Below are 61,719 nucleotides of genomic sequence, written 5' to 3'. Positions count from 1 at the left end.
TGACTGACGGCTCTGGCTGCTCCATGCTGACTGGCGGCTCTGGCTGCTCCATGCAGATTGACAGCTCTGGCGGCTTCTTGCAGACTGACAGCTCTGACTGTTCCATGCAGACTAACAGCTTTGGCAGCTCCTTGCCGACTGGCAGCTCCTTGCAGACTGGCAGGTCCTTGCAGACTGGCAGCTCCTTGCAGACTGGCAACTCCATGCAGACTGGCAACTCCATGCAGACTGGCAGCTCCTTGCAGACTGGCAGGTCCTTGCAGACTGGCAGCGCCTTGCAGACTGGCAGCTCCTTGCAGACTGGCAGCTCCATGCAGACTGGCAGCTCTGGCTGCTCCAAGCAGACTGACAGCTCTGGCTGCTCAATGCAGACTGGCAGCTCTAGCTGCTCCATGCAGACTGGCAGCTCTAGCTGCTCCATGCAGTCAGGAGGCTCCGGCAGCGCTGGAGAGGAGAAAGGCTCTGATAGCGCTGTACAGGCGGGAGACTCCGACAGCGCAGGAGAGAAGAAAGGCTCCGACAGCGCAGGAGAGGCGAGGCGCACTGTAGGCCTGATGCGTGGTGCTGTCACTGGTGGTATTGGGCCGAAGACACCCACAGGAAACCTGGTGCGGGGAGCTGCTACAGGAGGGCTGGGGTGTGGAGGTGGTACTGGATAGACCGGACCGTGCAGGCGCACGGTCCGGTCTATCCAGTACCACCTCCACACCCCCAGCACCGAGCCTGCCCAACCTTACCCGGTTGAATACTCTCGGTTGCCCTGCCAGTGCGGGGAGGTGGAATAGCCCGCACTGGGCTATGTAGGCGAACCGGAGACACCGAGCGCAAGGCTGGTGCCATGTAAGCCGGCCCAAGGAGACGCACTGGGGACCAGATGCGTAGAGCCGGCTTCATGGCATTTGGCTCGACGCTCAATCTAGCCCGGCCTATACGCGGAGCTGAAATATACCGCACCGGGCTATGCACCCGCACTGGGGACACCATGCGCACCACTGCATAACACGGTGCCTGCCCGGTCTCTCTAGCCCCCCGGTAAGCACAGGGAGTTTGCGCAGGTCTCCTACCTGGCGTAGCCATACTCCCTGAAAGCCCCCCCCCAAGAAATGTTTGGGGCTGATTCCCGGGCTTCCATCCACGTCGCCGTGCAGCCTCCTCATACCAGCGCCTCTCCGCTTTAGCCGCCTCTAGTTCCTCCTTGGGGCGGCGATATTCACCAGGCTGAGCCCAGGGTCCTTTTCCGTCCAGTTCTTCCTCCCATGTCCAATTCTCCAAGTGGTGCAGCCTCTCCCACTGAAGCTGCTTCTGTTGCCTCTCCTGTGGCCCCTGCCTGTTAACACGCTGCTCGGTCCGTGTGTGGTGGGTGATTCTGTAACAGCGTTCTTCGTTTGTCGCAAGAAAGTCGGACCGAAATGCAGCGTGTTGGTTACTCATGTTTTTTAATGAAAACAAAATGACGATTACATAAAAATACTGAGACAAATACAAAAACAACAAAACGGACCGTGAAACCTAAATACAGCCTATTTTTTATTTTTTTTTATAAAAAATAATTTATTATCTTCAATACCATTCATTCTTTACAACTCATAATTTACATACATACTCAAATAATGGTATTTTAATTAAACTAAACATAAACCCCAAACAAAACCTCAGGGGAGCATCTTCCCTCCCCGTCACCCTACAAAATACCTTTCCCTATCTCCCCGTCCCTAATCTATCCTCTTACAAATCTAAATGACACCCAGCCCTAAACCCCCCTTCCACCTCTCCCTAGCAGCATGCTGCCCCCACTTCCTCTCCTCCCTCTTCATCCTCCCCCTCAAATCTCCTTCCACCCTCCTCACTATCCCTTCCACCCCCCAATCTCTCCCTGTCTTCACCATGTTCTGCCTTGCTTCCCACAGCCCCCGTTTAAAGAGACTCATGAGAAGCTAGAGCAGAAACCTGTCCCTATCCGTCCCTCTCGCTCTCCCTACACCCCTCTCTAACCTGGCCCACGTCAATACAAAATCCCCCTTTACCAAACCTAACAACACCCGTGCCCTAGCCCATACTACTCCGGCAAAGGCACAGTCCCAAAAGACATGGCGCACAGTCTCCTCCCTGCCACAAGAGGATCTTGGACAGGTGGGGGATTGCACCAAACTATACCGGTACAAGATGGAACGTACCGGCAAACACTTATGAAGGCTCAACCAATTCAGGTCCTTGAGCCTGTTGTCCAGACCCCGCGCCTGCACTCCCTCCCAGACCACTTCCGAGATGCCCACTACAGGCGCCGGACTCCCTGCCTTTCTGACCTCCTCGTACAGGTGCCTATGATCTAAACCTACTCGGGCAACTTCAACCTCAGGGTGCGCATGCAGCCACTTGGCCACATGACCAAAGTGCCACGGCAGCTGTTCCGCCCGAGGACCCGTGTTAGACCACACCATTATGCTTCTCGCCTGATACGAGAAAAATAACCGCAGGAGGTAACCGGACGGGTGTATCACTGGCTGAGCAAGCTCCGTTAACAAGAAAGAAACAAAAATTGTGTCCAGCTTGAGGGGGAAATGTGGTACCCCCCTACCTCCCTCCCCGATGGGACAGATCATGCGTGCCCTGGCGACCCACTCGCACCTGCCACTCCACATAAACTGAAACACAAGCCTCACTAGAGGCCTCCTCAGACAAGCCGGCAATGGGTAGATGTATGCCAAATACAAAAGAGACGGCAACACATCCACCTTTAGGACCAGGACTTTGCCCATAAAAGACAAATACCTAGCTTTCCACATTGCTAGCTTCCTCTGTACCACTGCGATACGCATGTTCCAGTTTAGTGTCGCTGAGCCGGAGGTCTCAAAATGGACCCCGAGAATCCTCAGGGCCCCCTCACAGAGAGATAACCCCCAGGCACAACCGTTCTACCGCTCCATCTTCCGAAAAACTTGACGGAAGACTTTGCATGGTTCAGAACTGCTCCCGACGCTCGGGTGAAATCCCCAAGATGGCAAGGGACCTTGTCAGGCACGAGTCCTTGCACAACAGCAAGGAAGTGTCGTCGGCGTACTGCGTCATCTTAACACGCAGTCCACCACTTCCAGGGATCAGCAAACCTTCCACCCCTGTGTCTGCCCTAATGGCAGCCCCCAGAGGCTCCATGTACAGAACGAAGAGGAGAGCCGAGAGTGGGCACTCCTGCCTGACCCCAGACGAGAGGTCAAAAACGTCACCCAAGTGACTATTTACACTAACTCGGCACCCCGCTCCGACATATAATGTACGAATCCATCCTATAAACTTCTCCCCAAATCCTAATCGACCTAACACTCTGAATAAAAAGGATCTATTCACGCGATCGAAGGCTTTCGCCTGATCTAGCGCTGCTACCGTAAAAGGCAGTCCTCTATCTTCAACCCAAGCGATGGAGTCCCTGATTAACTGTAGGTTCCATCTAATAGAGCGGGCCTCTACCCCGCACGTCTGATCCTCATGAACGACGTAGGGAAGGGCTGTGCGCAACCGGTCTGCTAAAACCTTTGCAAGTAGCTTGTAATCTACACACAGCATGGTCAACGGCCGCCAGTTGCCAAGGTCTGTTACATCCCCCTTCTTATATAAAAGTGACAGCACACCAACAGCCATTGATCCCCCCGGGACCCCCGTCTCAAGGATGGCCTTCAAGACTTCGAGGACCACTGGTCCAAGTATACCCCAAAACTTGAGATAAAACTCAGCCAGCAGCCCATCCATCCCAGGCACCTTCCCTTTTCCCATCCTCCTAAGAGCGCTCTCAACCTCTTCTATTGAGATCTGGGCCTCCATCACTTCTCGAATGTATTCCGGCAACCGCCTGGACAAGTGTTCTAAAAACACATTTCCCTGCTCTACATCTATTTCCCTTTCCTTAAATCCTCCCCACCTCCTCCTGTACCCAGTCCTGAGTCTTGTTAGGTGTGTCCCCACCTAACAGAAGTTGAGGGCCTGGGGAAACCAGCAGCAACCCAGAGGTTTCTCCCACCCCCATCACTCTCTTGGCCATCCCCTCCCCCTCACTGTCGGCCAATCGCACCCTCCTCTTCATTCTCTTCTTTGGTGATGGCGGCAGTGGAGAGATACCACCCTCCCCCCCGCAGCTCCTCAACCATACCCCTCATCTCTTCCACCAGGGCACTTTCCCCCCAGTCCACTTGCTCTTCCACCGTATCCTTCTCCACCACTCCTCCCTCGCTTTCTTCTCTCTCATGCTCCTCCACTCGGTTGCCTTCTTCCGCCGCTTTTCCTGGTTCTCCTACTCCCGTGCCTTCCGTTTCCTTCTCTCTTCCATCCGCCGCTTCTTGCTCCTCTTCCTTCCTTGTGGCCTTCCCCTCTGGACCTGTACTCTGTTCATGAGGCGTGCTTCCTTCCCCTCCTCTTCTTCCCCCATCCCCCGCTCCTGCTCCCCCCCAGCCGCAGACGCATATGACCTCTGACGGGCCGGGCACCCCCGCCACAGGTGTGCTGACGAGCCACACCCATGGCACGTCTTAGGCTTGTCACAATCCCTCGCCTCGTGATCCTCAGATGCACAAAATCTGCATTTTCTTGTACTGCACGAGGCAAATATGTGACCGTAGGCCATAGAGCGCCTGCAAAATGGGGGCTGACGTGCATAAAACAACGTCCCCCTGTCAGCCCCTAGGGAGAACATAGCAGGAGGATGGAGGTAGCCTCTGAGGAGGACCTGGAAGCCTCTCCTCCCATTCCAAAACCCAAGGGAGTCTTTGAGGTGCCTTGCTGAGGAGACGTTATCCATGTATCTCCCCAGAAAAGCCCTCACCTCTTCGTCCTTAACGTAAGGGTTGTAAATGTTGACAGTTACAACCCTAAAGTTATTCTTCGCCAGGCTTGTTATTTCGTAGTGGCACATCGGCCTCTCACCTCCCACTGCTCTTGCCCTTCTCAGGATATCATCGTGTTTTTCCTCTGTATATAGTGCCACGTCGTATGCTCCCTCCAACGAGTTGCCTTGGAAACAAAACACGTCCTTCACCGTCAGCTTTAGAATCCCATCAATATTATCCTTCCAAAAGATTCCCGTCCTAAAGGCTCCAACTCCTTTTCCTTCCAAGCAAACCGAATCGTGTTGGCCAGCCCAATCCCAGGGACCGACCGTGTTGATGTATTTAGCACCATCTCCGCAAGGAGAATGGCGCTCGTTCTCTTCTCTTCCAAAAAAGTAAAAAGAAAAACCAAAGTGACCGAGCCTATCTGGTGAAACTACACAGAGACAGGAACAATCACCCACGAAATACAAAGTGAAACCCAGGCTACCTAAATACGGTTCCCAATCAGAGACAACGAGAATCACCTGACTCTGAATGAGAACCGCCTCAGGCAGCCAAACCTATGCAACACCCCTACTCAGCCGCAATCCCAATAACTAAAAAACCCCACTACGAAATACAACAACATAAACCCATGTCACACCCTGGCCTGACCAACTAATTAACGAAAACACAAAATACTAAGACCAAGGCGTGACAGGTAGAGCTTGCTAGCTTATGCGCTACAAAGTTTATCCACGTGACGTTGTCAGATTGTTCAGGTAAACCACCATATGATAAAATAAAAAAATGTAACCAATAGTCGGAAGCCAACTTGATTGTCGCAGGCTATTTCTTTGTTACATTATATAAAAATTACCCATAGAAATAAATCTCACATGCATTTCTTTTAAAAATTTAATAAAATAAATACAAATAAAAATGTATATTGAATAATAATAACTTTTTGGGGGTATAGGCCTGAGATAAAACCAGGCCTACCCGTGGCTACGCCGCTGCTATATACAGGGGGCACCGGTACCGAGTCAGTGTGCAGGGGTACAGGCTAGTTGAGGTAATCTGTAAATGTAGGTGGGGGCAAAGTGACTATGCATAGGTAACAAACAAATAGTGAGTAGCAGCAGTGTACAAAAGGGAGGGGGGGGTCAATGTAAATTGTCCGGTGGTGATTTTTATGAATTGTTCAGCAGTCTAATGGCTTGGTGGTAGAAGTTGTTGAGGAGCCTTTTGGTCCCAGACCTGGCGCTCCGGTACCACTTGCCGTGCGGTAGCAGAGAAAACAGTCCATAACTTGGGTGACTGGAGTCTCTGACAATTTTATGGGCTTTCCTCTGACACCGCCTATTATATAGGTTCTGGATGGCAGGAAGCTTGGCCCCAGTGATGTACTGGGCCGTTCGCACTACCCTCTAGTGCCTTATGGTCAGATGCTGAGCAGTTGCCATACCAGGCAACCAGTCAGGATGCTCTCAATAGTGCAGCTGTAAAACCTTTTGAGAATCTGGGGACCCATGCCAATCTTTTCAGTCTCCTGAGGGGGAAAAGGTTTTGTCGTGCCCTCTTCACAACTATCTTGGTATTTTTGGACCATGATAGTTTGTTGGTGATGTGGACACCACGGAACTTGAAACTCTCGACCCGCTCCACTACAGCCCTGTCGATGTTAATGGAGGCCTGTTCGGCCTGCCTTTTCCTGTAGTCCACGATCAGCTCCTTTGTCTTGCTCACATTGCGAGAGAGGATGTTGTCCTGGCACCACACTGCCAGTTCTCAGACCTCCTCCCTATAGGCTGTCTCATCGTTGTCGGTGATCAGGCCTACCACTGTTGTGTCGTCAGCAAACTTAATGATGGTGTTGGAGTCATGCTTGGCCACACAGTCGTGGGCGAACAGAGAATACAGGAGGGGACTAAGTACACACCTCTGAGGGGCCGCAGTGTTAAGGATCAGCAAGGCAGATGCGTTGTTGCCTACCCTTACCACCTGGGGGCAGCCCGTCAGGAAGTCCAGGATGCAGTTGCAGAGGGAGGTTTTTAGTCCCAGAGTCCTAAGCTTAATAATGAGCCTTGTGGGCACTATGTTGTTGAACGCTGAGCTGTAGTCAAAGAACAGCATTCTCACATAAGTGTTCCTTTTGTCCAGGTTAGAAAGGGCAGTGTGGAGTGTGATTGAGATTGTGGATCTGTTGGGGCGGTATTCGAATTGGAGTGGGTCTAGAGTGTTCGGGAGGATGCTGTTGTGAGCCATGACCAGCCTGTCAAAGCACTTCATGGCTACAGTCGTGAATGCTACAGGGCGGTAGTCATTTAGGCAGGTTACCTTCACTTCCTTGGGCACAGGGACTATGGTGGTCTGCTTGAAACATGTAGGTATTACAGACTCGGTCAGGGAAAAGTTGAAAATGTCAGTCAAGACACTTGACAGTTGGTCCACGCATGCTTTGAGTACATGTCCTGGTCATCCGTCTGGCCCAGCGGCTTTGTGAATGTGGACCTGTTTAAAGGTTTTGTTCACATCGGCTACCGAGAGCGTTAAGAAGGCATTTAGGGTGGTGCAGTGGTTAAGGGCGCTGTACTGCAGTGCCAGCTGTGCCATCAGAGACGCTGGGTTCGTGCCCAGGCTCTGTCGTGACTGGCCGCGACCGGTTGGTGCGGCTGGCTTCCGGGTTGGATGCGCGTTGTGTTAAGAAGCAGTGCGGCTTGGTTGGGTTGTGTATCGAAAGACGCATGACTTTCAACCTTCATCTCTCCCAAGCCCGTACGGGAGTTGTAGCGATGAGACAAGATAGTAGCTACTTAAACAATTGGATACCACGAAATTGGGGAGAAAAAGGGGTAAAAAAAAGGCATTTAGCTCGTCTGGTAGGCTCGCGTCACTGGGCACCTCGCGTCTGGGTTTCCCTTTGTAGTCCGTAATAGTTTTCAAGCCCTGTCACATCCGACGAGCATCAGAGCCATTATAGTAGGATTCAATCTTAATCGCTTTGCTTGTTTGGTGGTTCGTCTGAAGGCATAGCGGGATTTCTTATAAGTGTCCGGATTAGTCTCCCGCTCCTTGAAAGCGGCAGCTCTAGCCCTTTAGCTTGATGCGGATGTTGCCTGTGAACCATGGCTTCTGGTTGGGATATGTACATACAGCCACTGCGGGGACGATGTCATCGATGCACTTATTGATTAAGCCGATGACTGAGATGGTGTATTCCTCAATGCCATTGGATGAAGCCCGGAACAAATTCCAGTCTGTGCTAGCAAAACAGTCCTGTAGTGTAGCATCCGCGTCATCTGACCACTTCCATATTGAGCGAGTCACTGGTACTTCCTGCTTTAGTTTTTGCTTGTAAGCAGGAATCAGGAGGATAGAATTATGGTCGGTTTTGCCAAATGGAGGGCGAGGGAGAGCTTTGTATGCATCTCTGTGTGTGGAGTAAAGGTGGTCTGGGATTTGTTTTCCCTGGTTGCACATGTGACATGCTGGTAAAAATTTGGTAAAACTGATTTAAGTTTGCCTGCATTAATGTCCCCAGCCACTAGGAGTGCACCTTCTGGGTGAGCATTTTCTTCTTTGCTTATGGGCTTATAGAGTTGGTTGAGAGCAGTCTTAGTGCCAGTTTCATTTTGTGGTGGTAAATAGACGGCAATAAATAATACAGATGAGAACTCTCTTGGTAGATAATGTGGTCTGCAGCTTATTATAAGGTACTCAGGCGAGCAATACCTCGAGACTTCTTTAATATTAGACATTGCGCACCAGCTGTTATTGACAAAAAGACACACCCCCCCACCCCTCGTCTTACCAGAGGTAGCGTCTCTGTTCTGCCAGTGCATGGAAAATCCCTCTAGCTCTATATTGTCCGTATCTTCGTTCAGCCACGTCTCGGTGAAACATAAGATGTTACAGTTTTTAATGTCCCGTTGGTAGGATAATCTTAATAATAGTTCATACATTTTATTTTCCAATGATTGCATGTTAGCAAAAAGAATGGAAGGCATTGGGAATTTACTCGCTCGGATTCTCAGAAGGATCCCCGATCTGCGTCCCCTTTTCCGGCATCTTTTCTTCACGCAAAGGCGTGGAGCTGGGCCTGTTCCAGTGAAAGCAGGATATCCTTCTCATCGGACTCGTTAAAGGAAAAGTTTTTTCTAGTCTGAGGTGAGTAATCACTTTTCTGATGTCCAGAAGTTATTTTTGGTCATAAGAGACAGTAGCAGCAACGTTATGTACACAATAAGTTAAAAAATAAGTTACGCAAAACGCAAAAAAGAACAAAATAGCACAATTGGTTGGGAGAATGTAAAATGTCAGCCATGTTCTTCGATGCCATCGCCCCTTAGAAATCACTTCTGTCATTGTGAAGTGCTTTGAGAGACTAGTCAAGGATCATATCACCTCTACCTTACCTGACACCCTAGACCCACTTTAATTTGCTTACCGCCCCAACAGATCCACAGATGATGCAATCGCCATCGCACTGCACACTACAATTACCATCAGGACAAGAGGAATATGCAAGAATGCTGTTCATTGACTATAGCTCAGCATTCAACACCATAGTACCCTCCAAGCTAATCATTAAGCTTGAGGCCGTGGGTCTGAATGGCACCTTGTGCAACTGGGTCTTGGACTTTCTGACGGTCCGCCCCCAGGTTGTGAAGGTAGGAAACAACACTTCGCTGATCCTCAACACTGGGGCCCCACAAGGATGCATGCTCAGCCCCCTCCTGTACTCCCTGTTCACCAATGACTGCGTGGCCACGCACGCCTCCAACTTAATCATCAAGTTTGCTGAAATGGTCATCAAACTGAAATGGTCCACCCACACAGACAGTGTGGTGAAGAAGGCGCAACAGCGCCCCTTCAACCTCAGGAGGCTGAAGACATTTGTCTTGGCACCTAAAACCCTCACAAACTTTTACAGATGCACAATTGAACTGTCGGGCTGTATCACTGCACCGCCCGCAACTGCACCGCTCGCAACCGCAGGGCTCTCCAGAGGTGTGCGGTCTGCCCAACAAATCATCAGAGACACATACAACACCCGATGCCACAGGAAGGACAAAAATATAATCAAGGACAATAATCTCCCGAGCCACTGCTTGTTCACCCCACTATCATCCAGAAGGCGAGGTCAGAACAGGTGGATCAAAGCTGGGACCGAGAGACTGAAAAACATCTTCTATTTCAAGGCCATCCGACTGTTATTTAGCCTTCACTAGCATATTAGAGGCTGCTAAACTATATACATAGACTTGAAATCACTGGCCACTTCAATAATTGGAACACTAGTCACTTTAATAATGTTGACATATTTTGCATATTTTGCATATTTTGCATTATTCATCACATTATTCATCACATAATGTACTCATCACATTATTCATCACATGTATATACTGTATTCTGTCCTATTCTACTGTATCTTAGTCTATGTCGCTCTGACATTGCTTGTCCAAATATTTATATATTCTTAATTTAATTCCTTTACTTTAGATTGTATGTATTGCTAGATATTACTTGTTAGATATTACTGCATTGTTGGAGCCAGAAACACATTTTGTTACATCCATAATAACATCTGCTAAACACGTGATTAGATTTTTACTCACAAAAAGCTTATTTCTCAAATTTGGTGCACAAATTTGTTTACATCCCTGTTAGTGAGCATGCCACCTTTGCCAAGATGATCCATCCTCCTGACAGATGTGGCATATCAAGAAGCTAATTAAACAGCATGATCATTACACATGTGTACCTTGTGCTGGCGACAATAAAAGGCCACTCTAAAATGTGCCGTTTTGTCACACAACACAATGCTACAGATGTCTCAAATTTTGAGGGAGCGTTCAATTGGCATGCTGACTTCAGGAATGTTCACCAGAGCTGTTGCCAGATAAATAAATGTTTATTTCTCTACCATAAGCTGCCTCCAAGGTTGTTTGAGAATTTGGCAGTACGTCCAACCGGCCGCACAACTGCAGACCACGTGTACCCACGCCAACCCAAGACTTCCACATCTTACATTTACATTTAAGTCATTTAGCAGACGCTCTTATCCAGAGCGACTTACAAATTGGTGAATTCACCTTCTGACATCCAGTGGAACAGCCACTTTACAATAGTGCATCTAAATCATTAAGGGGGGGGGTGAGAAGGATTACTTATCCTATCCTAGGTATTCCTTGAAGAGGTGGGGTTTCAGGTGTCTCCGGAAGGTGGTGATTGACTCCGCTGTCCTGGCGTCGTGAGGGAGTTTGTTCCACCATTGGGGGGCCAGAGCAGCGAACAGTTTTGACTGGGCTGAGCGGGAACTGTACTTCCTCAGTGGTAGGGAGGCGAGCAGGCCAGAGGTGGATGAACGCAGTGCCCTTGCTTGGGTGTAGGGCCTGATCAGAGCCTGGAGGTACTGCGGTGCCGTTCCCCTCACAGCTCCGTAGGCAAGCACCATGGTCTTGTAGCGGATGCGAGCTTCAACTGGAAGCCAGTGGAGAGAGCGGAGGAGCGGGGTGACGTGAGAGAACTTGGGAAGGTTGAACACCAGACGGGCTGCGGCGTTCTGGATGAGTTGTAGGGGTTTAATGGCACAGGCAGGGAGCCCAGCCAACAGCGAGTTGCAGTAATCCAGACGGGAGATGACAAGTACATCTGGCGGGGTTATGAGATGGGCATGCATAACCTACGGACAACAAATATAATTGCATTTTGTTGATGGCAATTTGAATGCACAGAGATACTGTGATGAGATCCTGAGGCCCTAGTAACTAACTATACTGAACAACCTGTGCAGTATAGTGTGTATACCAGTATTTCTTAAATGAAGAAACAATATTGGTGTATTTCAGGCATACTATTTTTTTATGCAGTAATGGTAATAGTGGCTACACAATATGGGACAACTGCCTGGAGAAAGTGAAAAGTGATTTTGGCTACATAAAACACATTCACTTGAAAAAAGTACTAAGCCACTGAACCAACATGGGAACCACAACCCTGTATGACAACATATGACATCATACAAAAGTAAATTTCTGGTTGGTTAGAAAATGTGATCCTTTACTTGAGTAAATCAATGGTTACTGGAAAGATAAAATCATCGGACTGGTTAATCTGTGATTGCTTTATAGTTGTTTTGCCAGTCACACCTTGCCTGACAGGTTCTTCTATAACTGCCATATAGGCAAGTCCCATTTTGGATGCAGTGCATCTTCCAACCCTCAAACAGCCGTTGTCCTTTATTGTAATTTATTCTATACATGTTGACTAGGCATATCCCTGCCATAATTGAGAAGGGATAGGAAAGGGAATAATTATTATGGCATAGGCTGTTGTTTTTTTATGGTGCTAATATTAGGTTTTATCACCACATATTTATAATTATGAAAACAAAAAAAATCACTTTGCACCCCTCCCCTCCATCACTACCACTCCAGAGACATTTTTCAAAATTAAAACATCACACAACCCTATTGATGGGATGTAAATTGTTACAGGTAGGTAACCTAAATGGCAGTAATCTGCCTAGCAACGTCTCGGTATATGCATAGGCCAGAGCACAAGTCGGGCAGATATGGAAATGGAGTGAATGGGCACTGACCCGTGGGCGAGGTCGAATCCTAGCCAACATAGTTAGTCTATGATTATAGTGCAGCTCTCAAATAAGGTTTGAAATATAGCCATGAAAAATGCATTGCATTTATAAAATACGTAGGTTGTAATTCAATCTCTTTCTAATTTGAGATTTACTTTACGCATTATTGTTACGATTTAACAAGAACAAGCCATTTGGAGACCTGTCATTTGGAGACCAAGGCATAACAAAGTACCGTTGCGCGTATGCTCATTTCATGGCGTTAGTAGCCTAGCAGTAACATTTCAGTTTCGATTTCAAAGCGGAGGAACAGTGAAACTCAGTAACTTCAGAATACTACAAAATGGCTCTTCTCGACGTTTGTGGGATATCAGATTGGGTTAAAGAGGACGGATTCAACGCGGAACGAGCGTCGGTGGATAAAGTCAATCACTTCAATTTCGCTGCTCAGACACCAGAGTTGGCGGTACCCGTTGGAGTTGATGTAAGTAACACCTGATAATTCGCGTGTGGGATTTGTCACCTCAGCTGTTTCCTATTGTGATGGTTGAGTTTACAAAATAACATCATTTTGAATAACCAATTGGCTTTACATGGCAGTTCTTTACACCTGTCAAAGTAATGGGAAGCTCATTTTTCATTAATGTAGTAGTAGTAATGTAATAGAGTGGCAGGGAGGCGAACACGGGTCGCAAGGCAAACACCATACACATCGTGCCAATAACGTTTAACGTGACCCACCTTACCAATGAGCGGTTCTGTGATTGTTATTCGCCAGTGCTTCTGTGATTGTAAGCTTGATCAAATATGTAGGTTTACTGTTAGACTAATGACCATGCATGATAGAAAAATGGCAATTGAAAATATTAAAACAAGTTTATAATAGGCCTAGACCTATTAGCTACTTCAATCGGAATATGCTCGTCAGCCCTATTTGTGCATTACAATGACAATATCTTGCAGCTTTTGACAACAAAATCTACTTTGTCAACTGTGTTTCCACAGCCAGCTGAGTTTCTTAGGCCTCTGGTTGATAGTGAAGAAGGGGTGGATGGAGTGAAGATCAACCTGGAGCATGGCACTACTACTCTGGCTTTCAAGTTCCAGCATGGGGTGATGGTGGCTGTTGACTCCAGAGCATCTGCAGGATCTTACGTCAGTAAGTGATGCACACACATTTTAGTTGGATGGAGTGATTGATGGAGGGAGGGAGGGAGGGGGTAGAAAATTGAGTATGAAAGAGAGAGATGGTCAAATACAATAAAGAACAAGTATGTTTTGTGAATCTACCGTGGCATGTGTAATGAATAAACCCCCTTTGTGTTTAAGGCACTCAGATGTTTAAGAAGGTGATCGAGATTAACCCCTTTCTACTTGGGACAATGTCTGGCAGTGCTGCCGACTGTGTCTATTGGGAGAGAGTGTTGGCCAAGGAATGCAGGTAAGAGAAGATGGTCACGTTATAGTGATAGCTTACTCCAAAATCAAAGCTTGTTAGACATTTTTAAACATCAAAACTCAACTGTGTTCTAGTATTGAGTCCATGTCCCATGTTCTGTTAATCAAACTATATCCCTCAAACCCAAAACAATGGGAAAGATGGGTGCTGTCTAATTTACTTTTATTTGGTACCTATCTTTTCCATCCTACACTCTTAGAAAAAAAGGGTTCTTCGGCTGTTCCCATAGGAGAACCCTTTTTGGTTCCAGGTAGAACGCTTTTTGTTGCCAGGTAGAACTCTGTAAAGCACAGATGATCATCTAGATTCAGCTACAGGGCTTTTTTGTTGTTGAACATAGATAATATTTTATATTATATTTGAATAAAACGTAATTTCAAACCTTGCATTTGTATACCATCACGTGTTTCTCTATTATGCTTGGTAATACTTGGGAACAGATTTCCAAATTTAAGTCACTTGTAGGTCATTTCCTGGTGTTTTTAAAGTCTTTTATGTCAAACAATGAAAATTCTATATCAGTGGCAATCGGTGCCGATTTTTTACAAGCATGGCCTGATTTCTATTACAGCATATTGGATGACTGTCATTCATATTCCATTCACCCAGCTCAATGTAACATCAATAAGTTTTGGCTACTACATGATACTCAAATTTTCCCTTTACGCATCATGAGGTTGCTACTAGCCCATGAATGAAAGTTTGCAACGTAGGTCGAGAGACAAATTTGAGGTGACAGACAGTGACATTCAATACCACCTCTAACTGATCTATGGTGTAATCGTTGGTCCAACAGTTGCAAACAAGAACTTCTATTTCTCTTTCCTATGAAGGAAAGTTTAGAACATACAGTTGAAGTTGGATGTTTACATTACCTTTATTTAACTAGGCAAGTCAGTTAAGAACAAATTCTTATTTTCAATGATGGCCAAGGAACAGTGGGTTAACTGCCTGTTCAGGGGCAGAACGACAGATTTGTACCTGGCAATAAATTAATAAAACCAAAAGCTTACCCTGACTTGGAGTCCCAGTGTTGGATAACCATAGCCAGCTAGCTAACAGAGCATCCCTGTCTGTTTGAGCCGGGTGTTTGAGTAAGCTAAACTAGATAGCTGAGTTCCCTAGCTAAGTAAGTGAAAGTTTAAAAAATATGAAATATAGCTATCTCTCTCTTTCTCTCTTGCTTCCCCTTATTTTTTAAAGAAATTAATTTGTTCAAAACTGTTCAACTATTGTCTTTCTCTGAGTCAACCACTCACCACATTTACGCACTGCAGTGCTATCTAGCTGTAGATCATGATTTCAGTACTAGATTAATTATCTGATACTTTGATTGGGTGGACAACATGTCAGTTCATGCTGTAAGAGCTCTGATAGGTTGGAGGACGTCCCCCTGAAGTTGTCAATGCTGTAAGAGCTCTGATAGGTTGGAGGACGTCCCCCTGAAGTTGTCATAATTACTGTGTAAGTCTATGGAAGGGGGTGAGAACCATGAGCCCCCTAGGTTTTGTATTGAAGTCAATGTACCCAGAGGAGGACAGAAACTAGCTGTCTTCCAGCTACTCCATGGTTAAGGGGATACCTAGTCAGTTGTACAACTGAATGCTTCCAACTGAAATGTGTCTTCTGCATTTAACCCAACCCCTCTGAATCAGAGAGGTGCGGGGGGCTGCCATAATCAACATCTTCAGCACTATGGTAACAGTTGGTTAACTGCCCTGTTCAGGGGCAGATTGACAGATTTTTACCTTGTCAGAGCTGAGATTTGATTCAGCAACCTTTCGTTTACTGGCCCAACGCTCTAACCACTAAGCTACCTGCCACCATGGTGCTACCCTACAGAGTGCTGTTGAGGCTACTGTAGACCTTCATTGCAAAACACTGTTAATAAATTATTTGGTGATGTGAATATATTTTGTATAGTCACTTTAAAAATATGTTTCACAAAAAAAATCTGAAATTCACTGAGGATGGGCCTCCCCTTCCAATTCTGAGAAGCCTCCACTGTTCTATGTAGAAATACTGTATATCTGTTTCATTTTTGCTAAGAAAAATTAGGGCGCCAAATAAAACCACCCATGGGCCTGCCAGTTGGCGGGGTTCTACCTGGAAGGGTTCTACCTGGAATTAAAACGGTTTTACCTGGAACTAAAAGGGTTCTTCAAAGGGTTCTTCTGTGGGAACAGCCACATTACTCTTTGAGGTTCTATATAGCACCTTTTTTTCTAAGAGTGTATATTTTTCCATTTTCCCTCAACCCTCCACTTCATTTAAGGATATACAAGCTGAGGAACAAGGAGAGGATCTCAGTATCTGCTGCCTCTAAGCTCCTTGCCAACATGGTGGTCAACTACAGAGGGATGGGTCTCTCCATGGGCACAATGATATGTGGCTGGGACAAGAAGGCAAGTTAAAGTTAGGCCCTTCAGGTTGCTTCGTTTGTGTACCCCAGTGTTAGAAAATATTGTCTAGTCTATTATTAACAAGTAATCAATGATATAGTCAATCGGATGGGTTTGTTTTGTAAACGTTTTGACTACGAAGTTTGCTCTTTTAGTGGGTAATTAACAAACACTCATTAGTTGAAATTGTATTGTCAGCCTGCTACTAATACACATGCATTATTATTCATATTATTATTATTATTATTATTGCAGGGTCCTGGGCTGTATTACGTTGATGACAATGGTCTGAGACTGTGTGGAAACATGTTCTCCACTGGGTCTGGTAACACCTACGCCTATGGTGTGATGGACAGTGGCTACCGATATGACTTGTCTGTTCCAGAAGCCTATGATTTGGCACAGAGGGCCATCTTTCATGCTACACACAGAGATGCTTACTCTGGGGGAACAGTCAACAGTAGGTCTGAGCTTATTACCTGGTTTATAATGGTGGTGGTTCGTGTGTGTTTGACTCTGTCTTTGTTCTTTGCAGTGTATCACATGAGAGAGACTGGTTGGATTAAAGTTTCTCAAGAGGATGTTGGCGACCTGTACCACCGCTTTTCCAATGAGAAGAAGTGAATCTGGCCCATTAAAACTATATTAACGGTCACATCAATACATCACACACATAGTCAAATAAGTATGTAAAATAATAAGTATCATGGAGCCGTGACCTTCTCTCGTGCAACATTAAATGGCAGTCACTGTCTTCAATAAAGTACTTTTTTTAGAGAACTGTCATAGTCATTTTTTAAACATTGTGCTTATGTGTATAAGACAATTATTTTCTTTCAAATATTGAAATAATAAAATATTTAAAATTGTCTTTCAAAATACATGTCCACATTTAGAATACATTTTCTTCAGCCACAGAACTGTTTTCTTTTTTTACAATAAACTCTTTGGATCTTACAGATATTTGGAAAAAACAGGGCTGACATGACATTTTTGTTCCTCAAGAGGTCTAATAACCTTTTCATAGTACTGAGCTGATCCAAACCGAGCTGAACTGCACTGGCCTAGTTATGCATCAGGTTAATCATCCACCATAGATGCTGGAACCATTGTTGAAAGAAAATATCTGAGCCAGTACAGTTCAGGTCTGCATGATGGTGTAAAAAGGGTACGTGACACAGGCAAAGCCATAGATATATGAGAACTGATGTTATTGTGTTATTGTTCTGATACAGTATATGTACCTATTCTGTAATCTACTAGCATTGTATGTGTATCCCAGATCCTGTGGCGTACACCAGTGTCCTGGTTTTCATGAATATTGGAATCTGGCATGAGCAAGAACATGGACCCTAGTTAAGCAGGATGGACAGATACTGGAGATAAGGAATCGGCTATTAATTATTACAGTAAACTAATAGATCAGACATAACTGAGTAAAGACTCCCAAGACTCAGCTGCTGTTCATGTCAGATAAAACCTCTTCTTTTTCTACTCTTTCCTCCATTACAATCCTCAAAATGTAGTTTTTGGGGGGGTTTGTATTTGTTTATTTCTTTGCTTTATTATTATTGAATACATTTTTGGGGACTCCAGTGTTTCCAGAGTAAACTGAGTCCTTGAGCTGAGATGGACATTTCCATCCTCAATTCAATCTACCTGGCAGTGCCATCGTGAGATTGTCAGGCATCAATCCCTTTGCCTACTGGGGAGAGGAAGGCAGCCATATCAAAAATACTCACATTAAAATATGAAGGAAACTTGAACTGGTTCAATCGGAAGCTTTTAATGTTATCTTATAAAAAATAGTTGAACTTGTACAGCTGTATAACTCCAACTTTCTAAGTCAACCGTCACATAAAGCAACACTTCTAAATGGCTGACAGTAAAGTACACAGACCATGTGCTGTGCAAATGGCTTCCATCCACGAGGGGCCCCTACGACGCATTATTTTATTTTTTGGTGTGGAAAACAGTCAGGTTCTCAACTTACTTTTTTAATAGTACATTGAATAGTAGAATAAGCATGGTGCAATTTCTAAACGTGAAAGTGCATCATCTGTTTTTGAGGTGGGGAGTCTGGGGGTGGAGGCTGTGACGTAAAAAATCTTCCCAGCGTGAAATAGTTCCCGATCGTTCTGACTATGTTCTGATTGTGACGTCACAATCATTTTTATCTTTAAATGCTATTTTATGTTTCTTCAGAGAAAATATTAATGTAGTGATGTCTTATGTTTTTTTTTATTTTTTATATTGTAATTAGAAATGTTATAATAAAAAATAAAACAATAATATTTCACACTGGGAAGATTTTTACATGACAGAGACAACCTGAGCCATGTGTTTAGAGAGTTGGTTCAGCTTGAAAAATGTTGAATATTGTTCTAATTCGAAACATTCAGTGACATAGCATTATTTAACTATTCAATATTCAACATATTTTATGTTAATAGGGCGGTAACAAGACTGGCATAGAATGGTGTAATGTCATGTAAATGCATCATAATGTAGGAACTTCAACCATAGACACATACCATTCTATATCTATGGACCCTAGTCTCTAAATACATGGCTCTGGAGGCAACCAAATCTCATTTACGGCACGCAAGAGTTAGAGGCGGATCCGGTCCACATTATATTATGGTACGGGATTAATGTTTCTTATTTTACTACACAGAAAGTCCCTGGAGGCCCGTCCCTTGTTCTTTGTCTATGTTTTTGGCAGTCTGCCTGGCTGCACCACTGCTAAAGCCACAAGACATCAGTACTCCACCTCCCCCTACCGGGGAACATTAACCTATCGATATAGACCTTAGGTGATACTGGCAACCATTTTATGACCAGATCTGCGACTGGTACACATCACCACGAAATGGCCGCGGTCGAGTCTCATACAAATATTGAGCATTTCCTTTTGAGAATCCTTAACACTGATCAGGGAAAACACTTTGTGCATTTATCTTGCAGGTGTTTTGAAGTATTCACTTGGTCAGTGTCTTGTGAGTCTTCTGCTCACCTTTACTGTTTGTGCATCTGCAGCACTGGTGCAGACATACATCATCTATTCATCCAAATCATCGACTCAATCAAAGTATTGATAAGAAGTGCGTAAATATGTTTACTGCTATGATTTGAACACAGGACATTTGTGAGATAAGTGTCATGAGGCAACATTCATCAAATCTATTATTTTCCCAGTAGAAGTTTGCATTGTCAGTTCGACATATACAGTATTTTGTCCTGCCCCTTTAGGTTGGTGACATATCAACAACAATCCACCTACCCACTGCCAACGGATACCGATAAGAAGGGATGGAGGGAGAGCACAAAGGGAAAATACCAGCGGCCATCTCATCTCAAGACCTTCTGGCATCACAAAATGGCCGACTAACGCTGCAGATAGCAGTACTGGATGATTTGAAAAGCCATAGTCATTGGTGAGATTTTGGGGCTGCTTCTTTGCGATTTTGGGGCTGCTTCTTGGCGATTGGGGCTGTATTTCTTGGCAATGTCTCACATGGAATAGCCTTCATTTCTCAGAACAAGAATAGACTGACGAGTTTCAGAAGAAAGGTCTTTTTTCTGGCCATATTGAGCCTGTAATCGAACCCACAAATGCTGATGATCCAGATACTCAACTAGTGGAAGGCCAGTTTTATTGCTTCTTTAATCAGCAAAACAGTTTTCAGCTATGCTAACATAATTGCAAAAGGGTTTTCTAATGATCAATTAGCCTTTTAAAATGATAAACTTGGATAAGCTAACACAACGTGCCATTGGAACACAGGAGTGATGGTTGCTGATAATGGGTCTCTGTATGCCTATGTACTGTAGATATTCCATTAAAAATCATCTGTTTCCAGCTACAATAATCATTTACAACATTAACAATGTCTACACTGTATTTCTGATCAATTTGATGTTATTTTAATGGACATAAAATGTGCTTTTCTTTCAAAAACAAGGACATTTCTAAGTGACCCCAAACTTTTGAATGGTAGTGTGTATTATTTTACACTAATACAATTGCTAAGAGAAATATATTTTGTTTAACAACTAATATTTTTTTCTTCTTAAAAAGATAAGGGTCAAAATTATTGCCACCCCTGTTTTCAATATCTTTCAATGCCTCACCTCGCAAGGATAACGGCACTGAGCCTTTTTCAAAAATGTTTTATGAAAATGGAGAACACATTGAGAGGGATCTTTGACCAGAATCTTTCCAGATCCTTGACCACCTTCGTCTGAGCTTATGAACTGCCCTCTTTAATTCAAACCACAGTTTTTCAATGGGGTTGAAGTCCTGAGACTGAGACGGCCATTTTGTTCATGTTTGATTTTGTTGTCAATGAAACATTTAAAGGTCCAGGCTATCTGCCCCTTCCAGACCCTGCTGGTGATTGCTCATAGGCTGAAGACCATTGAGAGGGCAGATCAGATCATTCTGATTGACCGGGGGACTGTCCAGAAGCAGGGCACTCACCAGGAGTTGATGGACAGGAAGGGGAGCTACTACAAACTAAGAGAGAGACTGTTCACCGAAGACGATGTGCCACATTGACCAGAGCAATGCTACTGTTTGAACTGTAAATAGTGATGTAATTTTCTCACTCTGACCAATTCTCACAACCTCCTAATATACTGTAAATCCCATACACATCATGACAGTGACATGTATAAAGCCAAGTTAATGTAAATATTGAATGCAGTTAGAGATCGGCAAGCAGCCAAGTGGTTAGAGAGTTGAGCCAGTTAAGGGAAAGGTCAAAAGACTTACTACTTACTGTAAGTCACTCTGAATAAGAGTGTCTGCTAAATGTAAGATACTTTTACATCAGTGATGGAAACTTCATTTTTTGGGGTGTGAGTTGTTTTGATTTTAAGGTATTGTATTGTACTGTATTCTTCCCTTCATTTTGAGTGGCCCACACTCTCTATTGTTCTTCTGTGACCCCCAGTTGACTGTAAAACCATTTATGGAGCAAAGGTCTATCATGTTACCTATCCAAGAGATAGGAACTAGTGTAGTGAACCTGCCATGGTGTAACCACTCCCTGCCAAATCTGATGCTATGTATTGGCTATTGAGAGGCTTTGAAGTCACTCCCCAGTAAGAGCAGTCCTCCGACAAATGGAATTCTGCAGTATTTCAATGAAATGTTTCAAGGACAAAATGACTTAAGTGATGTATTTAAGTATGTTTGTTGTTGTAGTGGGAAAGTAACATTAAGTAATATCTGAAAATGATACTTTAATGAAGCTGACTTTAAGCTTCTGAGGCACGTAGAGTGTTTGTGAGAGTCTCGTCTTTCCATTGAGGGGTCATAACAGTTTGTTGTAGCTGCAGCAGCCACATTTGCCAAAGTCTATGTCAGTAACCAAGATAACTGAAAAGGGTTTCCAATGTATGATATTACCGTGATATCATATTATATAGTGGACCCCCCCTCCCAAGGGGCACCCCAGGACAGAGTTTGGGAAACCCTGCTCCACAGGAATGAATGAAATTCTACAATATTTCAATTAAATGTTTCAAGGACTGTTACGGTTTTCTATGTGTGAAGGAGAGTCGGACCAAAATGCGGCGTGTAGATTGCAATCCATGTTTAATGAACTGAAGAAACACGAATCAAAATACAAACACTACAAAAACAATGAACGTAACAAAAACCGAACCAGCCTAATACTGGTGCAAACTAATACACGACAGACATAAGGACAATCACCCACGAAACACTCAAAGAATATGGCTGCATAAATATGGTTCCCAATCAGAGACAACGATAAACACCTGCCTCTGATTGAGAACCACTTCAGACAGCCATAGACTTATCTAGAACACCCCACTAAGCTACAATCCCAATACCTATGAAAAAACCCCAAGACAAAACACACCACATACAAAAACCCATGCCACACCCTGGCCTGACCAAATAAATGAAGAAAAACACAAAATACTTAGACCAGGGCGTGACAAGGACAAAATAACACGTATTTAAGTATTTTTGTTGCGGTAAGGGACAGTAACATTCATAATTCCTAAAAATGATACTTTTTCTATATTTTTTATTTTGTCATTTTTTATGTTTAGCTCATATAATATAATGTAAAAGTATGCATGAAGGTGTCTGTAATAGAATGCATGTGGCAAAAATAAATGTAAACATTAATACATTAATTTCTATAGTTTCCAAAATATTTTTTTTCACGATAGTGGGAGAATGCCAAGATGGAGGCACGGCGGCTTCAACACATCGCCCCTTATCAGTCATCTAGTGTATATATGAAATATTGGTTTGCACCCCAAAGGCATACAATATCTCAGCACACTGCCCCCACCACATGATTTCAAATCATTTAAACTCAGATCTGGAATTAGGTCACTAATGTGGGAGACGAGAAGTGGAGGGAACTGGCACAATAACAAAATTGAGGACAATCACAAGGGATAGTCAACTGCTGTGTTGGCTACATGCAAGAATGGTTTGGCTTCAGAAGTTTCCGTAGTTGGCAGTTTCCTTACTTACTGGCTCATCAGAACCTGATCCTTCCTAGTTTGCCTAGTAACTGATTATGTATTGGCACTCAAATCATAGCTGGGAGCTCCCAAAATTACTGCAAGGAGTTAAGAGCATTAAGGTATAAAATCATGGTTACTGATGCCCTTGGGATGTCCCTACCATAAACTCTAATCCTAACCTTAACCCCTACCCTTACCCTAAACCTTAACCAGGACCCTTACCTAACTCTACCTTAACTCTTACCTTACCCCTTTTAAAATTCAACTTCAATGGGGTGACTTCAGAGTCGTAACATCTCAAGAATCCCACTGAGACATTTTCCAGAAAATAATGGTTATAAGGCACTAATAGATGGCCTTTGCTGCTATCTAGTCAGTGGATGAATTTGGAGTTAGGCAAACAACCACATTATTGGCCCAATTTGGTAACTTTTTTGTGACACAAATTCTAAAATAATCATAGAAACCCCATTATATTTAATAGAGAACACGTTGTATTTCATAGAAAACACATTTCACATGTTGAAATGGTGACGACGTCGAGGGCTTTGTGGTTCTGTGGGGAAATTACAGGAAGCCACAGGTGAAGAGAGGAAAGCGAGGCAGTACGGATGTGGCTATTATCTTAGGTCACACGCATTCCTCATGGCAGCTTTCAAAGTAACTCATTGTTGACTTGAAGACTCACAGGTTGAGCTACACTCTTATTTAGATTGATGGGGCAGTGGTAGAGACTGTAGATAGTTTCAAATCCCTGTATATTCAGATCTCTGTGTAGGCCTATAGTTACTCTATGCATACCAAGGGACGAATGAGCTGAATATCCAACTCCTCCTGTAAATGTGTTTATCTTGATGCCATATTAGACAATGTATATATCTTTCCCATCCTATATTTTTCAATTCTCCCCCAACCCCCATTTAATTTAAGGATCTACAAGCTGAGGAACTAAGAGAGGATCTCAGTATCTGCTGCCTCTAAGCTCTTTGCCAACATGGTGGTCAACTACAGAGGGATGGGTCTCATGGGCACAATGATATGTGGCTGTGACAAGTAGGCAAGTTAAAGTTAGGCCCTTCAGGTTGCTTGGTTTGTGTGTCTCACTGTTAGAATAGATTGTCTAGTCTAGTCTTTTATTAACAAGTGATCAATGATATGGTCAATCATTTGATAATGTCAGTATTCAGTAATACCATCAGTCAGATGGGTTTGTTTGTATACGGTTTGACTATGAAGTTTGCTCTTTTAGTGGGTAATTAACAAACACTCAGTTGAAATTGTATTGTCAGCCTGCTACTAATAGACATTCATGATGATTATTATTGTTCTTATGATTGCAGGGTCCTGGGCTGTATTACGTTGATGACAATGGTCTGAGACTGGGGAAACATGCTCACCACTGGGTCTGGTAACTATGGTGTGATGGACAGTGGCTCCCAATATGACTTGTATGTTCCAGAAGCCTATGATTTGACACAGAGGGCCATCTTTCATGCTACGCACAGATATGCTTACTCTGGGGGAACAGTCAACAGTAAGTCTGAGCTTATTACCTGGTTCATAATGGTGTGTGTGTGTGTGTGTGTGTGTGTGTGTGTGTGTGTGTGTGTGTGTGTGTGTGTGTGTGTGTGTGTGTGTGTGTGTGTGTGTGTGTGTGTGTGTGTGTGTGTGTGTGTGTGTGTGTGTGTGTGTGTGTGTGTGTGTGTGTGTGCTTGACTCTGTCTTTGTTATTTGCACTGTATCACATGAGAGAGACTGGTTGGATCAAAGTTTCTCAAGAGGATATTGGTGACCTGTACCACCACTTTTACAATGAGAAGAAGCAAATCTGGCCCATTAAAACTATATTAACGGTCACATCAATACATCACACACATAGTCAAATAAGTATGTAAAATAATAAGTATCATGGAGCCGTGACCTTCTCTCGGGCAACATTAAATGGCAGTCACTGTCTTCAATAAAATACCTTTTTTAGAGAACTGTCATAGTATTTTTTTTTAAACAATGTGGTTATGAGTATAAGACAATTATTTTATTTCAAATATTGAAAAAAATAAAATCTTTAAAATTGTCTTTCAAATATAAGTTCACATTTAGAATTTCTTTTCTCCTGCCACAGAACTTTCTAATGTGTTTTAGAATAAACTCTCATTAGATCTCACAGATATTTGGAGAAAAAAAACAGGGCTGACATGACATTTTTGCTCCCAAGAGGTCTAATAACCTTTTCATACCACTGAGCTAAACCAAACCAAGCTGAGCCGAGCTGAACTGTGCTGGCCTAGTTACGCATCTGGTTACGCATCCACCATTGATGCTGGAACCATTCTGAAAAGGACAATGTGAAAAGAAAATATCTGAATAGTTCCCGATCGTTCTGATCGTTCTGATTGTGTTCTGATTGCGACGTCACATCAGAATCAGAACGATTTGGAACTATTCCACGCAGGGTGAATTTTCTTCTCAGAGAAAATGTATGTGTAGTGATGTCCTGCTATTTTTGTCATTGTATTGTCATTTGAAATTTTACAATAAAAAGAAATAAACACAAAATAAATATATACTATTTAATGCTGGGAAGATTTTTCCATGACAGAGGCAACCAGAGTCAAGTGTAAAATATATATTGTTCTTATTCTAAACATTCAGTGACATATCCTTATTTAAATATTACAACAAGGCTGGCATAGAATGGTGTAATGTCATGTAAATGCATCATAATGTAGAAATTTCAAACATAGACACATACCATTCTATATCTATGGGCCCTAGTCTCTAAATACATGGCTCTGGAGGCAACCAAATCTCATTTACGGCACGCAAGAGTTAGAGGCGGATCCGGTCCACATTATATTATGGTACGGGATTAATGTTTCTTATTTTACTACACAGAAAGTCCCTGGAGGCCCGTCCCTTGTTCTTTGTCTATGTTTTTGGCAGTCTGCCTGGCTGCACCACTGCTAAAGCCACAAGACATCAGTACTCCACCTCCCCCTACCGGGGAACATTAACCTATCGATATAGACCTTAGGTGATACTGGCAACCATTTTATGACCAGATCTGCGACTGGTACACATCACCACGAAATGGCCGCGGTCGAGTCGCATACAAATATTGAGCATTTCCTTTTGAGAATCCTTAACACTGATCAGGGAAAACACTTCGTGCATTTATCTTGCAGGTGTTTTGAAGTATTCACTTGGTCAGTGTCTTGTGAGTCTTCTGCTCACCTTTTCTGTTTGTGCATCTACAGCACTGGTGCAGACATACATCATCTAGTCATCCAAATCATCGACTTAATCAATCAAAGTTTTGATAAGAAGTGCCTGAGTTTATATACAGTTCCTCTCCTCTCCTGCCCCTTTAGGTTGGTGACTCATTAACAACAATGCACCTACCTACCCACTGCCTACAAAGAGGGAGGTCGAGCACAAAGGGGAAATACCAGCAGCAATCTCATCTCAAGACCTTCTAGCATCACAAACTGGCCAACAATAACTTGATCTGTATCTGACATGGGTGAAGCTGCAATTGTGCAACCACTCCATGCCGAATCAGTTGGCTTGCAATCACACCCAATGATGTACAGTGCATTCAGAATGTATTCCGACCCCTTGACCTTTTCCACGTTTTGTTACGTTACAGCCTTATTCTAAAATTGATTAAGTTGTCATCCTCCCCCCTACCATTAATCTACACACACTACCCATAATGACAAAGCAAAAACAGGTTTTCAGAAATGTTTGCAAATGTATAAAAACTGAAATATCACATTTACATAAGTATTCAGACCCTTTACTCTGTACTTTGTTGAAGCACCATTGGCAGCGATTACAGCCTAGAGTCTTCTTGGGTATGACGCTACAAGCTTGGCACAACTGTATTTGGGTAGTTTCTCCCATTTTTCTCTGCAGATCCTCTCAAGCTCTGTCAGTTTGGATGGGGAGCGACGCTGCACAGCTATTTTCATGTCTCTCCAAGATGTTTGATCAGGTTCAAGTCCGGGCTCTGGCTGGGCCACTCAAGGACATTCAGAGACTTGTTCCGAAGCCACTCCTGCGTTGTCTTGGCTGTGTGCTTAGGGTAGTTGTCCTGTTGGAAGGTGAACCTTCACCCCAGTCTGAGGTCCTGAGCGATCTGGAGCAGGTTTTTATCAGGGATCTCTCTGTACTTTGCTCCGTTCATCTTTTCCTCGATCCTGACTGGTCTCCCTGCCTTTGAAAAACATCCACACAGGATGATGCTGGCACCACACTTCACTGTACGTATTCAGACCTTCAGAATCTTGTTTCTCATGGTCTGAGTCCTTTAGGTGCCTTTTGGAACACTCCAATGAGGCTGTCATGTGCCTTATACTGAGGAGTGGCTTCCATCTGGCCACTCTACCAGAAAGACCTTATTGGTTGAGTGCTGCAGAGATGGTTGTCCTTCTGGAAGTTTCTCACATCTCCACAGAGGAACCTTGGAGCTCTGTTAGAGTGACCATCAGGTTCTTGGTTACCTCCCTGACCAAGGCCCTTCTCCTCCGATTGCTCAGTTTGGCCGGGCAGCCAGCTCTAGGAAAAATCTTGGTGGTTCAAAATTTCTTCCATTTAAGAATGATGGAGGCCACTGTGTTCTTGGGGAGCTTCAATGCTGCACAAATCTTTTGGTACCCTTCCCCAGATCCTCTGCCTTGACACAATCCCGTCTCAGAGCTCTACGGACAATTCCTTCGACCTCATGGATTGGTTTTTGCTTTGACATGCACTGTCCACTGTGGGACCTTATAGACAGGTGTGTGCCTTTCCAAATCATGTCCACTCAATTGAATTTACCACAGGTGGACTCCAATCAAGTTGTAGAAACATCTCAAGGATGGTCAATGGAAACAGGATGCACCTGAGCTCAATTTCGAGTCTCATAGCAAAGGGTCTGAAAACTTAAGTAAATAAGGCAAAAATTATCAAAAAACGTTTTTATTTTGTCATTATGGGGTATTGTGTGTCGATTGATGAGAATTTGTTTTATTTAATCCATTTTCGAATAAGACTGTAACGTAACAAAATGTGGAAATTGCTGAATTGCTGATGCTATGTATTGGCCATTGACAGGCTTTGCAGTCACCGGTGGGCCATAGAGCAGTCCATAGTAATGGATGGAATTCTACAGTATTTCAGTTCGATGTTTCAAGTACAAAATTACATGTATTTAAGTATTTGTTTTGTTCTAGTGGGGACAGTAACATTAGTCATCTTTAAAAATTATACTTTAAAGACATTTTTTTAAATACTTTTTAATTTATCATGAGCTCAATTAATATAATTTAAAAGTATCACTAAAGTTGTCTGTAATATAATAACTGTGGTAAAAGCTTTATAAACTATAGCTTGCAAAATATTTCTTACAACGATGGGGGAGTGCCAAGATGGAGGCACGGTGGCTTCAACACAGCGCCCCATAATCGTCATCTAGTGTATATATAATTTATTGATCGCATCATGTTGGAAAGTACCTTCTGCCTTTGCTTTCACTTTAGTAAAACCACTTCACCAAACAAAACCATGCCAAGCCCTGGGTCTCGTGACTGCTATTGAGGCTTTGATACACAATATTGCTGTTCAACAAGGACACCTTATCTGATCGTAATAAACAAAAGGCTGCATTAGATTACATTACACAGATTTGCTCTGGTGTAGATATTTGAGAATAGTCTTAGCAAATGAAGCACAACTTCCAAGCCTCATCATCAGCCTCACCTTAGGTAACCCATGTTGATGGTGAGTCACCACGGTGACCTGACACCCGGAGATGATATCAAACATGCTGATTGTGGTAAACAAACAACAGAAGTCAACTGCAATGTAAAACTAGAGAAGCCAGTTTGCAGCCACAGAGGATGTGTCACAAACCAAACCAAAATAGGCAGATGATCTAAGATGTCTTCCTGTTTGTTAAAGCTATAGGAAACTAGATAGTCTAGACTGGACCATTACTGAATTTGTTGTAGCAGCAGCCTCATTTCCCAAAGTTTATTTCAGTAAGTAAGATCACTGAAAAGGGCTTCCAATGTATAATATCACCATGATATCACATGATATAGTGGACCTAGTGTGGTATCCAGCTATGGTATTTTGATTGTCCTGATTTCTGACTAAGACACAGTGGTATCGTGCATTATTATGGATTTATACCAGCCTTCTCCTGACACCACAGAACTTAGTATTACACGCTTGGTGGGTGTCAGGTAAACTCCCGTTGTCTTGTTGTGAATCCCCTAGATTACCCTGAAGACAGAACATTTTATTGGCCCTTATTGGTTCATCATCTTACAAGACGACATGCAGTTTCCTGTCCCGTTACAAAAAAAATGTGAATGTGGTCTACTGGAAAGTCCTTTTGAGTGTGTTGAATTAAGGATTACAGTAGTTAGGGAGTTGCGCCCCACAGAGGTACAATATCTCAGCACACTGCCCCCACCACGTGATTTCAAAGAATTGAAACTTGGATCTGGAATTAGGTCACTAATGTGGGAGACAAGAACAGGAGGGAACTGGCACAATTTCAAACTTGAGGAAACTCAAGGGGTAGTCAACTGCTGTTTCGGCTAATAAAAGATGAATTGGCTACATGCAAGAATGGTTCCGCTTCAGAAGATTCCTTAGTTTGCTTACTTCCAGGCTCATCAGAATCTGATCCTTCCTTACTCCCATAGTAACTGATTATGTAATAGCAGTCCAATCAAAGAACACCCAAAACGAATGCCAGGAGTGAAGAGGAACAAATAGATTGTATTTTCTGCTTTCTAGTGGATGAGATTGGATTTAGGCAAACAACCACATTATTGGCAACATTCAGCTACTTTTTCTTGACACTAATTCCGAAACAATCATATAAAATATTTTATGTTATAGGAAACACATTATACTTAAAAAATAAATATATATTGTGGTTACACTTAAAATTATGAAGAGGTCAAATGGGCTCCCGAGTGGCACAGCGGTCTAAGGCACTGCATCTCAGTGCTTGAGGGGTCACTACAGACACCCTGGTTCAAATTCAGGCTGGATCACAACCGGCTGTGATTTGGAGTCCCATAAGGTGGCACAAAATTGCCCCAGTGTCCGTGTAGGCTGTAAATTGGCTGGTGTAGGCTGTCATTGTAAATAAGAATTTGTTCCTCACTGACTTGCCTAGTTAAATTAAGGATACACACAAGGGCTTTGTGGTCTGTGGGGAAGCCACAGGTGGTGAGAGGCAGCACAGATGTGGCTAATATAGTAGGTTACACACATTCAGTATGGTGTAATTGCAGACTGCAATTTGGGGCGTTTCTTGATGTCGGCTTTCCTTGATATCAGGAAACACCCATTGGTCAGTCCATTGATACCTGCCATTGGTCAGTTTTCACATTGCCCCACACTCCTTATTTCGAGGAGACTTCCCGGATTTACAATGTCCAAAAAACACTTGTTTTAAAGGAATGCTTTACATATGATAGGAATTGCATAATTTGTTTATACAGTACTAAGCGTGAATGTCTATAACCAAAACATTTGATCATATTACTCCAGTGCTAACCTCCCTACACTGGCTTCCTGTTAAGGCAAGGGTTGATTTCAAGGTTTTACTGCTAATCTACAAAGCATTACATGGGCTTGCTCCTACCTATCTTTCCGATTTGGTCCTGCCGTACATACCTACACGTACGCTACGGTCACAAGATGCAAGCCTCCTAATTGTCCCTAGAATTTCTAAGCAAACAGCTGGAGGCAGGGCGTTCTCCTATAGAGCTCCATTTTTATGGAATGGTCTGCCTATCCATGTGAGAGACGCAGACTCGGTCTCAACCTTTAAGTCTTTACTGAAGACTCATCTCTTCAGTGGGTCATATGATTGAGTGTCGTCTGGCTCAGGAGTGGGAAGGTGAACAGAAAGGCACTGGAGCAACCAAACGCCCTTGCTGTCTCTGCCTGGCCGGTTCACCTCTCTCCACTGGGATTCTCTGCCTCTAACCCTATTACAGGGGCTGAGTCACTGGCCTACTGGTGCTCTTTCATGCCGTCCCTAGTAGGGGTGCATCACTTGAGTGGGTTGAGTCACTGATGTGATCTTCCTGTCTGGGCTGGCGCCCCCCCTCAGGTTGTGCCGTGGCGGAGATCTTCGTGGGCTATGCTCGGCCTTGTCTCAGGACGGTAAGTTGGTGGTTGAAGATATCCCTCTAGTGGTGTGGGGGCTGTGCTTTGTGAAAGTGGGTGGGGTTATATCCTGCCTGTTTGGCCCTGTCCGGGGGTAGCATCGGATGGGGCCACAGTGTCTCCTGTCAGCCTCCAGTATTTATGCTGCAGTAGTTTATGTGTCGGGGGGCTAGGTTCAGTCTGTCATATCTGGAGTACTTCTCCTGTCTTATCCAGTGTCCTGTGTGAATTTAAGTATGCTCTCTCTAATTCTCTCTTTCTTTCTCTCTCTCGGAGGACCTGAGCCCTAAGACCATGCCTCAGGACTACCTGGCATGATGACTCCTTGCTGTCCCCAGTCCACCTGGCCGTGCTGCTGCTCCAGTTTCAACTATTCTGCCTGCGGCTATGGAACCCTGACCTGTTCACCGGGCGTGCTACCTGTCTCAGACCTGCTGTTTTCAACTCTCTAGAGATAGCAGGAGCGGTAGAGATACTCTTAATGATCGGCTATGAAAAGCCAACTGACATTTACTCCTGAGGTGCTGACTCGTTGCACCCTCGACAACTACTGTGATTACTATTATTTGACCATGCTGGTCATTTATGAACATTTGAACATCTTGACCATGTTCTGTTATAATCTCCACTCGGCACAGCCAGAAGAGGACTGGCCACCCCTCATAGCCTGGTTCCTCTCTGGGTTTTGGCCTTTCTTGGGAGATTTTCCTAGCCACCGTGCTTCCTCACCTGCATTGCTTGCTGTTTGGGGTTTTAGGCTGGGTTTCTGTACAGCACTTTGAGACATCAGCTGATGTACGAAGGGCTAATGTAAATACATTTGATTTGATTCAAATGTCTGTGGATGCAAAACTATGAGCATTTAACATGTTTAACCGCCATGAAACAGCACTAATAAACTTGACATTTACACTTGTCCAACACCTCAAAATCGTATTGCATAGCCTACAACTCCGTTGTGTTTGTCTAACACTGACACAACTAAACTAAGACTGTGTGAGTGTGTGAACTTCCGTCGGAGTGAGAGGCTATAACTCTGGTGTCTCCCCCCCCCCCCCCTCTCAATTCGTTGGGTTATGGACTCAACAAGGTGTCGAAAGAGTTCCACAGGGATGCTGGCCCCTGTTGACTCCAATGCGTCCCACAGTTGTGTCACGTTGGCTGGATGTCCTTTGGGTGGTGGACCATCCTTGACACACATAGCAAATTGTTGAGCGCGAAAACCCAGCAGCATTGCAGTTCTTGACACACTCAAAGCGGTGCGCCTGGCACCTACAACCACACCCCGTTCAAAGGTTACTTAAATATTCTGTCTTGCATATTCACTCTCTGAATGGCACACATACACAATCCATGTCTCAATTGTCTCAAGGCTTAAAAATCCTTATTTAACCGGTCTCCTCCCCTTCAGCTACACTGATTGAAGTGGATTTAAGAAGTGACACCAATAAGGGATCATAGCTTTCACCTGGATTCACCTGGTCAGTCTATGTCATGGAAAGAGCAGGTGTTCCTAATGTTTTGTATATAAATACTATAAGCAATAGTTTTGACTAGTTAAGATGTCCTCGCCTACCTGTCATGGTACATTTTTATATCTCTGCTGTCACGGGCGTCCTCCTCTTCATCTGAAGAGGAGAGGCGAGAAGGATCGGAGGACCAAATTACGGCGTGGTATGTGTTCATGATGAAATTTAATAAAGAAAACACTGAAACACACTATACAAAACAATAAACAAATAACGACCGTGAAGCTAAATGAGAACTGTGATGACACAAGCAATCAACATAGACAATCACCCACAAACAAGTGAAACCCAGGCTACCTAAGTATGATTCTCAATCAGAGACAACTAATGACACCTGCCTCTGATTGAGAACCATACTAGGCCGAAACATACAAATCCCCAAATCTTAGAAAAACAAACATAGACTGCCCACCCCAACTCACGCCCTGACCATACTAAATAAATACAAAACAAAGGAAATAAAGGTCAGATCCGCGGTGGCGGCTCTGGCGTGGGACGTGGACCCCACTTCACCACAGTCTTTGTCCGCCTCCTTGGCTTCCTAACCACAGCGACCCTTTTAAATGACCCCACTGGACAGAGGGGCAGCTCGGGACAGAGGGGCAGCTCGGGACAGAGGGGCAGCTCCGTACTGGCTGACGACTCTGGCGGATCCTGGCTGAATGGCGGCTCTGGCGGATCCTGGCTGACTGGCGGCACTGGGGGCTCCTTGCAGACTGGCGGCACTGGCGGTTCCTGGCAGACTGGCGGCACTGGCGGCTCCTTGCAGACTGGCGGCACTGGCGGCTCCTTGCAGACTGGCGGCACTGGCGGCTCCTTGCAGACTGGCGGCACTGGCGGCTCCTTGCAGACTGGCGGCACTGGCGGCTCCTTGCAGACTGGCGGCACTGGCGGCTCCTTGCAGACTGGCGGCACTGGCGGCTCCTTGCAGACTGGCGGCACCTTGCAGACTGCCGGCTCTGATAGTGCTGGGCAGACGGGCAGCTCAGGCGGCGCTGGGCAGACTGGAGACTCCGGCAGTGCTGGAGGGGAGGAAAGCTCTGGCAGTGCTGGATGGAGGAGCTCTGGCGCCTCTGGACTGAGGGGTGGAAGCTCTGGCAGCGCCAGACAGGCGGGAACACCTGTAGAGAGGAGACAGAGAGACAGCCTGGTGTGTGGGGCTGCCACAGGATCCACCAGGCTGGGGAGACCTCCAGGAGGCTTGGTGTTAGGAGGAGGCACCTGAAGGACCGGGCTGTGGGGGAGCACTGGAGCTCTGTTGCGCAGCCTTGGCACCACTCCCCCAGGCTGGATCACTGCTCTAGCCCGGACCCTCCAGAGTGCAGGCAAAGGTTGAACCGGGCTGTGGGTAAGCATGGGAGATCTAGTGCCTACTACGCGCACCTCTCCGTTAGGCTCCACTCCCACATTTGCCCGGCACGAGCGGAGCGCAGGCATAGGACACACTGCACCCTCCCTGCGCCCCGGAGACACAGTACGCAGAGCCGGCGCAGGATACCCTGGACCAAAACTGCGTACCGACGACCAGACACGCTGAGCAGGCACCATACGCCCGGCTTGATGCCCACACTCGCATGACACTTTCGGGGGGCTGCCCTATAGCGCACCGGGCTATGGGCACGTACTGGCGACACCGTGCCCTTAATCGCATAACACGGTGCCTGACCAGTAACGCGCTGCTTATAATAAGCACGAGGAGTGAGTTCATGTCCGCTATCTGGCTTAGCCCCACATCTCGTGTGCCCCCCCCCAACATTTTTTGGGGGGGCTGCCTCTCGTACCTGTCGCGCTGCTGTGCTGCCTCCTCATATCGCCGCCGCTCAGCTTTCGCTGCCTCCAGCTCTGCTTTGGGGCGGCGATATTCCCCAGCCTGTGCCCAGGGTCCCTCTCCGTTCAATATCTCCTCCCATGTCCAGGAGTCCTGTGATGCTGGCCGCTGTTGTTGCTGCTGCTGCTGTCGTCGCTGTCTTTTACCACACCGCTTGGTCCTTGGTTGGTGGGTGATTCTGTCACGGTCGTCCTCCTCTTCATCTGAAGAGGAGAGGCGAGAAGGATCGGAGGACCAAAATGCTGCGTGGTATGCGTTCCTGATGAAATTTAATAAAGAAAACACTGAACACTGAAACACACTATACAAAACAATAAACAAATAACGACCGTGAAGCTAAATGAGAATTGTGATGACACAAGCAATCAACATAGACAATCACCCACAAACAAACAGTGAAACCCAGGCAACCTAAGTATGATTCTCAATCAGAGACAACTAATGACACCTGCCACTGATTGAGAACCATACTAGGCCGAAACATACAAATCCCCAAATCATAGAAAAACAAACATAGACTGCCCACCCCAACACACGCCCTGACCATACTAAATAAATGCAAAACAAAGGAAATAAAGGTCAGAACGTGACATCTGCACATAAACCTCTCCAGTGTCATCAAAAACAAACAACAAACACACAATAATAATAATAATAAATAACAATACATTTTATTTAAACGCTTTTCAAGACACCCAAAGTCACTTAACACCCAGTCACTTCACACCCAAAGTCACTTAACACCCAAAGTCACTTAACACCCAAAGTCTCAGCCAACTTTCTTGCTCCAGTCAAATCACGTCAAACTGAATTACAATCTTTCAATTCACACAGAAGCTTCAGTGGCTTAGGGCTTGGATTAGTAATCCTATTGTTTAAGTTTTATTTTTGGTTTAGTTGGAGACATGAATCCTACATATCATTTGTTAACTTGTCAACAAGTTAATAGGCTATTTACTATATTGGAAAATTGATATTGAATTGTGTTTGGTTGTCAATGCAACCAAATATCAACATTTGAAGGAGATGTATATTTTGTGTCACTCACTAAGTCTGGCTTTAATTAAATGTATATGTTGGATTCACGTCTCAACCAAGAATCAAAGTTAAAGAATTGGACTAAATCAAGTCACAATTATTGCATTTAAAATTTGATTTGATTTAGTCCTCTTTTTTTACTTTGATTTTTGGTTGAGATGGAGACGTTAATCCAACATGTTAATGCTTAACTTGAAGTTCAAATTTGAAATCCATCACTTTAATAATGCCACTTGAAGAATGTTTACATATCTCATCTCATTTGGAAAGTATTCAGACCCCTTGACTTTTTCCTCAGTTTGTTAAGTTACAGCCTTCTTCTAAAATTGATTAAATTATATTTTTTCTCATTAATCTACACACAACACCATATAATGACAAAGCGAAAACAGGTTTTTAGAAAATTTGCAAACAAAAAGACCTTACATAAATATTCAGACCCTTTGCTATGAGACTCGAAATTGATCTCAGGTGCATCCTGGTTCCATTGATCATCTTTGAGATGTTTCTACAACAGATTGGAGTCCACCTGTGGTAAATTAAATTGATTGGACATGATTTAGAAAGGCACACTCCTGTCTATATAAGGTCCCACAGTTGACAGTGCATGTCAGAGCAAAAACCAAGCCATGAGGTCCATGGAATTGTCCGTAGAGCTCCGAGACAGGATTATGTCAAGGCACAGATTTTGGGAATGGTACTAAAGAATGTCTGCAGCATTAACAGTCCCCAAGACCACAGTGGCCTCCATCATTCTTAATTGGAATCGGGAGAGAAGGGCCTTCGTCAGGGAGGTGACCAAGAACCAGACAAAGCTCCAGAGTTCCTCTGTGTAGATGGGAGAACCTTCCAGAAGAACAACCATCTCAGCAGCACTCCACCAATCAGGCCTTTATGGTAGAGTAGTCAGACCGAAGCCACTCTTCCGTAAAAGGTACATGACAGCCCACTTGGAGTTTGCCAAAGGGCACCTAAAGACTCTCAGACCATGAGAAACAAGATTCTCTGGTCTGATGAAACCAAGATTGAACTCTTTGGCCTGAATGCCAAGCATCATGTCTGGAGGAAACTTGGCAACGTCCATACGGTGAAGCATGGTGGTGGCAGCATCATGCTGTGGGGACGTTTTTCAGCGGCAGGGACTGGTGGACTAGTCGGATCGAGGGAACAATGAAACCGAGCAAAGTACAGACTGGAGCGTAGGTTCACCTTCCAACAGGACAATGACCCTAAGCACACAGCCAAGACTATGCAGGAGTGGCTTTGGGACAAGTCTCTGAATGTCATTGTGGCCTAGCCAGAGCCCGGACTTGAACCCGATCGAACATCTCTGGAGAGACATAAAAATAGCTGTGCAACGACGCTCCCCATCCAAGCTGACAGAGCTTGAGAGGACCTACAGAGAAGAATGGGAGAAACTCCCCAAATACAGGTGTGCCAAGCTTGTAGCGTCGTACCCAATAAGACTCAAGGCTGTAATCACTGCCAAAGGTTTTTCAACAAAGTACTAAGTAAAGGGTCTGAATACTTATATAACATACCCTTCGGAGTGACTTTGATAGCAACAGTCAATATATTTATACTGAACAAAACTATAAATGCAACATGCAACAATTTCAACTATTTTACTGAGTTATAGTTCATATAAGGAAATCTGTCAATTTAAATAAATACATTTGGCCCTAATCTATGGATTTCTCATGACTGGGCCGGGGCGCAGCCATCACTGTGCCTGGGAGTGTATAGGCCCACCCACTGGGGAGCCAGTCCCAGCCAATAAAATGTGTTTTTCCCCACAAAAGGGCTTAATTACTGACAGAAATACTCCTGAGTTTCATCAGCTGTCCGGGTGGCTGGTCTCAGACAATCTCATAGGTGAAGAAGCCGGATGTGGAGGTCCTGGGCTAATGTGGTTACACATGGTTTACGGTTGTGAGGCCGGTTGGACATACTACCAAATTCTCTAAAACGACGTTGAAGGCGGTTTACGGTAGAGAAATTAACATTAAATTATCTGGCAACAGCTCTGGTGGACAATTCTGCAGTCAGCATGTCAATTGCACACTCCCTCAATCTGTGGCATTGTGTTGTGTGACAAAATGGCACATTTTAGAGTGGCCTTTAATTGCCCCCAGCACAAGGTGCACCGGTGCAATGATCATCACGTTGGGAAAAAGTCCCTTCTGCCTTTGCTTTCACTTTCACTTTAATAGACTTCACCAAGCAAAACAAGCCAAGCCCTGGGTCTTGTGACTTCTATTGAAGCTGTTATACACAATATCGCTGTTCAACAAGGACACCTTATATGATCGTAATAAACAAAAGGCTGCATTAGATTTCATTACACAGACTTGGTTTGGTGTTAGATATTTGAGAATAGTCTTAGCAAATGAAGCACAACTTCCTAGCCTCATTATCAGCCTCACCTTAGGTAACCGATGTTGATGGTGAGTCACCACGGTGACCTGACACAGTCGAGGATATCAAACATGCTGATTGTGGTAAACAAACAGCAGAAGTCAACTGCAATGTGGAACTAGAGAAACCAGTTGGCAGACACAGAGGAAGTGTTGCACACCAAACCAATCTAAAATAGGCAGATGATCTAAGATCTCTTCTTGTTTGGCCAGAGTTCATGTAAGAATAACACTTCCGGTTGCCCTGTGTTAAACTAGACTGGACCATTACTGAATTTGTTGTACCTGCATCAGCCTCATTTGCCAAAGTCCATTTCATTAAGTATGATTACTGAAAAGGTTTTACAATTTATGATACCATGATATCACATGATATAGTGGACCTAGTGTGGTATCCAGCTACAGTATTTTGATCATGATTTCTGACTTAGACACAGTGGTATTGTGCATTATTATGGATTTGACACGAGCCTTTTCCACCTCCTGAGATGACAGAATTTAGTATTACACGCTTGGGGGGTGTCAGGTAAACTCCCGTTGTCTTGTTGTGAATCCCCTAGATTACCCTGAAGACAGAACATTTTATTGGCCCTTATTGGTTCATAATTTTACAAGATGAGATGCAGTTTCCTGTCTGGTTACAAACATTTTTTAATGTGGTCTACTGGAAAGCACCTTTGAGTGTGTTTAATTAAGGACTACAGTAGTTAGGGAGTTGCGCCCCACAGAGGTACAATATCTCAGCACACTGCCCCCACCACGTGATTTCAAAGAATTGAAACTCGGATCTGGAATTAGGTCACTAATGTGGGAGACAAGAATAGGAGAGAACTGGCACAACATAATTGAGGACATTCTCAAGGGGTAGTCAACTGCTGTTTTGGCTAATAAAAGACATTGTTGGCTACATGCAAGAATTGTAGATGCCTTAGTTGACAGCCTCCTTACTTCCAGGTTCATCAGAACCTGATCCTTCCTTACTCCCATAGTAACTAATTATGTAACAGTGGTCCAATCATAGAACACACCAAACTCCTGCCAAGAGTTAAGAGGAACAAGTAGATGGTCTTTGCTGCAATCTAGTGGATGAGATTGGATTTATGCAAACATTTAGGCAAACAAACATTATCCGTCCACTTTTTTTGTGACACTAATTCCAAAACAATCATAGAAAACCTATTTTATGTCATAGGAAACACATTTTACTTTTTGAAATGGTTATTATATGCGTACTCTTAAAAAGATGAAGAGGTCAAGGGCTTTGTTGTCTGTGGGTAACCTACATGTTGTAAGGGGAAAGAGAGGTAGCAGAAATGTGGCTATTATTTTAGGTCACAAACATCCAGTATGGTGTAATTGCAGACCGCAATTTGGGGCGTTTCTTGATGTCGGCATTCCTTGATATCAGGAAACGCCAATTGGTGCTTGCCATTGGTTAGTTTCCGCACTGTTTATTTCAAGAAGACTTCAAGATTTACAATGTCAAAAAAGAACTCGTTTTAAAGGAATGCTTTATATATAATAGGAATTGCATGATTTTTAAAAATACTAAGCGTGAATGTCTGGATGGCAGATGATGGAAAACTATTTATCAGAATGAGCATTTAGCATTTTTTAATAGCACTAACAAACTTCACATTTACTCTTGTCCAACACCTCAAAATCATATTGCATTACCTACAACAAACATATTAGACCATATAAATAGTAAATGACCCAGTTAACATTACTAATGTTTATTGAATAACCATTTAGAGTTGAAAACATAACAGTCTAACACTGACACAAGTAAACTAAACTTAGACTGTGTGTGTGTATGAATTTCTGGCAAAGTGAGAGACGATAACTCTGGTGTCTTCAGCTAAGCTAGAAACTTCACAATCTTAAAACACATCCTCTATTCATCTGGGTATGGACTCTACAAGTTGTCAAAAACGTTCCACAGTGTCACAGTCGTCATAGCGAGGAGACCAAGGCGCAGCGTGATAGGAATACATTCTTCTTTTATTACACGAAGAACACTAAACAAAACGACCGGGACGCTATAAGACACGAATGCTGACAGGCAACAACACAGACAATAACCCACAAAACCAAAAATGGAAAATGGCAACCTAAATAGGATCCCCAATCAGAGACAACGATAAACAGCTGCCTCTGATTGGGAACCAATTCAGGCCACCATAGACCTACATTTACCTAGACATACCAAAACCCCATAGATATACAAAAACCCTAGACAAGAAAACACACATACCACCCTCCTCACACCCTGACCTAACCAAAATAATAAATGCAACAAAGATAACTAAGGTCAGGGCTTGACACACAGGGATGCTGGCCCATGTTGAATCCAACGTTGTCCGGATGTTCTTTGGGTGGAGGACCATTCTTGATACACCCGGGAAACTGTTGAGCGTGAAAAACCCAGCAGCGTTGCAGTTCTTGACCCACTCAAACCGGGGCGCCTGGCTCCTACTTCCATACCCCGTTCAAAGGCACTTACATATTTTGCCTTGCCCATTTACCCTCTCAATGGCACACATACACAATCCAGGTCTCAATTGTCTCAAGGCTTAAAAATCCTTCTTTAACCTGTCTCCTCCCCTTCATCTACACTGATTGAAGTGTATTTAGCAAGTGACACCAATAAGGATCATAGCTTTCAGCTGATTAACCTGGTCAGTCTATGTCATGGATTAGAGGAGGAGAGAGAAATAGAACATTGACGTTACTCATTTTTTATTTAACCTTTATTTAACTAGAACAAATTCTTATTACATACAATGATAGCCTACCCCGGCCAAACCATCCCCTAACCAGGGTGATGCTGGGCCAATTGTGCACAGCCCTATGGAACTCCCTATCACGACTGGTTGTGGTACAGCCTTGGATTGATCCAGGATCTGTAGTGACTCCTCGAGCACTGAGATGCAGTACCTTAGACTGCTGTGCTACCCAGGAGCCCCAAATGATGTTGATGACGTTATGACTTGCAACGAGTGCTACTATAGGATCTGGATCAGAGGAACATAATACATACACACAGTCATAAACCTTAAAAACAGAGAGACATACTTGGTTTCACCCAGACCCCCCAGACACTCCCCAAACCAAGGGTGGCCAACCCTGATCCTGGAGAGCTATAGGGTGTGCAAGCTTGGCAGAGTTGTAAAGTAATTAAATAAAAAATACTTTAAAGTAATACTTAAGTCGTTTTTGGGGGGAATCTGTACTTTACTATTTATATTTCTGACAACTTTTACTTTTACTTCACTACATTCCTAAAGACAATAATGTACTTTTTACATTTTCCCAGACACCCAAAAGGTACTCGTTACATTTTGAATGCTTAGCAGGACAGGAAAATGGTCCAATTCACACACTTCCCTGGTCATCGATACTGCCTCTGATCTGGCAGACTCAGTAAACACAAATGCTTTGTTTGTAAGTTATGTTGGAGTGTGCCCCTGGCTATCCGTAACTAAATATAAAACTAAATTGTACCGTCTAGTTTGCTTAATATAAAGAATTTGAAATTATTTAAACTTTTATGTATGAGTGTGCGAGTGTCTGTGCGTGTACGTGTGCGTGTGTGTGTGAGTGTGTGTGTACCTTGATCTTCTCCAAAGAAACCATGTTATTGGACAGCATGTATTCCTTCAGCATAGTGATGATGGGGTCACTCTTACTGTTCACTTCCTAGACCTCCTTAGGGGGATGCTGGTTCTTTGGCTGTCCCCATAGGATAACCTTTTTTTTGTTCCAGGTAGAACCCTTATGGGTTTTATGCAGAACCCTCTGTGTAAAGGATTCAACCTGGAACCAAAAAGGGTTATTCAGAAGGGTTCTCCTATGGGGACAGCTTAAGAACCCTTTTAGGTTCTAGATATACTTTTTTTCTAAGAGTGTAGCTACAGGAAGTTAAAAAAAGGGGGTTTGACCTGATTAGCAGGGTTCAGCTCCAGCCCTTGGCTGATGAGAAAGAGAGACACATAGCCCTGGAAAGGAAGGGGTGCTAGAGTATTGGGATGCATTCAAAAAAATTAAATAACGCACTACACTGAGGGGTGTCTAGACAGACTAACATAGGGAGTGAGGGAGAGAGGCAACAAAAAGAGGTGGGTAAGGCTAAAACAGAACAGATTAAGGGAGGAGAGAGAGAGAGCAGAGGAGAAGAGGAGAGGAGGGGTGGGGAGGAGTGAGGGGGTGGAGAGAGACCAGGGGTCAGGTGATGGTAACAGGTTCAGGAGTCAGAGGTCAGAGATCACATCACACCTAACCCCGGGGTCGCTCATGCTGTGTCCATAGTAATGGTAAGTCTCCAGCTCCATAACAATTGGACCCTGCCAAAGAGTTTTCCTAACCAAGAGACTCAAGGTAGGCAACGTCATTACACTACTGAATAGCCTGATCAGGGATTTATATTGGAGCAGCAGTTCCTCAGCATCTTCCTATATTCATAATCGTGCAGCACACCAGGAGTACCAGGAGTGGTTAAACTGGGACCAGTCGCAGCTCTGTGCTGGAGTCTCTTCCACCGAGTGCCTCTATGCTGGTCACAATAGCCTCCCTGTCAGGGAAGAGACACTACTGTGATACTAGAAGCTGATTGTCGCTCTGAGATTAGATTGTCTGGGATAAAATTATTCTTCAAGCTCTATATTGGTCCGCTAACACAGGCAGGGCACGAGAGCATCCTGGCGGGCTGTATCACCGCCTGGTACGGCAACTGCTCCGCCCACAACCGTAAGGCTCTCCAGAGGGTAGTGAGGTCTGCACAACGTATCACCGGGGGCAAACTACCTGCCCTCCAGGACACCTACACCACCCGATGTTACAGGAAGGCCATAAAGATCATCAAGGACAACACCCACCCGAGCCACTGCCTGTTCACCCCGCTATCATCCAGAAGGCGAGGTCAGTACAGGTGCATCAAAGCTGGGACCGAGAGACTGAAAAACAGCTTCTATCTCAAGGCCATCAGACTGTTAAACAGCAACCACTAACATTGAGTGGCTGCTGCCAACACACTGACTCAACTCCAGCCACTTCAATAATGGGAATTGATGGGAAAGGATGTAAAATATATCACTAGCCACTTTAAACAATGCTACCTAATATAATGTTTACATACCCTACATTATTCATCTCATATGTATACGTATATACTGTACTCTATCATCTACTGCATCCTTATGTAATACATGTATCACAAGTCACTTTAACTATGCCACTTTGTTTACATACTCATCTCATATGTATATACTGTACTCGATACCATCTACTGTATCTTGCCTATGCTGCTCTGCACCATCACTCATTCATATCTTTATGTACATATTCTTTATCCCCTTACACTGTGTATAAGATATTAGTTTTGGAATTGTTAGTTAGATTACTTGTTGGTAATTACTGCATTGTCGGAACTGGAAGCACAAGCATTTCGCTACACTCGCATTAACATCTGCTAACCATGTGTATGTGACAAATAAAATTTGATTTGATTTGATTTATTACAGTCAGTATAGCAATGTAATGTTATTGATCTGTCAGTTTCCCTAGCTAATTCCCTACTTTTCACACTGTATAAACAGCTCTACAGGCTACACTGCCATGGTGTACAGTCAGTTCACAACACTATGCTCATCATGTCTTAGCGGGATCAGATGGTGACAGGTGTCCCAGCAGGCTCAGACAGCCAGGGAAGACCAGTCTACAGAACAGGTGAATGTTCTAGTATACTATAACAATCAGTGAATGGATACAAAGTTCCATATTGAGTTGATGGGTAGGCTAGAGTCTGGGATCTGGGAATAATGTTCATGTCATTTATTGAACCATTGATTCTATTCTTGGATAATTTAAGGTATAAATGTACACCAAGGTAATTCTTTGTCATGACTCATCTGAGCAGGATCAGATGACAACAGGAGTCTCAGCGGGGTCAGGCAACCAGGGAAGAATCTGTGACAGCGCTGAGGTGAACTTTTGCAGAGTCCGTGACAGCGCTGAGGTGAACTTTTGCAGGTACAGCACTATTATCTTGGTGCAGAAACACTGGACAAGCCAGAAGCTCCCAAGTTTGAAACTATTTTAAGAGAGCTGTCACGCCCTGACCTTCGTTATCTTTGTTTTCTTTATTATTTTGGTTAGGTCAGGGTGTGATGAGGGTGGTATGTGTGTTTTAGGCTTGTCTAGGGTTTTTGTTTATCAATGGGGATTTGGTATGTCTCGGTAGATGTAGGTCTATGGTGGCCTGAATTGGTTCCCAATCAGAGGCAGCTATTTATTGTTGTCTCTGATTGGGGATCCTATTTAGGTTGCCATTTTACATTTTGGTTTTGTGGGTAATTGTCTATGTGTAGTTGTCTGTCATGTGTTATTGGCTATGTGTAGTTGCCGGTCATGTGTTATTGGCTATGTGTAGTTGCCGGTCAGCACTCGTGGTATATAGCGTCACTTTTGTTTCTTTGTTAGTTTGTTTAGTGTTTTTCCTTCATTAAAAGAAGAATGTATGCTTATCACGCTGTGCCTTTGTCCCATCGTTACGACGAACATGACAGAATAACCCACCAAATAAGGACCAAGCAGCATGTGAATGAGGAGTGGACATCCTGGTCCCGGGAGAAAGATGAGTGGAGGACATCCTCGACCTGGGAGGGGGTAATGGCAGGGGACAAGACCCTGCCATGGAAGCAGGTGGAGATGGCACAGGAGGAAAGGCGATGATACGAGGAGTCAAGGCAACCACAGAAACCCCAAGAAAATGTTTTGGGGTGCACATGGAGCAGTCGGCGGAGCCAAGGAGTAAACCAGAGCCAGCCTGGGAGAAGGAGGATTCGGAGGAGCGAGAAATGGGGGAGTTGTTGAGTTGGTGGAGGAAACACGGATTTGGAATAAAAGAACGTGTTGTCAGTTTGGTGCCACCAGAGTCAGCTCTCCGTACCTGTCCTGAAACGTGTGTTAAAGTTCCGGAACAATTGATGCCGACTATACACACCAGGTCTCCAGTGTACCTTCACAACCCAGTGCGTCCTGTGCCAACTCCTCACACTCTCCCTCAAATGCACCTCCACAGTCCAGTATGTCCTGTTCCTGCTCCTCGCACTCGCCCTGAGGTGCGTGTCACCAGCCCGGTACCACCAGTGCCGGCACCACGCACCAGGCCTACAGTGCGCCTCAGCAGTCCAGAGTGTCCGGCGACAGTCTCCGGCGACGGTCCGGGGTCTCAGGCAATGCTCCACGCAGCGAGGGTCCCCAGCCCAGGGCCTACGGCGAGGATCCGCAGTCCAGAGCCTCCGATGATCCACAGGTCTGTGCCACAAGAGCGGACTCAGAGTAAACAAGGGGGGCGGCGTCCAGAGCCGACTCCGAGGTTAGATGCCCACCCAGACCCTCCCATATCGGTTTAGGTTTGCGGCCGGGAGTCCGCACCTTTGTGGGGAGGGGGGGGGAGGTACTGTCATGCTGTGACCTTAGTTATCTTTGTTGCATTTATTATTTTGGTTAGGTCAGGGTGTGACGAGGGTGGTATGTGTGTTTTCTTGTCTAGGGTTTTTGTATATCTATGGGGTTTTGGTATGCCTAGGTAAATGTTGGTCTATGGTGGCCTGAAATGGTTCCCAATCAGAGGCAGCTGTTTATCGTTGTCTCTGGTTGGGGATCCTATTTAGGTTGCCATTTTCCATTTTGGTTTTGTGGGTTATTGTCTGTGTAGTTGCCTGTCAGCACTCGTGTTATCTAGCGGCATGGTCGGTTTGTTTTTTGTTAGTTTGTTTAGTGTTTTTCCTTCATTAAAAGAAGAATGTATGCTTATCACGCTGTGTCTTGGTCCCATTGTTACGACGAACGTGACAAGAGCCTACAAACCCATAAAGCTTATTTCCAAACTTTATCAAGGGTTGATAGAGGATTTTCCCATTGACACAAAACATGTTCACCAAAAATGTGGGGAAGTCCTAGGAGACACTATTAATGATGTTGAATAGATACAGATGTTAGAATGGCCAGTCATGTTCATATACTCTCAGACATAGATTCCTGCAGTTTAAGACCATCCATAGAACGTACTATATGCCAGTGAATCTGAATATCATAAACTCAGAAATGTTACATTTACATTTAAGTCATTTGGCAGACGCTCTTATCCAGAGCGACTTACAAAATGTTATTCCTCTGCCTGAAGTTTAAGGTGTAAAACACAAAAGGGGACATATTTGCATATGTTATGCTATTGTGAAGGCTGGCTGAATTCTGGTTCTTTTATCTCTGCATGTCTACTTACTCTCTTCTCCCACTTTTTGATTGCTTGGAAATGTTGATACAGGAGACTGTTATCAGAAGAAACTGTGTAACCTAGCATTTATAGAGGCTAAGAAATGCATTGCCATTAACTGGAAGGTTGGTTATCCAACCTTTTATCACAATGAATAGCAGAAATGTCACATTATGTATCATTCTATTTGATTTTGTACAAGATTACGGGTATACTGTGCAACTTTCATAAGCTCTGGATGATTTATATGGAATACGGTACGACAAGAGTCTGTATTGAAAACATGCCTACATCAGAGGAAATACTAATTTAGGCAATCCCTAGCTGCTGGTCTGCTCAGTCCTAGCCCTGGGGGTCTGCCGTACTGTTGGTTGTCACTCTGACCTTGGCCAATTTATGAATGTTTCACTAAGATCCTGAAGCTGAGTGGGGGTGTGTTGGTTTGGGGCGTTGCAGGACAGTGGACTCCTATGGGCAGGACCGGGCGATCCAGTGATATTGTGTGTAAGTAAAAAGAGCTCTACTGTACTATTAGGCTTATGATATGAATTACAGTGCCCTCTGTAATTATTGGGACAGGGAAGCATTTTTTTCCTCTTTTGGCTCTATACTTGGAATTGAAATTTGGAATTAAAATAAAGCAATGACTATGAACTGACTTGCCTAGATACATTGAAAAAAAAAAAAATATATATATATATATATATATACTGTATATATACAGTGGGGCAAAAAAGTATTTAGTCAGCCATGGATGGATGCTACCATGATTACGGATAATCCTGAATGAATCGTGAATAATGATGAGTGATAAAGTTAGAAGCACAAATATGATACCCTCGACATGCTAACCTCTCACCATTACAACAACAGGTGAGGTTAGCATTTTTTGGGGGTATTATATTTGTGCGTCTAACTTTCTCACTCATCTTTATTCATGATTCATTCAGGATTGTCCCTAATCATGGTAGCATCCACATGAATGTAGAAGTGTTTAGAAACATATTTTATTCTTATTTACAATAAGTGACCCCAAAATTACCCCAAAGTGTCATATTAGATTGTGTAGAAGTGGGGGGAAATGAGCTTTTAGATGCCCAAAAATATTCTGAGGAAGGACCCCCAGACCCCCCCCACCAGGTTATGTCACCCCCACTTCTAAAACCAAAATTGCTCCCCTGCCAAAAACAATGTACATTTCTCTCAACCAGTGGCATAGGTGAGCGCAGATGCCGCCCTGTGATAAGCAGTGCCCACTTTGTCAAAGGCAGGGGTGCAAAATATTTTGCTTGTCCATTCCCAGCACACCTCTCCAGAGTGCTGTTGGAGAGACTCATCGCTGCAATACTCCACCCATGTTCTGTCAAAAAAAGCATCTAAAAAATCTATATATAAAGGAAGAGAAGTTTAGGCCTATCCTGAGAGAGAGAGAGAGAGAGAGAGAGAGAGAGAGAGAGAGAGAGAGCGTATGCTACGACATCTTGTCAGATAGACTACTGCCTCTGCTATACAGATGTGGGAATACAGAAAGAGGGTAATTTTTGTTAATTTCGAACAGATTTGTAAAAGTAAAGACAATAATTGTATTATTAGGTTATAGGAGTAACTCTGGTAGCCATAAAACTTTCTTCCTCACCTCAAATACAACTGCCAGATAGTTGGAGCGCAGGTGATCACTGCCTTCATATCATAGGCCCTCCGAATAATAGGCTAAAATGTATACATTTTATTAGGATAATCAGGTTGTGATGGTGTGCGGGTGCTTTGCTGGTGACACTGTCTGTGATTTATTTAGAATTCAAGGCACACTTAACCAGCATGGCTACCACAGCATTCTGCAGCGTTACGCCGTCCCATCTGGTTTGCGCTTAGTGGGACTATAATTTGTTTTTCAACAGAACATTGATCCAACACACCTCCAGCCTGTGTAAGGGCTATTTGACCAAGAAGGAGAGTGATGGAGTGTTGCATCAGATGACCTGGCCTCCACAATCACCCAACCTCAACCCTATTGAGATGGTATGGGATGAGTTGGACTGCAGAGTGAAGGAAAAGCAGCCAACAAGTGCTAAGCATATGTGGGAAGTCCTTCAAGACTGTTGGAAAAGCATTCCAGGTGAAGCTGGTTGAGAGAATGCCAAGAGTGTGCAAAGCTGTCATCGAGGCAAAGGGTGGCTACTTTGTAAAATATAAAATATTGATTTTTTAAACACTTTTTTGGTTACTACATGATTCCATATGTGTTATTTCATAGTTTTGATGTCTTCACTGTTATTCTACAATGTAGAAATAGTAAAAATAAGGGAAACCCCTTATTAGGGTGTGTCCAAACTTTTGACTGGTATGGTATGTTGTGGCAAACACAACGTTATGGTGCAACAGAATAAAACGAAACACTTGCGAACTGGTTTAAAACTACATAAAAGTTTTTAACCAGCAATATTGCAGCAATTACCAAGAAAGGCTAGTGCCTACCCTACCCAGCAAATGACAGCAATAGGCTAATTATGTTTATTTTACAAAAGGCCTACGAATAACCTATCACAATTAAAAATAGAATGAAACAAAACAAGTTTTGCATATTTAAAGTACTGGTTTAGATTAATAAATAGGCCTACAATAATAACAATGATATACAATAGAAATAACAATAATAATAATAAAACAAATTAATATAAATATGGGGAAAAAAAGTAAAGTTCAAAAATGGTAAGCTACCTGAATAGGGAGATAGATGCACAGTAGTCTGCATTTGTCCATTTGTGTGGCATTAAGACATATTCTGCTAATGTCTTCTATCATATAAATCAAGTAGAATTGAATGAAACGCTTTTTCAAAAGGCTGATTTCTTTTCCAGATCCTGCTAAAAAATCTTCCCTATGTGTTGACATCCCCAAAATGTTTCTGCTCAACTGTATGCCAGTATGCAAATGGTAGAATGAACAAGTGTCATGTCTTGTTATGTCTGTTCCTGTCCTTTCTCTTCACTCTGTCTCTCTCTGCTGGTCTTTTTAGGTTACCTTCTCTGTCTCTCATTCTTCAGCTGTTCTACATCTCCCCTAACTAGCTCATTCACTCTTTCCCACCTGTTCTCCCTTCCCCCTCTGATTAGGTCTCTATTTCTCTCTCTGTTCCTGCTACTTTCAGTGTCTGATTCTTGTTTGTGTTTTTGATGCCAGAAGCAAGCTGTCGTCGCGTTTGCTTCCACCTTGTCCTATCCTGTCGGAGTCTGCCTGGCAGGTGCATCCTGCATTATACTAACGTTCTTTTTGTTCCATTGACTACGTTGGAAGAGGATTTATGCCATTCCTGTTTTTCATTAAAGAACTCTGTTTTCTGTTAAAACCGCTTTTGGGTCTTCACTCAAGTACATAACAGAAGAATCAGACCAAGAATGGACCCAGCGGCTCCGGACCCTTTTCACTCCGCCGTCGAGATCCAGGGAGCGATGCTAGGCAGACACGAGGAGGAATTGTCTGCTGCTCGACATGCCGTTGAAACCCTGGCCGTCCAAGTCTCCGACCTCACAAGACAGGTTCACCAACTCCACCTCGATCCACCGCCCACTTCCAGGGTTTCCGAGTCTCCGGAGCCCAGGATCAACAACCCGCCGTGTTACTCTGGGGAGCCCACTGAGTGCCGCTCATTCCTCACTCAGTGTGATGTGGTGTTCTCTCTCCAGCCCAACACTTACTCCAGGAGCGCAGCCCGCATCGCCTACGTCATTTCTCTCCTTACCGGACGGGCGCGTGAGTGGGGCACGGCAATCTGGGAGGCGAGGGCGGAGTGTATTAACCAGTATCAGGACTTTAAGGAGGAGATGATACGGGTTTTTGACCGTTCTGTTTTTGGGGAGGAGGCTTCCAGGGCCCTGTCTTCCCTATGTCAGGGGAATCGATCCATAACGGATTATTCTATTGAGTTTCGCACTCTCGCTGCCTCTAGTGACTGGAACGAGCCGGCTTTGCTCGCTCGTTTTCTGGAGGGTCTCCTCGTCGAGGTTAAGGATGAGATCCTCTCCCGGGAGGTTCCTTCCAGTCTGGACTCCTTAATAGCTCTCGCTATTCGCATAGAGCGACGGTTTGATCTTCGTCGCCGAGCTCGTGGAAAGGAGCTCGCGTTCTCCGTTGCTCCCCTCTCCACATCACTGCCACCTGCCGCATCACTGCCACCCTCCTCCGCCGGCTCGGATGCTGAGCCTATGCAGCTGGGGGGTATCCGCATCTCGGCCAAGGAGAAGGAACGGAGAATCACCAATCGCCTCTGTCTCTACTGCGGCTCCGCTGGTCATTTTGTCACCTCATGTCTAGTAAAAGCCAGAGCTCATCAGTAAGAGGAGGGCTACTGGTGAGCGCAACTACTCAGGCCTCTCCTTCTGGATCACGCACTACCTTTCCGGTCCATCTCCGCTGGCCCGGTTCATCTGCTTCCTGCAGTGCCTTGATAGACTCTGGGGCGGAGGGCTGTTTTATGGACGAGACCTGGGCTCGGGAACATGACATTCCTCTCAGACAGTTAGGGGAGCCCACGGCCTTGTTCGCTTTAGATGGTAGTTCTCTCCCCAAGATTCAGCGTGAGACGCTGCCTTTAACCCTCACTGTCTCTGGTAATCATAGCGAAACCATTTCTTTTCTAATTTTTCGTTCACCTTTTACACCTGTTGTTTTGGGTCATCCCTGGCTAGTGCGCCATAACCCTTCTATTAATTGGTCTAGTAATACTATCCTATCCTGGAATGTTTCTTGTCATGTGACCTGTTTAATGTCTGCTATCCCTCCTGTTTCCTCTGTCTCTTCTTCACAGGAGGAGCCTGGCGATTTGACAGGGGTGCCGGAGGAGTATCACGATCTGCGCACGGTGTTCAGTCGTTCCAAGGCCACTTCTCTCCCTCCACACCGGTCGTATGACTGTAGTATTGATCTCCTTCCGGGAACTACTCCCCCGGGGTAGATTATACTCTCTGTCGGCTCCCGAACGTAAGGCTCTCGAGGATTATTTGTCGGTTTCGCTCGACGCCGGTACCATAGTCTCCTCCTCCTCTCCCGCCGGAGCGGGGTTTTTCTTTGTTCAGAAGAAGGACGGGTCCCTGCGCCCATGCGTGGATTATCGAGGGCTGAATGACATAACAGTTAAGAATCGTTATCCGCTTCCTCTTATGTCTTCAGCCTTCGAGATCCTGCAGGGAGCCAGGTTTTTCACCAAGTTGGACCTTCGTAACGCCTACCATCTCGTGCGCATCAGGGAGGGGGACGAGTGGAAGACGGCGTTTAACACTCCGTTAGGGCACTTTGAATACCGGGTTCTTCCTTTCGGCCTCGTTAACGCTCCAGCTGTCTTTCAGGCACTAGTTAACGACGTCCTGAGAGACATGCTGAACATTTTTGTTTTCGTTTACATGGACGATATCCTGATTTTTTCACCGTCTCTCTCGATTCATGTTCAGCACGTGCGACGCGTCCTCCAGCGCCTTTTGGAGAACTGTCTTTATGTGAAGGCTGAGAAGTGCACTTTTCATGCCGCCTCTGTCCCTTTTCTCGGTTCCGTTATTTCCACTGAGGGCATTAAGATGGATCCCGCTAAGGTCCAGGCTGTCATTGATTGGCCCGTTCCTAAGTCACGCGTCGAGCTGCAGCGCTTTCTGGGCTTCGCTAATTTCTATCGTCGTTTCATCCGTAATTTCGGTCAGGTGGCAGCTCCCCTCACAGCCCTTACTTCTGTTAAGACGTGCTTTAAGTGGTCCGTTTCCGCCCAGGGAGCTTTTGATCTTCTTAAGAATCGTTTTACATCCGCACCTATTCTTGTTACACCTGACATCTCTAGTCAGTTTGTTGTTGAGGTTGACGCGTCAGAGGTGGGCGTGGGAGCCATTCTTTCTCAGCGCTCTCCCTCTGACGGCAAGGTCCATCCTTGCGCGTTTTTCTCTCATCGCTTATCGCCGTCAGAACGTAACTATGATGTTGGTAATCGCGAACTGCTCGCCATCCGCTTAGCCCTAGGCGAATGGCGACAGTGGTTGGAGGGGGCGACCGTTCCTTTTGTCGTTTGGACTGACCATAGGAACCTTGAGTACATCCGTTCAGCCAAACGACTTAATGCGCGTCAGGCTCGTTGGGCTCTGTTTTTCGCTCGTTTCGAGTTTGTTATTTCTTATCGTCCGGGCTCAAAAACACCAAGCCTGATGCTTTATCTCGTCTCTTCAGTTCTTCTGAGGTCTCCACCGACCCCGAGGGATTCTCCCTGAGGGGCGTGTTGTCGGGTTGACTGTCTGGGGAATTGAGAGGCAGGTAAAGCAAGCACTCGCTCACACTCCGTCGCCGCGAGCTTGTCCTAGGAACCTTCTGTTCGTTCCCGTTCCTACTCGTCCGGCCGTTCTTCAGTGGGCCCACTCTGCCAAGTTAGCCGGCCACCCCGGGGTTCGGGTACGCTCGCTTCCATTCGCCAGCGTTTCTGGTGGCCCACTCGGGAACGTGACGCGTCGATTTGTCGCCGCTTGTTCGGTCTGCGCGCAGACTAAATCTGGGAACTCTCCTCCTGCCGGCCATCTCAGACCGCTTCCCATTCCCTCTCGACCGTGGTCTCACATCGCTTTAGATTTTATCACCGGACTGCCTTCATCAGCGGGGAAGACAGTTATTCTTACGGTTGTCGATAGATTCTCTAAGGCGGCTCATTTCATTCCTCTCGATAAGCTCCCTTCTGCTAAGGAGACGGCTCAGATCATTATCGAGAATGTTTTCCGAATTCATGGCCTTCCGTCTGACGTCGTTTCCGACAGAGGCCCGCAGTTCACGTCTCAATTTTGGAGGGAGTTTTGCCGTTTGATTGGGGCTTCCGTCAGTCTCTCGTCCGGCTTTCATCCCCAGTCTAACGGTCAAGCCGAACGGGCCAATCAGACTGTTGGTCGCATTTTACGCAGTCTTTCTTTTCGTAACCCTGCGTCTTGGTCAGAACAGCTCCCCTGGGCAGAGTACGCCCACAACTCGCTTCCCTCGTCTGCTACCGGTCTATCCCCTTTTCAGAGTAGCCTCGGGTACCAGCCTCCGCTGTTCTCATCTCAGCTCGCCGAGTCCTGCGTCCCCTCCGCTCAGGCTTTTGTCCAGCGTTGCGAGCGCACCTGGAAGGGGGGCAGGTTGGCACTTTGCCGTAATAGGGCGCAGACTGTGAGGGCCGCTAATAAGCGTAGGACCAAGAGTCCTAGATATTGTTGCGGTCAGAGAGTATGGCTCTCCACTCAGAACCTTCCCCTTAAGACCAAATCAAATCAAATCAAATTTATTTATATAGCCCTTCGTACATCAGCTGATATCTCAAAGTGCTGTACAGAAACCCAGCCTAAAACCCCAAACAGCAAGCAATGCAGGTGTAGAAGCACGGTGGCTAGGAAAAACTCCCTAGAAAAGACAAAACCTAGGAAGAAACCTAGAGAGGAACCAGGCTATGTGGGGTGGCCAGTCCTCTTCTGGCTGTGCCGGGTAGAGATTATAACAGAACATGGCCAAGATGTTCAAATGTTCATAAATGACCAGCATGGTCGAATAATAATAAGGCAGAACAGTTGAAACTGGAGCAGCAGCACGGCCAGGTGGACTGGGGACAGCAAGGAGTCATCATGTCAAGTAGTCCTGGGGCATGGTCCTAGGGCTCAGGTCAGTTGAAACTGGAGCAGCAGCACGGCCAGGTGGACTGGGGACAGCAAGGAGTCATCATGTCAGGTAGTCCTGGGGCATGGTCCTAGGGCTCAGGTCCTCCGAGAGAGAGAAGGGGAGAATTAGAGAACGCACACTTAGATTCACACAGGACACCGAATTGGACAGGAGAAGTACTCCAGATATAACAAACTGACCCCAGCCCCCCGACACATAAACTACTGCAGCATAAATACTGGAGGCTGAGACAGGAGGGGTCAGGAGACACTGTGGCCCCACCCGAGGACACCCCCGGACAGGGCCAAACAGGAAGGATATAACCCCACCCACTTTGCCAAAGCACAGCCCCCACACCACTGGAGGGATATCTTCAACCACCAACTTACCATCCTGAGACAAAGCTGAGTATAGCCCGCAAAGATCTCCGCCACGGCACAACCCAAGGGGGGGCGCCAACCCAGACAGGATGACCACATCAGTGAATCAACCCACTCAGGTGACGCACCCCCTCCAGGGACGGCATGAGAGAGCCCCAGCAAGCCAGTGACTCAGCCCCTGTAATAGGGTTAGAGGCAGAGAATCCCAGTGGAAAGAGGGGAACCGGCCAGGCAGAGACAGCAAGGGTGGTTCGTTGCTCCAGAGCCTTTCCGTTCACCTTCCCACTCCTGGGCCAGACTACACTCAATCATATGACCCACTGAAGAGATGAGTCTTCAGTAAAGACTTAAAGGTTGAGACCGAGTTTGCGTCTCTGACATGGGTAGGCAGACCGTTCCATAAAAATGGAGCTCTATAGGAGAAAGCCCTGCCTCCAGCTGTTTGCTTAGAAATTCTAGGGACAATTAGGAGGCCTGCGTCTTGTGACCGTAGCGTACGTGTAGGTATGTACGGCAGGACCAAATCAGAGAGATAGGTAGGAGCAAGCCCATGCAATGCTTTGTAGGTTAGCAGTAAAACCTTGAAATCAGCCCTTGCTTTGACAGGAAGCCAGTGTAGGGAGGCTAGCACTGGAGTAATATGATCAAATTCTTTGGTTCTAGTCAGGATTCTAGCAGCTGTATTTAGCACTAACTGAAGTTTATTTAGTGCTTTATCCGGGTAGCCGGAAAGTAGAGCATTGCAGTAGTCTAACCTAGAAGTGACAAAAGCATGGATTAATTTTTCTGCATCATTTTTGGACAGAAAGTTTCTGATTTTTGCAAAGACAGCTTCTCGCAAGTTGGCCCCGCGGTTCATTGGTCCGTTCCGTATTTCTCAGGTCATTAATCCTGTCGCAGTGCAACTTCTTCTCCCGCGCTATCTTCGTCGCGTTCACCCGGTCTTCCATGTCTCCTGTGTTAAGCCCGTTCTTCGCGCCCCCGCTCGTCCCTCCCCCCCCCCCCATCCTTGTCGAGGGGCGCACCCATCTACAGGGTTCGTAAGATTTTGGACATGCGCCCTCGGGGCCGTGGTCATCAGTACCTAGTGGATTGGGAGGGGTACGGTCCTGAGGAGAGGAGTTGGGTTCCCTCTCGGGACGTGCTGGACCGTTCGCTGATCGATGATTTCCTCCGTTGCCGCCAGGTTTCCTCCTCGAGTGCGCCAGGAGGCGCTCGGTGAGTGGGGGGGGTACTGTCATGTCTTGTTATGTCTGTTCCTGTCCTTTCTCTTCACTCTGTCTCTCTCTGCTGGTCTTTTTAGGTTACCTTCTCTGTCTCTCATTCTTCAGCTGTTCTACATCTCCCCTAACTAGCTCATTCACTCTTTCCCACCTGTTCTCCCTTCCCCCTCTGATTAGGTCTCTATTTCTCTCTCTGTTCCTGCTACTTTCAGTGTCTGATTCTTGTTTGTGTTTTTGATGCCAGAAGCAAGCTGTCGTCGCGTTTGCTTCCACCTTGTCCTATCCTGTCGGAGTCTGCCTGGCAGGTGCATCCTGCATTATACTAACGTTCTTTTTGTTCCATTGACTACGTTGGAAGAGGATTTATGCCATTCCTGTTTTTCATTAAAGAACTCTGTTTTCTGTTAAAACCGCTTTTGGGTCTTCACTCAAGTACATAACACAAGTTGTGCGTTCCATCTGGCCACCGCATTCAGCAGACTCTTTTGCGCATCACATATCACCTACATATGTAGAGTGGAAGCTTTTTGTGTTCATATTGTTGAAATCATTTTGGGATGGTTATTTTATGGTGATATGGGTGCGTCTATTACTCCGTTCTTATTTGGGAACCAATTGATGGCATCATGGCATGGAAATGGTATGTATTGTATGTATTACTGCTCGTTTTGTTGATGATTGCATCATCCAAAACATTGGCTTATTGAGGGCTGAGAGATGCCCATCGACAAACTCCTGCTGAAACGTGCCAGTTGCCAAAAACCCGAGGATGGATAGCACTTCGATGTGCACCGGAATGGCACGCGTTTGCATTTTTAAAGTAGGACTTCAATCCTTGCAAAAATCCTATAAGATTGTTTTTTGGATATGGTGTCTGAAGTCCCACCTGTTCCTGGAAACACGCTCTCAGCGAAATGCAGTGTGCCAAGTCTTTAAACAGGGCAAGATCAGCCATCTCTCATTTGATTTCCCATTATGTCTTTTATAATATTTCAACAATGTTTCACTTTCCCAAGTGCCTCTAATTAAACAAATGACATAACTTAATATATATTATTATCGTAACAAATGCACTGATCTGATCAAATGATATAGCGTGCAAACAGGTGTTGCATGAATTCACAACGTAAATACAAAGAAATCGTTTTTTTTTATTACACTCAAAATTTCACACATTTTCAATATAGACAGTATTTTCCCCATTCAACGAGGGACAAGCAGTTCCCTTATTCCACCACTTGGCAATGTGTGTAAACATGGCCATGGCTGTGCATAAAGCACACTCTCAAGCAAACGTTCATACATGCCATGTTCGAGAGCCTCAAAACCGTGATGTAGCATGGATAAATTATGACTGACTGATCTACAAATAATAATGAGTACTTATTTATGATGCAGGGTGATTTGTAGATCAGTCCATCGGCAGTTGCCTGCTGTCATCTTAATGCTCCCAAACACAGCCATTGATAAATCTGATAAATCTCACACTTTGTGGGGAAATGATGCCATACATGGTTTAGCACAGATTTGTGCCTACACATGAGGCCACAGGTCATTTGGTTGTGCTATTAGATGAAGCACAGTGTATAAATAAAGTTGTCTAAATACAAAATATCTGCCATTGTATTCCCATTTTAACTTTATTTATACACATTTATAAAATATATTTCATTAAATATCAAAAACAAAAAAAGACACTTATTTGTTTGGCTAAGCATGACCATCATCCACATTCCATTTAATTTTTTTTTTTTTTACCAAATGCTTTTTTGGCGTTAGCAATTGGATATTGTTCATAGAAGGGGGCTATTACCCCCACCTTACCCTATATCACTCAACCCATGCATCCATTGCATTGAAATTAGATGACCATAATACTTTTCTGAAGTAGAATCAGTAGGAAGCTATTGATTATTTGCCCACCTACACCACATGGCAAAACATGGTTGGATCAACATTGTTTCCAACCCATTTCAATCCCCCAAAAATCAATATGATGACATATAAAGATGAAAAAACTCGAGACCACCCTTAGTCCACACAGAGAGACACGTACAAATCTCTCCCTCGCCCTCCATTTGGCAAATCTGACCATAATTATATCTTCCTGCTTACAAGCAAAAACTGAAGCAGCAAGTACCCGTGGCTGAGTCTGTAATACCTACATGTTTCAAGCAGACCACCATAGTCCCTGTGCCCAAGAACACCAAGGTAACCTGTCTAAATGACTACTGACCCGTAGCATTGTAGTCATGAAGAGCTTTGAAAAGCTGGTCATGGCTCACATCAACACCATCATCCCAGAAACCCTAGACCCACTCCAATTCGCATACCGCCTCAACAGATCCACAGATGATGCAATCTCTATTGCACTCAACAGTGCCCTTTCCCATCTGGACAAAAGGACCACCTACATGAGAATGCTGTTCATTGACTACAGCTCAGCGTTCAACACCATAGTGCCCTCAAAGCTCATCACTAAGGACCCTGGGACTAAACACCTCCCTCCGCAACTGGATCCTGGACTTCCTGACGGGCTGACACCCGGTGGTAAGGGTAGGCAACAGCACATCTGCCACGCTGATCCTCAACACGGGGGCCCCTCAAGGGTGCGTGCTTAGTCCCCTCCTGTACTCCCTGTTCACCCATGACTGCGTGGCCAAGCACGACTCCAACACCATCATTAGGTTTGCCAACTACATAACGGTGGTAGGCCTGATCACTGACAATGATGAGACAGCCTATAGGGAGGGAGTCAGAGACCTGAAAGTGTGGTGCCAAGACAGCAACCTCTCCCTCAATATGATCAAGACAAAGGAGATGATTGTGGACTACAGGAAAAGGAGGGCCGAGCACGCCCCCATTCTCATCGACGGGGCTGTAGTGGAGCAGGTTGAGAGCTTCAAGATCCTTGGTGTCCACATCACCAACAAACTATCATGGTCCAAACACAGCAAGACAGTTGTAAAGAGGGGATGACAATGCCTATTCCCCCTCAGGAGACTGAAAAGATTTGGCATGGGTCCTCAGATCCTCAAAAGGTTCTACAGCTGCACCATCAAGAGGGCACTTGACTGGTTGCATCACCACCTGGTATGGCAACTACTTGGCCTCCGACCGCAAGGCGCTACAGAGGGTAGAGCGTACGGCCCTGTACATCACTGGGGCCGAGCTTCCTGCCGTCCAGGACCTCTATACCAGGCTGTGTCAGAGGAAGGCCCTAAACATTTCCAAAGACTCCAGCAACCCTAGTCATAAACTGTTCTCTCTGCTACCGCATGGCAAGTGGTACCGGAGCGCCAAATCTAGGTCCAAAAGGCTCCTGAACAGCTTCTACCCCCAAGCCATAAGACTGCTGACAGCTAATCAAATGGCTACCTGGACTATTTGGATGAACCCCCCACCCCACCCCCTTTGTTTATGCTGCTGCTTCTCGCTGTTTATTATCTATTATCTATGCATAGTCACTTTACCCCTACCTACATGTACATATTATGTCAACTAACCTGTACACCCACACATTGACTTAGTACTGGTACCCGCAGTATATAGCCTAGTTATTGTTATTTTATTGTTTACTTTAGTTTATTTAGTAAAAAAAAAAAATCTTAACTCTTACTTTCTTAAAACTACATTGTTGATTAAGGGCTTGTAAGTAAGCATTTGTTAAGAATTGTTGTATTTGGCGCATGTGACAAATACAATTGGATTTGATGTAATCAACGTGGAAAACTAATTGGGTTTTCAAAAAGTTATCAACATATGAGAATTTTGTATTTTTTTCAACCAACTTTGAAACTAAATTCAATGAGATTGTGAAATGTTTTGTTGACTTCACGTGGAATTCACGTTAGTTGACAACTCAACCAAATGCAAATAAAAACTAAACGTCGAACTGATGTCTGTCCCCGGTGGGACATGTATCCTTTTGGTATACAGAATGCAGCACGCTAATAATGACCACTAGATGACACTGTAGCACTGTGTTAACGGAGCATGTCATTATAATTGTTTCTAGATGGCGCTGCAGTACACAGTGACTTGAAATTGATCCGTTCATGTAAAATAAAAATGGTTAAAAAATGGTGACTGCAGGACAGGGTACCAAAGGTAACATGGTATATACACCATTGTGTATATCATTAATCTAGTAGAAGTATTAGCAAGGATGGTGGATAAATGAAGATGTCTTACTACCATTGAAAACAATTGTCACAATTCCGGTCTGCTTAAGGGGGTGGCTCTCCTATAGGCACCAACGTGATAGCAGCTGGGCCTGGTCTGCTTAGTTCATTGACCGTATATGAACCAGACTGTATATGTTCATTTGGGACATCTCTTCTTTGTATTTTGACTAACCCACATGGTCTCATAGACCAGACGTAACATAGTAAATGGACATACGAAACGCTCCATTTAGCATGATGTTAACTGTATGTTAAGTTTGGTTTGGTTACATAAGACAGAAGGTTAAGGCAATAAGAAAGTAGAGTGGTTGGTTGGGGAGGATAGGTAGGCGAGTAACCCAAACCTCTAGCAACTCAAAGGTTGCGTTTTTTAATCTCATCATAGACAACGTTAGCATTATCTCTAATTAGCCACTTTGCAACTACTTACTCATTTTTAGCTACTTTGCAACTACTTAGCATGTTAGCCAACCCTCCCCCTAACCATTTAACCTAACTCATAACCTCAACCTTGATCCTAACCCTAGCTAATTTTCGCCACCTAGCTAAAGCCAGCCACAACAAATTGGAATTCGTAACATATCGTAAGAATTGCAATCTGTAACATATCATTCGAATTATGTCTAACATATCATAGAAAAGGATGATGGACATCCACAAATGAATACATACCATATGAAACGTAAGATTTGTACTACCCTGGATTTACATTTACTATGTTACCTCTAGCCCTGGATCCAGGTTGTACTGTCTGGCAAGTACTGGTCAAATCAACAATGAAAGATGTTCAGAATCAACACTATCTCAGTGTATCTTCCCCTCTGAATTGGTACCTCAGAAGGGAACCAGATTTTTTTGGTTGATTCACAGTGTAGCCTAGTGGTTAGAGCGTTGGACCAGTAACCAAAAGGTTGCAAGTTCAAATCCCCGAGCTGACAAGGTACAAAATCTGTTGTTCTGCCCCTGAACAGGCAGTTAACCCACTGTTCCTAGGCCGTCATTGAAAATAAGAATTTGTTCTTAACTGACTTGCCTAGTAAAATAAAGGTTAAAAAAAATAGGGCAAAGAACTTACTTATCTTTTGTGAAAGTATAGAAACACAGCAGTTTGATAGGTATAGTTTTAAAAAACATCTCGGATAAGTCTTCAGACTTCTACTTTGACTAAATCTAGACATCCACGATGAAAACAGCACTTTCTTTCTACTATGCATGTAGAAACGCTTGAATCTCAATGGTTGAATGAGATGAGAATCGTTAAGGGTTGTTTACCAGTGCATTTACAGGCTGCTCCCTTGGTTTCAATTCATTCTGTGGAGCCGAAAAACAGGGAAGGTAACACAATAGGATGGCATACCAGCTATTCACACCTCCCAGCCTGTTTGTCAACCATCCAGTTGAAAGTACTATCTTTCTGTCTGTGGTTTCAGCTAGCAGATGGGAGATAAAATAGTGAGAACAACCCTGATAATCACCAATTAGGTTCCACCCAAGAAATCATTTATTGACCAGACCAGTGCACTGATTCAATCACACAAGTGATCTGACATCATTCAGTTGTGGCTGCTTTGTGTGATGTATTGTTGTCTCTACCTTTGTGCCCTTTGTGCTGTTGTCTGTGCCCAGTAATGTTTGTACCATGTTTTGTGCTGCTACCATGTTGTGTTGCTACCATGTTGTTGTCATGTTGTGTTGCTGCCTTGCTATGTTGTTGTCTTAGGTCTCTCTTTATGTAGTGTTGTGTTGTCTCTCTTGTTGTGATGTGTGTTTTGTCCTATATTTAAATTGCATTAATTAATTAATTTTAATCTCAGGCCCCTGTCCCACAGGAGGCCTTTTGCCTTTTGGTTGGCCATCATTATAAGTAAGAATTTGTTCTTAACTGACTTGTCTAGTTAAATAATGGTCAAATAACAAATAAATCAAATCCGAGCAAACTTGAACTGTCCCTGAAGAAAAACTTGAGCTCCCCTCGAAAAAAAGATGTACAAGTGAAACCAGTAAAATAGCATATTGCTGCTTTTCTACATTACCAGATAACTTACACTTATTTTGTATACCTGTGTGTCTGAGACATACAATATGCTGCAAAACATAGGGATAGTTAGCTAGTTAGCTACACCGCTACATGGCAAAGAGGGTAATTAACTACTGAAAACACTACAAAGATTTGATTTTAGTTGAACCACCACCAAGCTACTGCAAATTGTACTAAAATTACTAGTTGAACTAGATGTA

General features: G+C 44.6%; 1 protein-coding gene and 1 long non-coding RNA gene across 2 annotated transcripts; both read left to right on the top strand.

Moving 5' to 3' along the window:
* Positions 1-12,371: 12,371 nt before the first annotated feature.
* Positions 12,372-17,037, top strand: LOC135552221 (proteasome subunit beta type-8-like). Its single transcript, XM_064983720.1, has 6 exons — positions 12,372-12,880; positions 13,402-13,555; positions 13,726-13,837; positions 16,131-16,260; positions 16,513-16,717; positions 16,793-17,037. Exons 1-6 carry the CDS (start codon positions 12,740-12,742, stop codon positions 16,879-16,881), a joined length of 831 nt encoding a protein of 276 aa, XP_064839792.1. The 5' UTR covers positions 12,372-12,739; the 3' UTR covers positions 16,882-17,037.
* A 2,478-nt stretch (positions 17,038-19,515) lies between these two features.
* Positions 19,516-20,819, top strand: LOC135551419 (uncharacterized). Its single transcript, XR_010457302.1, has 2 exons — positions 19,516-19,694; positions 20,645-20,819. It is a non-coding gene; the product is annotated as an uncharacterized LOC135551419 (long non-coding RNA).
* Positions 20,820-61,719: the final 40,900 nt, after the last annotated feature.

Source organism: Oncorhynchus masou, chromosome 13 (assembly GCF_036934945.1).
Source record: "Oncorhynchus masou masou isolate Uvic2021 chromosome 13, UVic_Omas_1.1, whole genome shotgun sequence".
Lineage (NCBI taxonomy): Eukaryota > Metazoa > Chordata > Actinopteri > Salmoniformes > Salmonidae > Oncorhynchus > Oncorhynchus masou.
Note: the sequence above shows the minus strand (reverse complement) of the source record. Positions and strands in the feature narration are given on the sequence as shown.

Coding starts and splice junctions, on each gene's coding strand:
- LOC135552221 (XM_064983720.1), top strand. CDS start 12,740: ATGGCTCTTCTCGACGTTTGTGGGATATCAGATTGGGTTAAAGAGGAC. Junction 12,881..13,401: donor CGGTACCCGTTGGAGTTGAT/GTAAGTAACACC, acceptor GTGTTTCCACAG/CCAGCTGAGTTTCTTAGGCC. Junction 16,718..16,792: donor CTCTGGGGGAACAGTCAACA/GTAGGTCTGAGC, acceptor TGTTCTTTGCAG/TGTATCACATGAGAGAGACT.